The sequence below is a fragment of the Gossypium hirsutum genome, chromosome D03, assembly GCF_007990345.1.
Source record: "Gossypium hirsutum isolate 1008001.06 chromosome D03, Gossypium_hirsutum_v2.1, whole genome shotgun sequence".
Lineage (NCBI taxonomy): Eukaryota > Viridiplantae > Streptophyta > Magnoliopsida > Malvales > Malvaceae > Gossypium > Gossypium hirsutum.
The window spans coordinates 21,318,738-21,390,826 of NC_053439.1; the positions used below are offsets into that span (position 1 = coordinate 21,318,738).

General features: G+C 34.2%; 1 protein-coding gene and 3 non-coding genes across 9 annotated transcripts; 3 read left to right on the forward strand and 1 right to left on the reverse strand.

The window, feature by feature from the left end:
- Positions 1-22,956: 22,956 nt before the first annotated feature.
- On the forward strand, positions 22,957-23,063 carry LOC121215695 (small nucleolar RNA R71). The gene has a single exon (XR_005911671.1). It is a non-coding gene; the product is annotated as a small nucleolar RNA R71 (small nucleolar RNA).
- Positions 23,064-28,973: 5,910 nt separating this feature from the next.
- On the forward strand, positions 28,974-29,080 carry LOC121215680 (small nucleolar RNA R71). The gene has a single exon (XR_005911656.1). It is a non-coding gene; the product is annotated as a small nucleolar RNA R71 (small nucleolar RNA).
- A 4,191-nt stretch (positions 29,081-33,271) lies between these two features.
- Positions 33,272-46,971, forward strand: LOC107949539 (HIV Tat-specific factor 1). Of its 6 annotated transcripts, none has more exons than XM_016884220.2 (16): positions 33,272-33,505; positions 33,611-33,708; positions 33,975-34,073; positions 34,417-34,551; positions 34,647-34,700; positions 34,778-35,016; positions 37,757-37,966; positions 38,336-38,428; positions 38,520-38,558; positions 39,689-39,778; positions 39,865-39,967; positions 40,155-40,235; positions 40,842-40,918; positions 41,141-41,221; positions 46,182-46,273; positions 46,735-46,971. In XM_016884220.2, exons 2-16 carry the CDS (start codon positions 33,666-33,668, stop codon positions 46,856-46,858), a joined length of 1,560 nt encoding a protein of 519 aa, XP_016739709.2. In that variant the 5' UTR covers positions 33,272-33,505; positions 33,611-33,665; the 3' UTR covers positions 46,859-46,971. The 6 variants fall into 6 exon arrangements, with proteins under 6 accessions (XP_016739709.2, XP_016739708.2, XP_016739710.2 ...); XM_016884219.2 differs by having other exon boundaries at positions 33,663-33,708; XM_016884221.2 differs by having other exon boundaries at positions 33,663-33,708; positions 33,999-34,073.
- Positions 46,972-57,561: 10,590 nt separating this feature from the next.
- Positions 57,562-57,668, reverse strand: LOC121215702 (small nucleolar RNA R71). Its single transcript, XR_005911678.1, has one exon. It is a non-coding gene; the product is annotated as a small nucleolar RNA R71 (small nucleolar RNA).
- Positions 57,669-72,089: the final 14,421 nt, after the last annotated feature.

Sequence of the window (72,089 nt, forward strand, 5' to 3'; positions counted from 1 at the left end):
GACATGAGATAAGTGAAATAGGAAAATTTTAAGTTAGGGGTATTTTGGTAATTTGGTAATTAAAAAGTATTAAAAAGACAAAATAGGCCAAAAATCATCATCTTCAACCTCATGGCCGAAATTAGCAAGGGGGAAGTCATGGTTAGGGTTCTCAAGCTTCCAAGTTCGATTGTAAGTCCGTTCTAACCCCATTTTTAATGTTCTTTATGTTTTTGGAGTCCCGGTAACTTGATTTAGCTTATTCTAGCAATAATTTAACCTAGGGTTTATATTTGGAAATATACTCATAGGTGAAATGTGTTTATTTTGATTTTTTATGGTATAATATGAAGCTATAAATTATGTTAAACAACTTTTACTAAGCGATTTTAAGTGAAAACGAGTAAACCGACATAATCGCTAAAAATACCTAATGTTCATAACTAAGTGTTAGAGTGGGAGTTTGGTGTTGCCATAGAAGGGAAAAATGTTCAGCATGTCATAAAACATAAGAAGAAGAGATGAAGTTTAATTTCTGAGCTTTGGGGCAAAAGTGTAAATATGCAAAAGTTTAGGGGCAAAATTGTAATTTTTCAAAAGATCGAGTCAAGGATTGTTTTGATGAATGTGAGTGTTAAATAAGTTAAATGTGTCATTATAAGTCGATAAAGACAAAGAATTGACTTTGATTAGTGAAAAAGAAAAGTGAGAAAAAAATGAGAAAAAGTGAGAAATTCCCAGTTGAACCTTCGGAATAAACAAGGATACAAATGAAGTGACAGAAATGATCACATGTGTGGCACGGACTATGTGTAGGCCACTATGTGAAAGTGAAAGTGATGGTCACGTGTGTAGTACCAAGTGCAGGCTACTACGTGTACCAGAAAGATAGGTCGCATGTGTAGTACTATGTGCAGGCTACTATGCGTACCGGATAGCTTCAATCACATGTGTAGTACTATGTGCAGGCTACTACGTGTATCAGATAGTGATGGTCACATGTGTAGTACTATGTGTAGGCTACTATGTGAATCGGTATCATTAATTATAAGGTGGTTGCTATGTGTTGATCCCACTGGATATCATTGATTACAAAAGGTGATTGTTGTGAGTTGAATCCACCGTGTATATGTTATTATTCCAAAGTGTTCATCGGGAAATTGACTAAGTGAAAATACGTGAGATCATGTAACGATTAAGTGTAATTGAATAATGAATATATGTGTGGAATTGAATTGAATATTGACTTGAAAATGGCAAAGTGAATTTTGAATTGAATAGTGATTGAAAGTGAAAAAAAGTGAAATTATGAAAAAGTAGAACTAGCAACAAAACAGTTTTGGACAGCAACAATCATGTGACTTTGAAAAATCACCAAAGATGGTGGAAATATAATTAGAGACTTAATAAGATATGAAATGAAAGCCTAGTGAGTATATTTTTACATAAAAGAAACAGAGCAAGCAAAAGAGTTATATATTTTGAGATATTTGAATTTTAGTGAGACAGGGACGGATTGATTTCGGAATCCCCTATTCTAATTTTGTAAAATCATTAAAATTTGTAAAAAAAATAATTATGAGTTATAATTTATATGCTTAGAATTATTAATGAGTCTATTTTCAATAGAAATAAACAAGAACACCATTTTAATTCTGTACAATGAGATAATTCATTTTTAGTGAAGAGTGGTCAGAACTGTTAGACTGCGTAATAGGGTAAACTTTAAAGAATAAAATGTACTATTTGGATAAACCAAAAATTCTGAAAATTTTATGGTAAGAGGATATGTGAGTCTAGTTTCAGGGAAAATTAACGGTTCTTAATTTAGAGTTCTGTAGCTCCAGATAAAAATAATTTAGTGATATTGACTAGGATAGATAGCTTTGAATATACATAAGGGTGAATAAAGAAACTATAGAAAATGTTATTTCTAAGAGTGTTAAGTACACTAAAGATGTGGAATGGAGAGGAGGAGGAGGAAAATTAAATATATATATATATGAATTATTTATGTATAATTGGTTATATGATCGATTATAATCGATAAACGTGGAAATAGAAATGATGCTTACATTTGTATATTATTGATCATGGTTTAAGCTCATATTGGAAAATAAAGTTTCGTAGTATGTATGTATGGTATATTTGGTATATGATTTGGTATGAAGTAAGGCCATGAATGGTATATGGATTAAATGCACTAGCTTGCGACTATGGTTGAGTGTAATGTTTATATCCTGTGTGATATGCATAGGAAACGGGAGTGGAAAGGAAATGAAATACTAAGTTCATGCTTGAAGTGTAAAATGACGCAAAAAGGGGACGTTAAGTTAAACAATAAATATGTATTTGTTTTGAACTTAATAAAATTGAACTGTACGTGACTTAAATGGAAATTGCAAATGATTTTATTTGAATTAAATGAATTATTGTGGTATTGAAATGGATATTGGATTGAGAAATTGAATTGAATCGTGAACATGAGAATCATGAATTAAATGAAATGGAAATGAAGTATTGAATTGCATGAGTATGTATTGGGTCCCAGAAGCCCTATTTGTTACAAATATAGTATTTTGAAGTTATAACGTGAAGATTTATAAAAGCATGTTAAAAATTTGAAGAGTTTAAATTTGAATGAAATTTTATAACTCGGTTTAAAATGTTTATAAGTGTACGTGTTTCGGTAATGCCTCTTACCCTATTCTGGTGTCGAATACGGGTAAGGGGTGTTACATGGCCAATAGAATCTTGAATGGAGTACCTTAGCTAATGTTTTCATTCTTTCAAAATGTCCTCCATATGGGGCTGAGTGACAATGTTGTAAGATACTATGAATCTCATAATTGGGTACGCACTTCTATATTATTTGATCTGCACAATGCTTGAATAAAAATGGTTCATCCCAATAATACTGTTTGGCATCATGCAGAAATTTTCTTCTTTTATGAGCATTGAAGTCAGGTGGCATTACACCACTTACTAAGAAGTTTACTATGTCGGCACACCAAGGTAATGCCTTGGCTATGAGCAACTATTCATCAAGGAATTCTTCCTTAATAAGTTTCTTGTTTTCATCTTCATTTCCTAATTTTATTCTTGACAAATGGTCAGCCACTTGATTTTCGGTTCCCTTCTAATCTCTAATATCCAAATCAAACTCTTGTAACAAGAATACCCACCTAATTAATCTCGGCTTGGCATATTTCTTCCATACCAAGTACTTTATAGTCGAGTGATCTGTGTAAACTGTGACCTTTGTTCCTACTAAATAAGAATGAAATTTGTCAAATGCAAAGACCACTACCAGTATTTCCTTCTTCGTAATGGTATAATTAAGTTGAGCTTCTATTAATGTCCTACTAGCAAAATATATTGCATGTAGTACATTGTTTCTCCTTTGACTCAACACTGCTCCCATAGCATAATCAATGGCGTCGCACATAAGTTCAAAGGACAAAGTCCATTCTGGAGCGACCACAATTGGTGTTGTTACAAGTTGCTTCTTGAGTTTCTCGAAAGCCTACAAACATTGATCATCAAAATTAAAAGGTTTATCCTATTCAAGTAAAGTACACTAGGGTTTAGAGATTTTTGAAAAATCCTTGATAAATCTTCTGTAAAATCCTACGTGTCCTACAAAACTTTTGATACCTTTAACATTGTTAGGCGATGGCAAATTTTTGGATCACTTCTATTTTTGCTCTACCTACTTCAATTCCTCCATGTGACACACTATGTCCTGAGATAATGCTTTCGTGGATCATGAAATGGCATTTCTCCTAGTTTAATACTAGATTCGTTTATTCACAATGGCAAAAAATAATCTCCAAATTCCTTAAGCAATCTTCAAAATCATTTCCAAACATAGATAAGTCATCCATAAAAACTTCAAGGAAATTTTCCACCATGTCCGAGAATATGGCCATCATGCAGTGCTGGAAATTGTTGGGGCATTGTATAACTTGAACGACATCCACTTGAATGCAAAAGTACCATCTGGACATGTGAAAGTTGCCTTCTCTTGATCTTCAAGTGCTATGGCAATCTGATTATATCCTAAATAACCATCTAGGAAGCAATAAAAAGCATTACCAGCTAATCTGTCCAACATTTGATCGATGAATGGCAAAGGGAAATGATCCTTCCTAGTTTCCTTATTAAGTCTGCGGTAGTCCATACACACTCTCCATCCTGAAACAATACGAGTCAGTATGAGCTCATTGTTGTCATTACTTACGACCGTGACACCCCATTTCTTGGGTACACATTGCACAAGAATTACCCATGAGTGGTTTGAAATTGGGTAAATAATGCCAACATCAAGCCACTAGATAATTTCTTTCTTGACAACTTCCTTCATAATTGGATTCAATTGTCTCTTCTATTCAATGGATTTGTTATTACAATCTTCTAACAAAATTTTGTGCATACAAAATGTAGGGCTAATTCCGTTTATATCGGCAAGGGTCCAACCCAGTGCTCTTTTAGATTGCCGTAACACTTTTAACAACCTGTCCTCTTACTGAAGTGTTAGCTTAGTAGAAATTACAACTGGTAAAATACTGTTATTTCCCAAATACATATATTTCAAATGTTGTGGCAGAGGCTTTAACTTTAGTACGATAGATTCCTCTATAAATAGTTTAGGAAGCTTACAAGATCGATCTAATAAATCCAGGGATTCAAATTTCTTCCCTTGCCTATACACTATCTGTTGGGATTCCATAAATTCACCAAGCTCTTCAAAACTTACTATGTCACATTGCTCCATCAAATCATCTTCATTGTCAGAAATGCTGTAGCAAAATTTTGCGAATTCGTCCGTTGTTGTTTCTATTAAGTTAATGGTGTGACATAACTCATTCCCATCCGTGCATTCTAACGCATCAAACAAATTAAAAGTAGCCTATTGATTATTCACTGTCATGGTTAGCTTCCCTTTCTGTACATCAATTAGGGTCCTACCAGTAGCAAGAAATAGTCTTCCAAGAATAATTGGTATATCATGGTTAGCTTCACATTCTAAAATAAGAAAATCTGCAAGAAAGATAAATTTATCCACCGTTAGCAATACATCTTAAATTTTACCTTCTATTTGAGCATAAGATTGGTTAGCCAATTGCAATGCCATTGTGGTAATCTCACTTTCCCAATTCCAAGCTTCTTGAAAATAGACATAGGCATTAGATTTATACTTGCGCCTAGATCGCATAATGCTTTTCGTACATAATGATTTCCAATTGAACATGGGGTAGTGAAACTCCCTGGGTCCTTTAACTTTGGAGGCAACTTATTCATCAACACTGTTGTGCACCCTTCACTGAGAGCAACAGTCTCAAATTCTCCCAACCTACGTTTCTTTGACAATATGTCTTTTATGAATTTCACGTAATTGGGCTTTTGCTCCAATGCTTTGACTAGCGGTATATTAATGTGAAGTTGCTTAAAAATATCTAAAAATATTTTAAACTAAGCCTCTTGTTTGGAATTATGGGATCATTGTGGAAAAGGTAGCGGTGGTCGTACTTCTGGTTGTTGATATTATTTTGCTGTGGCATTTTTGTTGGCAAGTTGATTTGGTTCTGCCACAGCATTCTTCTACTTATCCTTCTTAGATACAGTATGTTTTTCAGATGGTTCTAGGATCTTTACCTGGTTGTTACTTGCATTATCCTCCCTTGTCGCGGCTTCGTGAACAACATCACTCAATTGAGTCTCACTTCTAAGGGTGATAGCCTTGCACTACTCCTTGCCTTGTGTTCTTAAATTATCGGTACCACTTGGCAATACTCCTTGTGGCCTTGAATTTAGAGCATTTTCTATTTTCCCCACTTGATGTTCAAGCGCTCGGAGAGATATAGCTTGACTCTAAATTACTGCATCATTCTTGGCCATATATTCCTTTAACAAAACTTCAATGGAAATAGAAGATGATGCTTAACTATATTGAGTATTTTGCCCCAGCATAGGTTGAACATCACCAAGCGATACATTGTTGACATTTTGTCTTACGGCATTGTTGAAATTTCATACACCTTGATTACCCCAACTGAAATTCGAATGCAACTTCCACCTTAAATTGTAGGTGTTGGAATATGGATTGCTATTTAGATTGGATTTACCCATGTAGTATATTGACACTGGGTTTGATGGGCATCCGTCAAACACATGATTTTTCCCGTAACAAACATGTAACGCGTAGGTTTGTGCAAGTGTACACAGTCGTTATCAAGTAATAAGTAAGGATCGAGTTATCGTCTCCACAGGGATTGTATTTGTGCTAAGTCACTTAATTTGTAAAATTATAGTAACAATTTGGTAAATAAAAACACAATATAGTTGAGAAGTGGTGATTAAAATATATTAAACTAAATCCAATGATCCCTAATGCAAATTATCCTAAGTATGCAAACTATATGAATGAAATAGGTTTTAGTAAAATTAAACACAATTTGCAACAATTATAACATAAATAAACTAGGACAATTACTTTAATTAAACTCAATTTATTATCAACATGCTTAATAACATTCAGAAAAAAACATTCCATGGCAACTCGATCTTTCATGAGTTTGGAAACCACATTAGATCCTTTCAAAATCCTTTACTTAGTAAATACGTATTTTACTGATCCTTATTTACTAAAGGTTTCTTAGCATTCGTGTGAGGTAACAGGGATGTGTTAGGTTTGAAATAATTTAATCACACAAATCTAAAAACTATGCAAATAACAGAGCTTGGTCAGAGTTGTTATGCAACCCCAATTTAATCGGGTTAGGATCTAAATTGAGCATGCACATTTCAATTATGTGTCCATTAGTCGTCGTCTGGTTAGGATCGCTCAGCTAATTCAGGAGCATTTCAATCACGTATGAACGAAATACAGACTTGATTTTAATTGAAAACATTATCGATTGAGGCACAAACATTATAAGCATGAATCAAATAAATATTATTTAATCAAAGCAATCATCCTAGCTTAAATAAAATTAAGCTAACATTGTTGTAAACAAAAACAAAGAACACATAGCAAACATCTTTATATTAAATTAAAGAAAAGGAAGATTAAACCCAATTCAAAGTGGTTGTCACCCAAGACTCTGACTGACGAGGCTCATTCGTTCCTTTGCTTTGCTCATTTGCTGATGGCTCTCCAAGGTGGCCGACCAAAGGTTTTTTAAGAGGCTTAATTGATAAAATCTCTATGAAGAGTTGATATTAGGCGTGGGAATGGAAAAGGCTAATAGAATTTAAAGAAAAGAGAGAATGATGAATGATAAGAATGAATGAGGAATGATTGAGGGATGATGAATGAAGGAATGAGAGGGTCTTATTTATAGGTGAGAAGAGAGGGATAGTTTGCTAAAAATTGTAATACCCTGAAAATTACTACAGTAAGAAAGTAAGATAATATCCCTGATATATTAAAATAAGGAAATAAAGTGATAAAAAGGGTAATTATGAGTTATGTCAACATTGGGAAGTATATTATGACATATTAATTTAAGAAAGGATTAAATCACAAAAGTGAGAAAAGTTTTGTTGCACAAGAGTAAATGCTCAAAATTTGAAGGGTTAAAGTGTAAATACAAAAAAGTTGAAGGCCCAATAGTGTAAATATTTTAAGGATGGAATAATCTAGAAACTAAGGAAAATGGATGAATTAGGACCAAATTGAAAAGGTGAAGAATTTTGAGGGACTAAATTGCAATTTTACCAAATTAAGTGATGACTCAAGGATGAAATTTCAAAGGTTATAAAGGGAAAAATGGTCAAATAGAAAGAGAGAAAATTCTAGAAGGTAATGATGATGTTTGTGACATTTTTAATTAATTAATTAGATAAATGTTATTTAATTAATATTTTATTAAGATTTTTAGTATTATTTTATTATTAAATGATTAATATAAAAGGGAGGAAAGATTATGAGAAATCATCATCTTTCTATGCAACCAACGTTAGAAGAGAAGAGAAGAAAGAAAGTTTTACTTTCTTTACAATTTGGTCCTTTCACAAAAAATTCACTATTTTCACCTAGAAATCAAAAGAATTTCCATAGCTTCCAAGAAAGAAAAATAATAAGGAGACAATGGGGAACTAGAATGTCAAGCTATATTCAAGAAATAGAAGCTGGAGGAGAGAGAAAATCAAGTTAAAGATTGAAATCAATAGCACAAGGTAAGAACATCAAGATTTCAATATATTTTTAAGTTTGTTACTGTTGAAAAAAGCATGGAAATGATGTTATAGTAGAGTTTTCTTAAGTAAAGTCTTATGTTCTTGATATATTAGTGAAGGGAAATAAGTGAAAGTGATGGGAAATATTCTAGAGAAAGGGAATAAGGGAGTTATAAACTTAGTAATCAACATCTTGCACTAAAATAGTTTTGGACAGCAGCAATAGGTTCATTTTGAAAAATCACCATAAATTGTGGAAATATAATTAGAGAATGAAAAAAATATGGAATTAAATCTTATTAAGTCTAGTTTCTCATAGAAGAAACGGTGTAAGTAATGCAATTGTAAATCATTAGATATTATAAATTTTGTGAGACAAGGTCAGAATGAATTCGGGTTCCCCTATTCTAACTTTGGAGAATCATCAAAATTGAATAAAAATAATTAGAGGCTTAATTTTATATGTTTAAAATCCTAAATGAGTCTATTTTCGATAGAAACAAACAGAATCATCATCCAAATTTTGTACAAAGATATAATTAATTTTTAGTGAAGAGGGGTCGGAACTGTCAAACAGTGAAACAGGGGAAATTTAAAGAATAAACTGTACTTATTGGCTAAACTAAAAATTCTAAAAAATTTATGGTAAGAATATATGTGAGTCTAGTTCCATAGGAATTTAGTGACTCTGACTCAAGTTGACAGCTTTGAATTAATATATATAAATGGTGGAATTATAGATAATGTTACATATAAGCATATTATACATTAAGGATGTGGAATGGAGAGGAGGAGGAAAATAAATGATTATTCAACTAGCATGATTTTTCATTAAAAATGACCAATTGCATGTTTTGGGCTCAAGGATTAAATTGAATAAAAGTAATATTTTAAGGGTAAATTGGTAAAAATGTCAAAAAGTGACCAAATTGCATGAAATGAATTGTTTTATTATTTAAATTAATAAATTGAATGAAATATTAATTTAGATTAAGATTGGGTGGAAATTCGAGGAAAATAGAAAATTACCAAAATGTCCTTAAATTTTTGTATTTCTGCAATTTAGTCTGGTAAGTTCGTGTAACTTGAATTATATTCTTAAATGCTTGAAATGTATGTTATTGATGTGAATATGATTTCAATGTTCATTGTATTAAAATTGATGAAACATTGATATATTTGATAAAAAGGGGAATAATGCATTGAATGGATGTATGAATGTTTATCACACTATCCATTAATTCTATCGGTAATTTTGGATGTTTTGATTCTGGTTGTAATGGCATGTATGAGTTAAATTGGCCAACGTTAGCTCATTAATGGTTTGATTTTGATTGATTTTAAATATGAATGCTTGATGAAATGAAATGTTTGTAAATTAATTTGTAAACTCTGGTAATGCTTTATAACCCTATTCTGGAGATGGGTATGGGTTAGGGGTGTTACATTTTTTGGTATCAGAGCTACGGTTTAGTCGATTCTCGGACCGAACGTAGCGTATGTGAAGTTTGGAATATACATGTCATTATATAACCTGTGATAGTGTGATATCTCCCGACCTTGATGAGATTTGTTTTACTTATAGATAGAGATAATTTTCAACTTAGCTAATTTCGATAATATTGAAAGAAATATTCAAGTATATGAGTAGAAAGTTGATTATGATAAATTGGAACTTATAAATGTATGAATAAATGTTTTATAATACATTTCGATGATGAATATTATGTTATTTGTATTATTAAAGTAAATTGTAGTGCTACACGAAATACTGTGCTGATAACTAAATTATAAAATATACAAAAGTAATATATGAAGTATATGATAAGAATTATTAGGGAATTATGGATGAACAGTGAATTTTGAAATATATTACATGTGTTAAAGATAGAGAAGATATAAATGCACAAATTATTGGTACAAGAATTAAATTGTAAAGCATGTAAAAGCATTATGCGAAAAATGTAAAAGTGATATGCATGTATTTTGATGTTTTATGGAAGAATATAAATGTTTGGAGTGTGATGAACGACTTGAACTAAGTGATTTTCGATAAAAACACCTAAAAGGACTAATTTGGAAAAGTTATAAAATATGTCATAAGTGTGTGAATAAGTGAAAATTGTGGATTGAAACTGTCATAAAATGGTTCGGCTAGTCCTAAAATGTAAGGAAATTGAATAAAAATTATTTTACGAGCCTAGGGGCAAAATTATAATTTTGTGAAACTTTAGGGGCAAAAATATAATTTTTCAAAAGTATGATTTTTGGGCTGGAATGAATAGTGCGAATTTTATATAAGTTAAATGTATTGTTATAAATCAAGAAAGACGAGAAATTAAAATTGATCAATAAAAAGAGAAGTGAGAAAAAGAGGAAAATTTCCGAATGAACCTTAAGAATAAAAAGGGATACGAATGAAGTGACAGAAATGATCACATGTGTGGCACGGACTGTGTGTAGGCCACTATGCAAAAGTGAAAGTGATGGTCACGTGTGTAGTACTTTGTGCAGGCTACTACGTGTACCGGAATGATGGGTCGCATATGTAGTACTATGTGTAGGCTACTATACGTACTGGATAGTTTCGATCACGTGTGTAGTACTATGTGCAGGCTATTACGTGTATCGGATGGTAATGGTCACATGTGTAGTATTATGTGTAGGCTACAATGTGAAATGGACATCATTGATTAATAAGGTGGTTGCGCATGCTATATGCTTAATCCACCGAGTATCTGTTATTATTTCGAAGTGTTCATTGGGAAATTGACTAAGTAAAAATAAATGAGATCATGTAATGACTAAGTGGAATATAATTTGAAAATGTGAATTGAATATGAAAATGTGAATAGAAAGCATGAACTAAATGTTCATGAGACAAATAATGGCTCAATGTTAGTATATGATATTAACTAATGAATGAATTATTATTGGAAAAATATTATTGAATTTAATACTCAGTTTGAATTGAACGCGGGATTGAGTACAATCGTTCTATGGCAGAGGATGAATTGATGAATAAGACCATAACTGGGTTATGGCACCTTGAACGTAAGACCATGGTTGGACGATGGTAGTATAGATACATGTGTAAGACCATAGTTGAACTATGGCACAAAAAGAAAGATGTACTCATATCTGTAAGCCGTTCTTCGATTCAGTAAGAAATAGTAAGACTTATGTGATTGAAATGAAAGATTTATAAATTAATATTGATATGGTATTTGACAAGAAAATTATGTATGTTGAGACAAGTAACAAACTCAAGTGTGACATATTGAGAAAATAAGCTTATCAAAGTTGAATTTATATGTAATAGGTGCAAGTACGCTAACCAGTGGTGTTGCTTGATGCTTAGGCAAGTGCCAAGCCATTGGTTGAATGATATGTGCATGACTTGTGTGTCATGCATAAGCATGGAATGTAAAGAAATGCAAATGAAAATAAAGAAATTCAAAAGATTATAAAATTGTTTAAAATCCTATATTACTAGGGATAAAATGAACAAGTACTGATGTGGATATATTTACCTTGTGAGTTGATGAATATAGCCACATGAGCATTGTGGTATCAATATTAAATTATTCTTGATATTTATAAATTTCATATTTGAAATGAATGGACATGATTAAAGTTTATACGAGCATACTAAGCATTTATTGCTTACGTACTTGTTAATAGGGGTAAACAAGTGAAATTATAAAACAAACGAAATTGATTGATTGATTTATTGAAGAAATGAGAAAGTTGAAATTGTGAATTAAATGGAGACTGAAAATAAAGGACATGAACCAAAGGTTCACAAGATGATTAAATTTAATTTGAGGATATGCGATATTAATTTGATTAAGTGTTATTGTTGAAAATTTGAAGTTGAAGTATGATTAATACCAATAAATCATTATATGTTTGATATTTAAAGGAAATTGAGAATGTATATTAATTATGAATTTCCTTGTAAATTGAGCAAAAAGGAAATATAGGATTATATGAATAACTCCAAAAGCAATCTACTAAAGGTCTTTTGTTCTTGTGGAAAAGAAAATGAGGTTCATGATCAAAAGAAAACAAGGAAATTTCGAGGACGAAATTTATTTTAAGGGGGAGAGAAATGTAATACCCCGAAAATTACTACAGTAAGAAAGTAAGATAATATCTCTGATATAGTAAAATAAGGAAATAAAGTGATAAAAAGGGTAATTTTGAGTTATGTCAACATTGGGAAGTATATTATGACATATTAATTCAAGAAATGATTAAATCATAAAAGTGAGAAAAGTTTTGGTGCCCAAGAGTAAATACTCAAAATTTGAGGGGTTAAAGTATAAATATAAAAAAGTTTAAGGACCAATAGTGTAAATATTTTAAGGGTGGAATAATCTAGAAACTAAAGAAAATGGATGAATTAGGACCAAATTGAAAAGGTAAAGAATTTTGAGGGACTAAATTGTAATTTTACCAAATTAAGTGATGACTCAAGGATGAAATTTCAAAGGTTATAAAGCGCAAAATGGTCAAATAGAGAGAGAGAATTCTAGAAGGTAATGATGATGCTTGTGATATTTTTAATTAATTTATTAGATAAATGTTATTTAATTAATATTGTACTAAGATTTTTAGTATTATTTTATTCTTAAATGATTAATATAAAAGGGAGGAAAGATGATGAGAAATTATCATCTTTCCATTCAACCAATGTTAGAAGAGAAGAGAAGAAAGAAAGTTTTACTTTCTTTACAATTTGGTCCTTTCACCAAAAATTCACTATTTTCACCTAGAAATCAAAAGAATTTCCATAGCTTCCAAGAGAAAAAAATAATAAGGAGACAATGGGGAACTAGAATGTCAAGTTAGATTCAAGAAATAGAAGTTGGAGGAGAGAGAAAATCAAGTTAAAGATTGAAATCAATAGCACAAGGTAAGAACATCAAGATTTCAATATATTTTTAAGTTTGTTATTGTTGAAAAAGCATGGAAATGATGTTATAGTAGAGTTTTCTTAAATAAAGTCTTATGTTCTTGATATATTAGTGAAGGGACATAAGTGAAAGTGATGGGAAATATTATAGAGAAAGGGAATAAAAGAGTTATAAACTTAGTAATCAACATCTTGCACTAAAACAGTTTTTGACAGCAGCAGTAGGTTCATTTTAAAAAATCACCATAAATTGTGAAATCGAATTAGAGGATTAAAAAAATATGTAATTAAAGCTTATTAAGTCTAGTTTCTCATAGAAGAAATGGTGTAAGTAATGGAATTGTAAATCATGAGATATAATAAATTTTGTGAGACAAGGTCAGAATGAATTCGGGTTCCCTGTTCTGACTTTGGAGAATCATCAAAAATTGAATAAGAATTGAATAAAAACAAACGGTAACATCATCCAAATTCTGTACAAAGAGATAATTATTTTTTAGTGAAGAGGGGTCGGAACTGTCAAACAGTGAAATAGGGGAAACTTTAAAGAATAAATTGTACTTATTGGCTAAACCAAAAATTCTAAAAATTTTATGGTAAGAATATATGTGAGTCTAGTTTCATAAGAATTTAGCAGATCTTAATTCGGAGTTCTGTAGCTCAGGATATAAATAATTTAGTGACTATGACTCAAGTGGATAGCTTTGAATTATTATATATATATAAATGGTGGAATTATAAATAATGTTACATATAAGCATCTTATACATTAAGGATGTGGAATGGAGAGGAGGAGGAGGAAAATAAATGATTATTCAACTAGCATGAGTTTTCATTAAAAATGACTAATTGCATGTTTTAGGCTCAAGGACTAAATTGAATAAAAGTAATATTTTAAGGGTAAATTGGTAAAAATGTCAAAAAGTGACCAAATTGCATGAAATGAATTGTTTTATTATTTAAACTAATAAATTGAATGAAATATTAATTTAGATTAAGATTAGGTGGAAATTCGAGGAAAATAGAAAATTTCCAAAATGTCCTTAAATTTTTGTATTTCTGCAATTTAGTCTGGTAAGTTCGTGTAACCTGAATTATATTCTTAAATGCTTGAAATGTATGTTATTGATGTGAATATGATTTCAATGTTCATTGTATTAAAATTGATGAAAATTGATATATTTGATAAAAAGGGGAATAATGCATTGAATGGATGTATGAATGTTTATCACACTATCCATTAATTTTATCAGTAATTTTGGATGTTTTGATTCTAGTTATAATGGCATGTATGAGTCAAATTGGCCAACGTTAGCTCATTAATGTTTTGATTTTGATTAATTTTAAATATGAATGCTAGATTAAATGAAATGTCTGTAAATTAATTTGTAAACTCCAGTAATGCTCTATAACCCTATCCTGGAGATGGATATGGGTTACGGGTGTTACAAAAATAGTGCCTGTTAACCTCTTCAAATCTCCTCCAATTGTGGCCGGCCATGCTTAGTGGCTTTTGACTTGATTTTTTGCTTGATTTTTAAGCAATTTTGGATGCCACACAACTCAAGACTAAGACTCGGTCAATCGTAAATCTTCGAGAAAATCTCTAATTTCTTCAACACTACAAGGACCTTGTGTAATTAAACCAAAGAATGGTTTAAATGGACAGCCATGTGTAGTCGAATATTGGGTTGACTTGGTCTCCAATTTGGACGGTTTTGTAATCCAGCAAAGCTATCAGAGCTATCCAAAATAAATCAACAAGTTAGAGAACCAAAGAATAAAATTTATCCAATTTAATTAATTAATTAAAACCCAAATTATTAATGAAATATTTTAAAAAGAATTATTAAATATTCTTTTATATTTTATTATTTAATTTAATCATACATGACCCACTTTATGTCTTAAAAAATATAATATATTCAAATTAATATAAAATAAACCATTTATTGCATGAAAACTATATAATAAAGCATAAAAACAAATTTTAATAATTTCTATGTCCTAATTTCATATTTTCACATATTTATAAGCTAAATTTTCTATTATAGATCAAGAAGAACAAAATTCGGAGTTAGACCGGGGAAAGAAAAAGGTTGAGGACTAAAGTGCTAGATTTGATCATATTTTGTACCGAGGTAAGTTTACGGTAAATAAATGTAATATTTTGATAATTATTATTAATGTTGTTATTTTTCAGCAATTATGTATTTATTTCATGAAAATATCTAATGTTAACTCAAGTATGAGATGATAGAGAATCAGTGTTAAAAAGCCCCGTTGAAACATGAGGAATGTATCGGATACAAATGTCATGACATTAAGAGGATGAGATCCCATGTAAGACCATTTCTGGGACATGGCATTCGCATAATTGAGATTATGAGAGGTCCCATGTAAGACCATGCTGGGACATGGCGTTGGCACCGAGATGAGAGGTCTCATGTAAGACCATGTCTAGGACATGGCATTGGCACCGAGATGAGAGGTCTCATGTAAGACCATGTCTGGGACATGGCGTTGGCACCAAGATGAGAGGTCCCCCGTAAGACCAAGTCTGGGACATGGCATGGGCACCTATATGAGAACTCTCATGTAAGACCATATCTGGGATATGGCATTGGTAGTACAAGAAACATCCCATATAAGACTATGTCTGGGACATAGCTTTGGCATGTTATATTCAGACAGGAGACCTGAGTATCCTTAGTATTCCAAGTGATTCAACGGGCTAATAAATAGACGATGTTACATGAAAGTTCAGGTAAAAGCCTAATAGAGAAGTTTAGGTGAGTTAATAAGATTAAGAGTATCTCAGTTATCAGTTGAGAAAAAGAATTTCAGTAAGTGAAGAGTAAGTTATAATCGTGAGTTATTTAAGCAAGCAAGCAAGTAAACAAGTAAGTGAGTAAGTAAAGAAGAAAGTAAAGATCTTAATGCTTAATAAAAATTTATGAATATAATTGTTTATGATAAATGTTGTTATTTATTTACTTGTAAACTTACTAAGCTTTATGCTTATTTCTTTTATTTCTTTTTCTTTCATATAGTATTATCAAGAATAGTCGGGATTTTGAAGACGTCGGAGAGCATTCACACTATCAACCACCACAAACGATAAATGTTTTGAGCTATGGAATGTATAGGGACTTGGTCATTTCGATTGTATATTCTTAAGATATGACCAAAAGATGATATGACCAAAAGATGATATGTAAATATTTGATGGTGAATAGTTATTAAAATGGCTAAGTATGAAGGTGTTTGTTGTTATAAATGTCTAGGTGATAAATTATGCATAGAAATCATGAAAAAGTAAAAATTGGTAGTGAATCAGATTTGAGACAGCAGTAGTGATGTGATTTTGAAAAATCACCAAGGATAGTAGAAAATGAATTATAGGGTGGATGAAATATAGAATTAAAGCTTATTAAGTCTATTTTCATATAAAAATAACGGTGTAGACAAAAAAATTATGTATTCTGATATATTTGCATTTTAGTTAGACAAGATCAAAGTGGTTTTTGGAATCCTTTGTTCTGATTTTGGAAAATAATTAAAAATTATAAAAAAATATTTATGAGTTTTAATTTATATGTATAAATTCCTTATTGAGTCTATTTTCTATAGAGACAAGTGAGAACACCATATGAAGTCTGTACAATGAGATAATTTAATTTTAGTGACGAGAGGTCAGGACAGTCGATCAGTGAAATAGGGGAGACTTTAACTAATAAACTGTACTAATTGGCTAAACCAAAAGTTCTAAAAAATATATGGTGAAAATATATATGAGTATAGTTTCAGGAAAAATTTACGAATCTAAATTTTGAGTTTCGTAGCTTGAGTTATAATTGATTTAGTGACTGCTGTGCAGGTGGACAGCCTTATTATGAATAGTGAAATAACTTTTAAAAGTAAATTTTTATGCCCCGAACTTTTAAGTTAAGTCAAGTAATGCCTCATGCTCGACTCTGAAAATGGTCTCGGGTAAGTGGTGTTACACTAAATCTTTTCTCACAAAACAACTCCTAATTGATAGCTTCAGCAACTTGTCGAATGCACGCCATGAAATCAATATAGCTGCTTTCTTTCAGTGTAAAGCCCTTCTCTGGATGCATCTGTTAATTCTTGAAAATATTTTAGTATCTCGCTTTGTTTTCTTCACAGTGGAATTTATTTTGTGATTCGTCAATTTGAGCAGAAGCACGAGTTCTCTTGCGAGGCATGATTAACCTGAACATAAGATGAAAACAAATATTTTCTCAAAAATTTAATCAGTATAAAATATTAATAATTCAATAAATTGAAATTTTAAATAATTAAATAAAATTAAAGTTCAGGAGAAAAATTTGTCTTACCACTTTTTTGTAAAAGTTAAGAACTCAAAGAAAATAAATCTAAAGCAAAAGAGGTCAGTTTAGGGATGTTTATAGGGTGTCTTGATGGTGTTGTGCGAGTAGCAAGGCGGCAGCGGCACGCTAGGGAGTATCATGATATGCGTGTGCCACGTGGATGGGCAACAAGCAGGCAGCAAGTCGCACTATCGGGCAAATAGCAGGGCTGGTGCATTGGCGTGCGCGAGCAAGTGCGTGAGAATCGGTCTGGCGCGAGCGGGAGTAGCGACGTAAGCTGGTATGCGCACGTGAGCCGCTGGCCGAATGGGGCTATTGGGTGGTGTTGTAGGGAGTTGGGAACTGCGGCACTAGGTGATTTGGTGGGTTTTGGATGCTAGGTTTGATTGAGGGATGAGTGAAAAAAAATGGAAAAGGTGGGTGAAAGTTATAATGAGAGGAGTAGGAGTTTAATTAGAATTCTTAGAAAAATTTAATAATTAAAATATTCTAAGTTCTAATTCTACACAAAGTTAGCAACAATTAATAATTAATATAATTCATATTAAATTATTATTTTCTATTAATTTATTAAAATAAAACTTTTGAAATAAAATATGATCAAATTTAAATTAATCCTAATTCTATGTAAAGTTGATAATAATTAATATATATTATAATGGATATAATTATATATTAATGATTATCATCTTATTTATTAAATTAAAAACATTTATTCTAGATTCCTTTTGAAAATATTTACCAAAAGAGACATCTAATTTTTAATATTTACAAAAAGAGCAACCAAAAATTGAAAATAATTCAATTAAGTACCTAGACTCAAAGAAAATTTGAAATTGAGTTGCAATTTAAAACTTGGATCAAAATTGACCTTTTTATTTGAAAAACTAAAAATTTATTTTTCCATTTAGGGAAAAATTTCTCAGAAAATTATGTTAAAATCAATTCCCAGGAAGGATTGGAGGGGTCATAAACGGTTCCGTTTAAGTTCCAATCTCCTAGATAGAATTTATTTAAACATACTAATCTCAAAAATTATTTATTTAAAAAGGAAAACAAGAAAAAATAATCATCTGATAAAATGAACGAGATTTTATCCTGTTCAATTTTATCTCCCCAGTAATGTTTTAAATACTGAGCATTAACTTAAAAATTACCTCTCTTACTTTGAAGTTCGACAACTCCGTATGGATAAACTCGGTGAATCGTAAATAGACCAGACCAACGTGATTTGAACTTACCTGGAAAGAACCTTAATCTGGAATTGAATTACAAGACTTGCTAACCTGCTTCAAATTCTTGAACTCGAATGTGCTTCTCATGCCATTTCTTAAGTCTTTCCTTGAGTAATTTAGCATTTTCATATGAGAACATTCAAAAATTTTCTAACTTGTTGAGTCGGAGCATCTGTTTCTCTTTAACAAGCTTAAGATCCAAGTTGAGTTGTTGAAGAGCCCAGTAAGCTTTGTGCTCTAACTCCAAGGGAAGATGGCAGGTTTTCTCAAAGACCAACCTATAGGGTGACATCCCTAAAGGTGTCTTGCATGCTATCCTGTAGGCCCATAAAGCATCATCCAATCTTTTGGACCAATCTCGTCAGTTCGGGCAAACTACCTTCTCGAGTATGCTTTTGATCTCTTTGTTTTCCAGTTCAGCTTGCCCATTCGTCTGCGGGTGCTAAGCTGTGGCAACCTTGTGCTTCACTCCATGTTTGTCGAGTAACCATTTCAACCATTTGTTCACAAAATGGGACCTTTCATCACTGATGATGGCTCTTGGGGTTCCAAACCTTGTGAACACACACTTCTGCAAAAACTTCATCACAACCTTAGCATCGTTTGTCGAATATGCCTCAGCCTCAACCCATTTAGACATGTAGTCTACTCTTACCTATATGTACTTGTGACCAAAAGACGGAGGGAAAGGATCGAGAAAGTCAATACCTCAAACATCGAATAATTCTACCTCAATGATGTTTGTTTGAGGCATCTCATTTCTGTTGGTGACATTTCCAACCCTTTGGCACCAATCACAACTCCTTATGTAAGCAAACACATCTTTAAATAGCGTTGGCCAAAAGAATCTGACTTGCAATACTTTGGCCACAGTACGTGTACCTCTGAAGTGTCCCCCACTCGGAGCTAAGTGGCAATTATATAGAATCTTATGTACTTCATCTTCTACCATGCATCTTCTAATCATTTGATCTACACACTTTTTAAACAAGTATGGCTCCTCCAAGAAATAATACTTCATATCGTGAAGGAACTTTTTCTTGATGATACGTCTTATTAGTCAACATCAAACCACAAGCTAAATAGTTAGCAATATAAGTAAACCAAGGGGTATTATGGACATGATTTACCTTCAGTATATGTTCATTTAGAAATGTCTCCTAGATGGGTATAAGTGGAGAAATCCCTTCTTGCGGCTCCAATTTGAACAAGTGGTCTACTACTTGGTTTTCTACTCTATTTCGATCTTGGATTTCTATATCAAACTCTTGAAGTAGAAGTACCCATTGAATCAGTCTCAGCTTAGGGTCTTTCTTGGCAAACAAGTACTTAATTGCCAAATGGTCTGTGTAGACAACCTTGGTACCTACAAGATAAGATCGAATCAAAAGCAAACACAATACTATATATTTCAGTTGAGCTCCTGTCAGAGTTCGACTTGCATAGTAGATCAGATGAAAGACTTTGTTCCTTCAGCCTATGACAGCTCCTATCGCGAAGTCACTTGCTTCACATATCAATTCAAATGGCAAATCCCAGTCTAGTGTGACGATTATGGGTACCGAATCTAACCGACTCTTCAAATATTTGAAAGCTCTTAAGCACTCCTCATCAAATTTGAACGTCGTGTCCTTCTCCAATAATTTGCATAAAGGTTTAGCAATTTTGGAGAAGTCTTTGATAAATCTTCGATAGAAACTGGCGTGGCCCAAAAAGCTCCTAACACCCTTTACAGATATTGGAGGTGGGAGTTTCTCAATAACGTCTACATTTGCTTTATCTACCTTGATTGCATGACTCGTTATCCGATGCCCTAGAACAATACCTTCTCGTACCATGAAATGACACTTTTCCCAGTTGAGTACGAGGTTTGTTTGTTCGCATGGCCTTAGTACATTGGCTGGACAATCATCATATATATCTTTGAATACTAAAAAATCATCCATAAAGACTTCCAAGTATTTCTCAACCATATCAGTAAAAATAGACATCATACATCTTTAAAATGTAGTAGGTGCATTACATAAACCAAATGACATGCGTCTAAATGCAAATGTACCGTACGGGCAAGTGAATGTTGTCTTGTGTTGATTTTCTGGTGCTATTGTAACCTGATTATACCCCGAGTATCCATTAAGAAAACGATAATAGTCTCGCCTGCAAGTCTATCTAGCATCTGGTCCAAAAACGGCAAAGGAAAGTGATCTTTCCTAGTCGCTTTGTTCAGCTTCCGATAATCGATGCAAATTCTCCATCCCGTAACCGTTCTATTCAGTATCAACTCATTATTCTCGTTCTCAACGACCGTAATACCTCCTTTCTTTGGTACACACTGGACCAGACTTACCCACGAACTGTCTAAGATGGGGTAAATTATACCCCCATCTAACTACTTGATGATTCCTTTTTTTACCACGTCTTTCATGATGGGGTTCAATCTTCATTGTCTATCAATCTTCCCTTTTTTGCCATCTTCCAGGATGATCTTGTGCATGCATACAAATGGGCTAGTACCGTGAATATCGACTATGGTCCATCCAGTAGCCTTCTTGAATTGTTTCAATACTAGGATAAGTTTCTCTTCTTGCTTAATGGTTAATTCCACTAAAACAATCACAGGAAAAGTAGAAGCGTTACCCAAATAAACATATTTTAAATGTGAATGAGGTACCTTGAGTTCTAATTTAGGTGGCTCCTCGATTGACGCTTTTGGTTGGGCATAATCCCTATTCTCTAACTCCAAAGATTTAAAGCAGGATTGCAGATTAAATCCCTTTTGATTAGCTTCTAGCAAAGCTAAGTATTCATCCTCCTCTTCATCATTTGGAGGGTCTGATGTCAAAATTTGTTCCAATGGGTCCACAACATAGTTGACAAGAAATCACATAAACTTAAAAACATTAAATGTTACATGATCGTCCTGAACACGCATAGTAAGCTCGCCCTTCTGCACATCAATAAGAGTCCTTCTGGTTGTTAGGGAAGGCCTTCCTAGGATGATTGACACTTCTTTTTCTACTTTAATGTCTAGACTACAAAGTCAGCAGGAAAAATAAATTTGGCTACACGTACCAATACGTCCTTAATTTTTCCTTCTAGATGTGCTAAAGATCGAACTGTTAATTGAAGTGTAAACGTAGTAGGTCTAACTTCACCTATCCCCAACTTCCTAAATATTGACATGGGCATCAAGTTGATACTCGCACCCAAGTCACATAGTGCATTACCACAATATGTTGCTCTAATGTTGCAAGGTATGGTAAAGCATCCACGATCCTTCAACTTTTGCGGTAGTTTGTCTTGAAGATATGCACTGCATTCCTTTGTCAAGGCTACCGTCTCAAATTCTCCAAGTCTTTATTTTTTAGACAAGATATCATTCATGAATTTTACGTAGTTCTACATTTGTTCAAGTGCTTCAACCAACGGGATGTTGATATGAAGTTGCTTGAGTACGTCTAGGAACTTCTTGAATTGAATTTCCTGCTTCTGCTTTTAAAGTCTTTTCGCTCCTTAATGTTAACGCTTTACAATGTTCCTTCCCTGGATTTCTCAGATTCTCTGTATCACTAGGTAAAGCACCTTGTGGTCAGTTTCAGAGTTCAGTTGCAAGTTGGCCCATTTGATTCTCCAAATTCCGTAGGGTGGCGTTAATTTTTGCCATGTATGCCTTCAATAGGTTCTCTAAGCTATTGGACGGTTCAGCTTGGGTTGGTTTCTAGACTTGTTGGGGGAAACTAGGTAGCTGGGTCGGTCTAGGTTGGGCGTAAGTGTTACTGGTTTCAGCCCTTTGGTTACTTTAGGAAAAATTCAAGTGGTTTCGCCACGATGGGTTATAAAAATTGGATTGCAGTCCTTATCTTCATCAATTTTGATTCTGGTTACTCATGTAATACACGGATTCTGGGTTCGATGGAATTCTTCGAAAAAATGATCTTCCTCACAATAGACACAAGCTACATTTTCAAATTGATTCGGTGGCTGTGCTACAAAACTATTGAACCCATTAGTGGTAAAATTTTTAAGCATTGAGGATATTGAAGATATCTGAGATGCAAATGAAGTAAAAGTGTCTACTTCATGTATTCTAGTGACTCGTCTTTCTGACGCTGCTTGATTGGTTGGCCATTAATAATTATTGTTGACAATCCTCTCAATGATTTCATAAGCCTCATTATAAGACTTAGAAAGGAGAGCACCATTAGCAGAAGTGTCCACTACCATCCTCGTGTGGGCATTGAAACCATTATAAAACGTCTCAAGTTGGACGAAATGTGGGACTCCATGATGAGGGTACTTCCGTAATAATTCTTTGTACCTTTCCTATGCCTCATACAAGGACTCATCATCAATTTGTTGGAAAGCAGTGATCTAGTTCCTCAACCTAGCATTCTTGCTAGGCGGGAAATACTTAATGAGGAATCTTTCTGCTAACTCTTGCCATATGGAAATTGAATTTGGTGACCATGAGTTCAACCAGTCTTGAGCTCTGTTCTTTAGCGAATATGGGAATAGCTTCAATCGTAATGCATCTTCGGGTACTCCGGCTAACTTGAAAGAATCGCTCACCTCCATAAATAGTCATAAGTAAAGATGAGGATCTTCGGTACGCATTCCACTGAATTAGCCAACTGTCTGAAGCATCTGGAACATGACTGGCTTCAACTCGAGTTGTTGTACCTCGATTTCGGGTCTCCTAATACCCTGATTAAGATCATGAAACATTGGAACGGCATACTGTCTTAGAGCTCTATCCCTATCATCAGCAATAAGGATAGGATTTTGAGCAGGGTCTGCTCCGTTTCCTTGATTCAAATTTTCGAGGTTCATCTTTTCGATCCTTCTCTGACTTACTTGTCTTCTTCCCTGTCGAAAAGTTCTTTCAATCTCAGGGTCTACAGGGAGTAAATCGATAATTCGATCAATACTCATAATCACAAAAAATTAATTAAGTTAAAATTGAACAGAAAAATAAACCAAATTGCAAAACTAACAAATTCACAAATAATGACTTTTTAAAACAGTCCTCGGCAACGGCGCCAAAAACTTCGAACGACGGAAATGTGCAAGTGTACACAATCACAACAAGTAATAAAATGACAAGTAAATGTCGAGTTATCGTACCCACAGGGACTATGAAAAGAATTATTTATGAATGCAATTAAAAACACTTTGGTGAAGAAAAATATTTCTATTTGAGGAGGTGATTAAAAACTAGGATTTTAACTAAGTAATATAAATAAAAATAAAATAAAAGTTCCAATGCATGATTTCAAAATTTGATTTTAATTAAGATGACATAATTGTGTTAGATTAATTACATTTATTAACTTAGAATTATTAAACTCATGTTCATATTGTTACGAAAATATTCATGGCAACTTGGTAATTTGCTAACTTATGAACATACTTACCTACCAAAATCCATTTATCTCTTGACTATATCTTTACGTCAATTCAACCGATTAAACAAATTTTCATAAGAAAATGTGTTAATGCACATACGTACTTATGAAATTAAAATAATCTCTTGTACATATCTCTATGTCAATTCAAACAATTAATTCAATCTCATAAGCACATAAAAGATTACGTGAGGTAACAAGTAGTGGAGGGGTTTGAATGCAATTTGAAGGAGTCTTCAAGGGCCATTTTGCAAGATAAATAATCAGCCAAACAAGCTGATTGGGTCAGCATGTGGGACGGTTTTGTGCAGCCCAGAGCTCAGTTGGTTCGATTTTCTCGATTCAGCTCAATTGGGTCACTTTTCATAATTAATTAATAATAATTCATTTAACCCAGATTAGATTGGATTAAAATTATAACTATATTATGAATTAATACACATAATTTGGACCGTCTTAGGCTGAAAAAATTATTTCATCTTGCTGCTTCAAAATTGCTTCTCGGTTCTGTGCTTCTAGTAGTGTCTACCGAGCCATTTTTTGCCCTTTGTGCAAATCTATCGAAAATAATCAAAATTAATTAAAATTCAACATGTTCATAATTTGAGTGTAAAATAATTATTTTATAATAATTATTTATTTTTCGACAAGTATTTTATTGAAATTGCATGAATTTGAGTTAAAAAGAGCATGAAAAGTGTGTATATTTTCGTGTTTCTAGGGGTGATATGTTGTGGCAATCTTATGTTTCACCCCCCATATCACTACAAAGGATTAGCTACTAACTTACAATCAAAATGAGACCCATCATCACTAATAATTGCTCTAGGTGTACCAAATCTTGTAAAAATGTTCTTGTGTAAAATCTTCATTACTGAGCTTGCATCTTTAGTAGGAAGGGCAACAGTCTTGACCCATTTAGAGACATAGTCCACTTCTAACAGTATGTACACCTTGCCCACTGACAGTGGAAATGGACCCATAAAGTCTATTCCCCATACATCAAACAACTTAATGTCAAGTATACTTTGCAATGGCATTTTGTGTCTCATAGATAGATTTCTTACTCTCTGACAATGGTTACATGACTAATAGAATTCATTAGCATCCTTGAACAGACTTGGCCAATAAAATCCTAACAGCAGTATTTTGGCAGCAGCTCTCATCCCTCTAAAATGTCTTCCGTACGAATCTGAATGACAATGCTACAGAATGCTATATATTTTATCATCAGGAACACATTTCTTAATTATTTGATCAGCACAATGTTTAGAGAAGAAAGGTTAATCCCAATAATAGTGCTTGCCATCATGAAGAAATTTATGTCTTCTTTGACTATTGAAATCAGGTGGCAACACACCACACACTAAATAGTTCACTATAACCGCATACCAAGGTAATGTCGTGGGAACTAACAGTTGTTCATCTGGGAATTCTTATTTAATAAGTGTATCATGATCACTTTCACTTCTAGATTCTAACCTCGATAAGTGATCAGCCACTTGATTCTCAGTCCCTTTTCGATCTCTAATTTCCAAGTTAAACTCCTGCAGCAACAGTATTCACCTAATCAACCTCAGATTAACATCTTTCTTGCTCATTAGATACTTAATAGTAGAATGATCTGTGTAGGCTATGACCTTTATACCAATTAGATAAGAACGAAATTTATTAAATGAGAACACCACAACCAATAACTCATTTTCCGTGGTGGTGCAGTTAAGTTGCATTTCCGATAAAGTTCTGCTAGCATAGTATATTGCCCATAGTATTTTTTCTTTCTTTTACCCCAACATGGCTCCCACATCATAATCGTTGGCGTCACACATGAGTTCAAAAGGCAGTGTCCATTCTGGAGCTACTACAATTGGTGCTGCTATAAGTATTTTCTTTAACTCTTAAAAGGCTAACAAACATTGTTCATCGGAATTGAAAGGTCTATTTTGCTCCAACAAAGTGCACAAGGGTTTAGGTGTCCTCGAAAAATCCTTAATGAATCTTCTGTAAAACCTACATTACCTAAAAAATTTTAATACCTTTGACACTGGTGGGAGGTGGTAATTTTTCTGTCACTTCAATTTTTGCTCTGTCCACTTCAATTCCTCTCTATGATATCCTATGCCTTAGGAAAATTCTTTCACGAATCATGAAGTGGCATTTCACCCAATTTAAAACAAGATTCATTTATTTACAGCGGCACAGAACAAATTCCAGATTTTTCAAACAATCTTCAAAATCATTCCCGAACACAGAAAAATCATCCATGAAGACTTTAAGAAAATTTTCCACCATGTCAGAGAATATGGCCATCATACAACATTGAAAAGTTGTCGGGGTATTACAGAACCCAAACGGCATCCATTTGAACGCAAAAGTACCATATGGACATGTGAAAGTTGTCTTCTCTTGGTCATTAGAGGCTATGGAAATCTAATTATATCCCGAATAACCATCCAAAAATAGTAGAAGGCTTTCCCAGCTAATCTATCCAACATCTGATCAATGAATGGTAGGGGAAAATGGTTCTTCCTAGCTACCTTGTTAAGCTTGTAGTAATCCATACATACTCTCTATCACGTGATAGTGCGAGTTGGTATGAGCTCATTGTTGTCATTATTTACCACTGTGACACCTCCTTCCTTGGGTACACATTGTACAGGACTCACCCATGAGCTGTCTGAAATCGGGTAAATAATGCCAGCGTCAAGCCACTTAATAATCTCTTTCTTGACAACTTTTTTCATGATTGGATTCAGTCTTCTCTACTATTTAATGGAATTGCTAAGGCAATCATCCAACAAAATCTTATAAATGTAGAAGGCAGGGCTAATTCCCTTTATACATGCAGAGTCCATCCCAATGCATTCTTAAATCACTGAAGAACTTCTAACAACCTTGCCTCTTGCTCGGGTGTCAGCTCCATAGAAATTACTACCAACAAAGTACTATTTTCGCCCAAATATGCATACTTCAAATGATGTAGCAAAGGTTTTAACTCTAGTGTAGGAGGTTCCTCTATAGAAGGTTTAGGAGGATTGAAAGGTCGATTTGCTAAACCCAAGGGTTCAAACTGTTTCCCTGGTCTACCTACTATCTGTTTGGCTTCTGTAAATTCACTAAATTCCTCAAAACTTACTATATCACTTTGCTCAAATGAGTCTTCATCATTGTCAGAATTATTGTGGCAATATTTGGTGAATTCCTTCACCACTGTTTCTATCAACCCAATGGTGTGGCATTCATCATTAACTTCAACACATTTCAAAGCATTAAACACATTGAAAGTAACATGCTGATCATTTACCCTTATGGTCAACTCACCTTTCTATACATCAATTAAAGTCCTGCCAGTAGCAAGAAAAGGTCTTCCAAGAATAATTAGCACATCTTGATCAGCTTTACATTCTAAAATAAGGAAATCCACAGGAAAGATAAATTTATCTACTCTTACTAGCACATATTCAATTTTACCTTTCGAATGCACGTAGGATCGGTCAACCAGTTGCAACGTAACCGTAGTAGGTCTTACTTTTCCAATTCCTAGCTTCCTGAAAATAGACAAAGGTATTAGGTTTATACTCTCTCCTAGATCACATAATGTCTTACCAACATAACGATTTCCAATTGAATATGGGATAGTGAAACTCCCTAGGTCTTTCAACTTCGGAGGTAGTTTCGTCAACATTGCTGTGCACCCTTCAGTGAAAGCAGTAGTTTCAAATTCTCCCAATCTATGCTTCTTTGACAATATATCTTTCATAAATTTTATGTAATTGGGCATTTGTTCCAAAGCTTCTTCTAGCAGTATGTTGATATGGAGTTGCTTCAAAACTTCTAAAAATATTTTGAATTGAATATCCTGCTTGGAATTATGAAATTGTTGAGGAAAGCGTAAATATGGTTGTCCTTCAAGTTTCTAATATTGTTCTATTGTGGCATTCTTATTGACAACATATTTTGATTTTGCCGTAGCACTTGGCTACTTACCCTATTTAGGTTCAGTATGCTTTTTAGATGACTTTGGGATTTTTCCTGGTTGTTATTCGAGTTTTCCTCTTCTATCATGGCATCTTGAGCAACGTCATCAAGCTGAGTTCTGCTTCTAAGAGTGATGGCCTTGCATTGCTCCTTTCCTTGCGATCTTGAATTCTTAGTATCACTTGACAATTCTCCCTTTGGTCTTAAATTTAGAGCATTCACTATTTACCCTACTTGATTCTCAAGAGGTCGGAGAGACGCAGCTTGAATCTAAATTACAACATCATTCTTGGTCGTATATTCCTTCAACAAGGCTCCAATAGATGATGATGATGATGAAATCGATGTTTGACCTTACTGGATATTTTACCTCGGCATAGGCTGAGTATAACCGGGCAGTGCATTGATGGCATTCTGTCTTGACGTATTGTTAAAATTCCCCGCACCTTGATTTTTCCAACTAAATTTTGGATGTTGCTTCCACCTAGGATTATACGTGTTGGAATAGGAGTTATTGTTCTAGTTGAAATTACCCATGTAGCACATAGATGCTGGATTTGATGGGCATTCATCAAAGACATGATCTTCACCATAATAAACACATGATAGTTCGACTGATTTTATCTCTTAGGCTGTAGTAGGCCTTTTCATTATTTTAATCATATTAGCCAAATAAGATACCTTGATTGTCAATGAAGTGGTCGTGTCCAGCTCCATAATACCAACAACTCTTTTGTCCATCTCAACTCTTGTGGTAGGATATTGACAATGATTGTTGGCAATCTTTTCCAAGATCTCATATTTTTCATTATAAGATTTATCTAACAAAGTACCATTGGCAGAAGCATCAACTACCATCCTCGTATGTGCATTTAGCCTATTATAGAATATCTTCATCTGAGTTCGATGTTGAAATCCATGCACCGAACATTTCTGAATCAAGTCTTTAAATCATTCCCAAGCTTCATATAGTGTTTCATCCTCCAATTGTCAAAAAGATGTGATGTCATTTCTAAGCTTGGCATTCATATTTAGGGGACTATACCGTAGCAAAAACATTTGACAAAGATCATTCCATAATGCCACTATTCCCAATGGCAAAACATTCAACCATGATCTCGCACGATCTCTTAAAGAATATGGAAATCATTTAAGTCGTAGAGCGTCTTCAAGAATACCCTGTTGCTTAAACGAGTCACAAACCTCTAGAAAAAGTCTTAAATGCAGTCTTGGATCTTCAGTGGGCAGTCCACCAAATTGTCTTACTATTTGCAACATCTGAAATATTACTGGTTTCAACTCAAACTACAGAGCTTGTATTTGTGGTCTAACTATCCCTAGATTCAGGTCATCCAAAATTGGCACAACATGCTCTTAGATTTGTCTATCTCATGCTTTTAGATTAGTCTATCTCGGCCATCTATCACCCCACAAACATGAGGATTAACACCCTAATCATTCAAATTATCATCTAGACTAGCTATCACCCTACAAACAGGAGGATTAGCATCTTGACCATTTGGATTATCATTGAGGCCAAGATCATTCCTGTTCCTCGCCATTTTTCGCAATTCTTTCCACATTCTTCATAAAGTTCTTTCGATCTCTAGGTTAAAAGGATATTCTTTATTAGCAGGAATGCCTCTTTTCATACATTGATGGCAAACCTGTAGAAATTAAATATAACTTAGTTAAATAAAACTAATAGAATTAAGTAAAATAACCAAACCAAATTACAACAAATTGTCGATCCCCAGCAACAATGCCAAAAACTTGTCACGTTTGAATATTATATGTGAATTGTGCAAGTATACACGTCGAATCAAGTAACAAAATGATAAGTGAGATCATCTCCACAGGCATCGGATTAGGTATAGAAATGGTCAAGTTATGATAATGATTAATGCTATGGAAAAATTGAGCTAAGTACGCAGTGGTAAATTAAAATAATAAGGATAAGTGTAAAATGTATACTGACTAATATTAGAAAATGTGAAGGCAAAGCAAGAGTAAAAATGCAATGACAATTATGAGAATAATTACGTGAATAAAATGTGAGTGAATAAATAAATAATCTAAGAATGCTATGGCAAAAATACTACGGCAAAGGATGGAAAGTCTACGATGTTGATTGGAAGGTTGGGATTACTAAGAATCTGCCCTTACTTTCAATAATGCCTAAACAAAATCGTATTTAACCTACTACTCAAAAGAGACCTAAGGTGACCTGCTTCTTTTGAGAGCAAGATCTCAAGTTACCTAACATGTGTCTATAGGCTTTAGCACGACACCCTCAACTGTTTTGTCTTCATTCTATACAAATTTTGCTCTATGTCTAGAGTCTACTATAGGCATTCGGTCGAATACCCATTTGTATCATTCAATTACAATCCAACTAATCTAACTTTTTTAGAATTAGATTCAGTTTATGGGCATACTACACATTCATCTATGTCTAGAGAATGTACGCATATAGTTAGGAAATAAAAGCAATTGAATGAAATAGTAGATTAAATCAAGTTTTTTCTTTAACCATTAAAGAAAACTAAAAGTTTTATCATGTAATCCCAACTCTATGAGATTTAATTCATGGGTTGGTGATTAAAATTCAAGTTCAAAATAACAACCAACATTGTTTCAATCAAATCAATTTACGGAGAACAAAATAAGAAATAATGGAATAACTTAGAAAGATGGTTGTCGCAAAACCAAACCGCAATCCAGCAGTAGAGTATCTTGTGGTGGCTGAGAGGAACTGCCTTCAACTTCTTTTCATCTCTACTCAGTTGCAACCCTCTATTGTTGCCTCCGGATCTCCACCCTTAGGGTTTCTTCCTTCGGCTTTTTATAAGCATTTCTTCCTAGGGTAACTCCAACAGCCTACGATATCTTCTCCTTTTTTTTAGGTAGATTTTTCTGGTACAAATAGAGTTGGGATGAGACTGGTATGCGCTGAATGTTAACTCGGTCATCTTTCTGAAATTGCCACGGCATACAAGGTGGCAAATTGTCCAACCTTTTGCCCTGGTAAACCTTCACTCCTTTATTTCTTTCTCCACATCTTGCACCGCCAAACTACCAAACACAACCCTTCCATACGCAATTAAAAGTATCTAACATGTAAACACTGTCCAAGCTCCAAATGCAAATGATAAAAATACTAATAAAATGTCCTAAAATGCCACTAGATGTACCCAAGTACAAGCAATTATCTAGGTTTAAAGGAATGAAATATAACTCTTTTCAAGAGTTATCACTTACTATGATTCTCTCTTTTGATTTTAGGTAATTTAAAATGTTGTGCGATGTTAAGAGGGGCTAAGCCAGAGTCTTCAAGCCTAGTGTGAGCCTATCACCTTTTGTTTGTAACATGTGTAGATATAAGGGCAACCAATGGGTTTAAACTCTTGTATCATATTTTTGAGAGGCACTTATTTAAACTTTGTTATTACTGTAATTTGAACGTATGGGCTTAAATTGTAAAATTATATGAAGTCTTTGTATTTACCAAAATTATACTATATATTTTGTAAGTCTTTAGTAAACACAAAATGCGAAGCTAACCAAGCCTGTACTTGGTTGCATCTAGCATTCTCGGAGGGTCAATCGTTTAACTTGTAGGAGGGAAGTTACACGTTCTTTTCTTTTTTTTTAAAAAAAAATTCGAAATGATTCCTGCTCGATCTCGGGTTACTTTAGAGCTTTCGTAAGCTCGATTTAGACTCGCATTTTTTTGTAAAACATGATTTGTTTATATGTGTTAGATAATTAAATGTTTATTTTAAATTTTTTATTTAAAATTTTGCATGCAACTATTCTATTAACAATTACATATGTTTGTATAAATACTGTAATTAATTAAAGCAAAATGTTAAATTTAACCTTAAATATTTATATCCTTTATCTATTTGGCTCTTATTCTGTTTTTTAGCTAAATTTGGTTATTAACCTTTCACAAAGAGTAAAAATTCTCTTTTTAACTAAAATAAAATACTGACTAAAACTTTATTTTTTTAAACGATGTTGGCGTGACAACTCACATGGTAGTTCACGTGTACTTTATGTTGACATGACACTATTTGTTTTATATGCCACATCAATTTTTTTTAAAATTAAAAAAATTTTAAAATTTGAAGTTCAAAAATTAAAAAAAATATATGTGAATTGCCATGCAGGTTGTCATGTTTAAAAATCTAACATTCTAGTCAATATTTTGTTAAAAAGATAGTAATTCAACTCTTTTTGAAAGATTAATGGTCAAATTTAACTCTTTTTTAAAATATTAAAGACTAAATATAACTTAAAAATAAATAAAAATTAAATTGATAAAAAATAACATTTAAAAAATAAATTTTACACCATTAATTAATATCAATATAGAAAGTTCACGTCAGGTAAGATGCCACAATTATAAATATTTAATGAAACATCCCTTTTGTCATGAAATAGTTCATAACAAAGTTATTTATGTAAGTGGTAACTCAAGCTGCTGCAATTGGATGTGAATTTTGCAATGGAAAATTTATCTATCATTTGATGAATTTTATCTCAATATTTTGTGAAATTAAAAAATTTAACTTATCCCCGAAAATAAATTTTCTTTTAAAACACCTCGAATTCGATCAGTTTTTTATTTTTGATTATTCTTGCTTGGCCCCATGGACTATTATATCTCTCGTTGTGATTAGAAGTGTCCATGGGCCGGGCGGCCCAGCCCGACGGCCCGCCCGAAATATGGGAAGGTTTAGGTAAAAATATAGGCTCGAAATATGGGCTTGGGCAAAAAAACGAGGCCCGATTAAAAAACAGGCCAGGCCTCGGGCACCACTTTTTTGGCCTGGGCCCGGCCCGGCCCGACCCGAATATAATAAATATTTTTATTTTTTTATTTTTAAAATACTTTTAAAATATTTTTTAAAATTTTTTAAAAATACTTTTTTAATTTTTTTAAAATTTAAAATATTTTAAAAATACTTTTTTAATTTTTGTTTTAATTTTTAAAATAAATTTTTGGTATTTATTTAAAAAACAGGCCGAGCCGAGCCCGGGCTTATGAATTTTTTTCCGGACCGACCTGGACAAAATTTTAGGCCTATATTTCGGGCCGGGCCGAGTCTGGGCCTAAGACCCGGGCCAAAATTTTTTCTAGGCCTGGCCCATGAGCACCTCTAGTTGTGACTTATAAACTTATAATAATACTAAAAAATAGTTGAGGAGCCAAAATAAAAATTTTACACGAAAAGAGTATTTATTTCGGCCAACTCGGGTTTTCATCGTATACCGAACAGCGCCCTCTTCCAGACTCGTCTCTCTTCGCCCTATCGTATCCCAGTCAGCTCATTTCTGCTCACGTCTCTCCTCCTCTTCCTCCGATCCCTGACCCAAGCCCCCTCTTCCACTCAAGTTTCCGACGAACCCAACCAAAGACCCGGATATTAAATAAAGGTAATTTTGAAACCCTAAACTTCATTTGCAGATTTCTACTTCAGTTATGGCTCGGCTTGGCTATGCGTCACTCGGCTTTATTTAATTTTATTTTTTCGACCGTAGTGCCTGTTACTCTGTCTCATCTCATACTCTTCCTCTGCTTGCATTGCTACAGACTATGTTGTCTTCGGATGGCTCAGACAACAACCATCCACAGTCCGGTTAGTTCTCTCTTTTTTTTTTTTCGTTTTGATTTTGTTTCAAAACATTTATTTACGCACCAAAAACGAAAAGGGAAGAAAATAACTTCAGTTATGTTTTCTTCGATTTGTTCAGTAAATTTTTTTTTCTTCTCTGAAAATGATTCCTCCATCTTAATTTATTGTTTAATTAAGAATGGTGTTTGAGGCAGTAATATTAATAAAATACCCTTATTATCATGGTATTTTTATGCGATTTGTTAATATGAATACGTGTGGCCTCTCAGGCACTGAGAATTGTTTGAACGCAGTTGCTGGTGTAGGCTGGTATATACTTGGTGAAGATCAACAAAACGTTGGCCCTTATGCAATTTCTGAGTTACGTGGTAAGTTTTGTACTTAACGCATGTTTTGAAATCATTATGGGCATTCAAAGTTTAGAATAATTGTCTTAAGTTCTGTATCAATGTATTATAGATTGCATTAGACAAAGAAATCAGAACAATTTCTTTTTGCTTTTTTTTTAAATTGTTGTTTGTAGTAATTTATGAGTTTTATGAAGTTGTTTGGTTTGGAGTACTGCAAATTTACTGGTGAATCTCTCTCCTTGAATTTCAGTTCCAGTAATCAGTAGCATGGTTTCAGGACAATTGTTCCATCTGTAACATGTTCAATTGGTCTAATGAGCTATTGAACCATCTGCTTTGCTTATTTGCTTCGCCTGCACAGAGCATTTCTTAAACGGATACCTCACTGAAAGTACACTTGCATGGTCTGAAGGGAGAAGTCAGTGGCAACCATTGTCCTCAATTCCCGAGTTTGTTTCTGTAATTTCTCATCAGGCCAACAATTTTTCTGCTACAGGTTAAATTAACTTCTAGTTGCTCTTTTTATGATTTGTAATTAGGATCTTTATCTCCGGATGTGGTTTTCACTTTTGATGTTTACAATGTCCTTAGGTGGTGATGATGCTTTCTTGAACAGTATGAAGGAGGGTGATAATTCAAATGCAGGTTGATATATATATTATCTTTATTGCAAAGCAGTCACCATCTTAAGAGGGCTTCTGACCATGTAATGTGCTGTGCAGTGCCTTCCAATGATGGTGATGGTAGTGATGAATTTGAGAAATGGCAGAGAGAGATTAGAGAGGCAGAAGCTGAGACAGAACGTTTGAAAACTGGATCTGTTTCTAGAAGTACTGGTGATGCCTTTGGTTTTGATGATCAGGATAGGCCTCTAACACCGCCAGAAGGTGAAGAAGAATTCACTGATGATGATGGAACCAGGTACAAGTGGGATAGAAATCTGCGAGCATGGGTTCCTCAGGTTGGTGCTCAGTCATTTTTGTTAAGTTGATTTGAAAACATGGTTAAGCTTGGATTTCTTTAGTGGGCATATCATTTGTGCCTATGTTAATTATTTTCTAAAATGTTATATACCATGGAGACTTCATTTAACATGTTTATTTCCTTTAGATAAAGTTTTGTTTTACAAAATGAAAATTTTCAATACTGAAAAAAATTATAGACTTAAGTTTTGAAAGTAATAAGTACTAAACTCTTGCAAAAATGTTTGGTATGCTACTAAATTTTAAATACTTAGATTATTATTATTATTATTATTATTAAGTAGATAAAGTAAAGCTAAACAGGGGAAAAGAAGTAGTTAAAAGGAAAATAACATAGGGTTTATGTAATTAATGAAAGCTTTCCTCAAATAGGATGATTGAATATATTAAGTAGCATTTAACTCTATTTTTATCACTTTTTTATTGGGGTCAATATAACTTTTCGTCCTTGAATTTGGCAATTAGGTTCACTTTGGTACTGTTACAATTTTTTGGTCCACTTTGGTTCTTGAACTTGAATTCCATCAATATTTGATGACATGGTATAATCTCCGATTGCCACGTCATCGAACTTTTACATTTGCCAAGTTCAGGGATCAAAATGGACCTAGTTGCCAAGTTCAGGTGCCAAAGTGGATCAAAAAAGGTATAGGTACCAAAGTAGATCTAATTGCCAAGTTCAAGGACTAAAAGTTATATTAATCCTTTTTATTGAAAATATTCTGGCAAAATGCTTTCTGAAATAAGCTAGCAAAGCACTGAAAATAAATGATATCATGGAAATATTTAATGCTTTATCAAAGACGATTTTTCTCTTTCTGTACTTTTCCCTTGTAAAATATGTAGTTTAATGTATGGGTGGCTTATGCATCCTAGTCAGGAATAGTTAGTGAGTCATTCGAGCAATATTCTATTTTTCACTTAGATTTATTTAATTGTTCATACACATCTTTAGATTGGAATGTGTTACTTTTATTGTGAAACAAAATTTAACCAAAAGCCGTAATTACAATTTAAAGAATACTTTGCTAGTCTCTACCTTGAGAATATGTTTTGCAGAAGTTTTTTAGTGGAGAAACTAGCTTAAGTTAATTTGTAAAAGTCAGTAGTAATATGATGTTCTTGCATTACAGTTTTGGTAGCTGAATTGAATTGGACTGGGATGTTAAGGTTTATAGGGGTACTCTTAATGATCATACGTTGATTATGTTCGTCTTCAGTAGGACTATGATTATGTTTAGTCAATTATTGGTGACATGCAGTACTGACTCAGTTTTGCTTCTGGGTTTTTCTTTATTACTTGTAATGCTGCATTACCTAGTTGCTGGTTTTAGAGCTACTAGGGAAAATAGATTGGGAACCTGCCTACCCTCATCTTATCTCTATCTCCATCTCTATCTGTCTCTCCCCCCTGATTTTCTTATGGATATCTAATCCAGAATTAGGGTTTAAAGAAGCATTAGTTTGGATTTCGATATTGGCATTTATGGTTTAAAGGGATTTATGGTTTCTTATCCAAAATTTAAGGTGTTTCCATTGCTATGTGAATATACGAGTTTCAGGACAGTTTACACCAAGCACAGGTCACTTGAGAAGGGACATACTTTGTCATAATAGTTTGCACTTTGGGAGTGTTACATGCAAAAAGAATTTGAGTGTATAATTATAGAGAATTAAAAATTTAGCCTATAATTTGTTTGCTTTAGGGGTTGGCTGACAGTCAAGAATGGTGCCTTTAAGAACCCTTTTGTGGTTATTAGGTATTAAATTTTTTTGTAATGATATTTTGGTCATCTCTGGATAATACCTTTTTGATGATGATGCTTATTTGGTGCTTTTTGAATTTTTTTAGTCATAGGTTGACATGTGTCTTAATTCAAACATTTGTTTCGGTAGGTGTCAAGCTGTAATGATCATACTTTTTATGCTTTGGATAAGACTTAGAGGAAATGGGTGTATCGTGTTTCGCTTTGTAGTTTGAGGCGTTTCTAATAAATTACTTGTATAAAAGCTAGTGCCAAGAGGCTAGCCAAAAAAGGGACTTTGTTTCTCTTAAGGTAGTATTCAGGTTACCATTATTATATGTTCCCTCAGCTGCCTTCGCTATTCGTTTAGATGATTTGTAGCATTCCTTTGCCCTCAATAGCTTTATATCTCATGAATGTATGGTGAATTAGCATTATGGTTATACCTTTTCTGCTATGTCCTCATGCTATTCCATGCAGCATGGGTTTAGAGTTGTACAGGCTTCTGATGCATAGGAATCATTTCTGTGTCAGTAATTTGTCATATTGTTGCCAATTTCATCTTTATGATACAGGAGCGATAATACTAGAAATGAGTACACAAATGAAAAGGCAAGAGTTGCATCCATTAAGGAAAAAATGAGTGACATTTTAATGTTGTTTGAGCGCATAAAGGGAGGCATAAAAATGTCCCATGAAAATCGGATTAATGGAGGGAATCCATTTTAAGATGAGATTAAGGTTAAACAGGACATTATGAAAACTATATTAAAGAAAGACTTGATTTTCAGTGATTCTTAAGGATATGATCTTAATTTGGGTGTGAGGGAGTGCTATTATGCATATAATCAACTCTGCATATTGGTTAAATTCTTAGACTTGTTATTGCTCATGGAAATTCCATCTTTATACTGTCTCTTCTGGCTCCTAAAATTTAGTTTTGAATTGTGTGATTACTGATAATGGCTGATAGGATGACATGTCAACAAAAAATGGGAACTATGGAGTAGAAGAGATGACATTCTTGGAAGAAGATGAAGTTTTTCCAACTATAAGTGCTACTGATGCTTCTGCTGCTGTTGCTGATGCTTCTGTTAGAGAAAATGTTAACGGAGGTGGTGAGCAAACAGAAGTAAACTGTAATGCCAAGAGAAAACTGTTGGAAAAACCAGTTGATAAGAAGGTATCCTTTCTTAATTTGGTGGATTCTTGTTATGTTTTTTTCATCATTCCTAGTTATAATTATTTATCTTGCATGCTGTTCCCAAGTAGCATTACAGTTGTAATCCTCAGTCTTTTGGTATCATTATTATTTTAATGTTCTTTTCATGCAATGTTTTGTGTTCTTTTCCAAAACTAAGAACCCAGGTGGAATTGTCTTTATCCATTAGTTATAAGCGACCCATTTCTATTAGTAGTATTATACTACAAAAAGAATGATATTGAATTATAAAGTATAGGTATTGTTATTTTAATTGGACTCAAATACCATTTGTTTGTACACATAATATGAGCTAAGTTTGCTATATTTATTATTTAAACCACTTTGCAGGAAGCTAATAAACCTCCCGATTCTTGGTTTCAACTGAAAGTAAATACGCATGTCTATGTGACTGGACTACCTGATGATGTAACTGCAGAAGAAGTAATCATCACTTTAGGACCTAAATATCTGTACTTCCTCTTTCTTTTCCTCTTTTCTGTTAGCTAGTCTCTAATTTTGGAATATGTGGCAGTTGGTTGAGGTTTTTTCCAAGTGTGGAATAATCAAAGAGGTAAAACACCTGTTATGCATATTTTATTTATTTGAATTTATTTGTGAATGGTTTAAATTGTGCAAAATGCTCAGCATATTTTCTTTTTGTGTATTTATCCCAACTTGAAGTTCTTAACAACATAAAATGTGAAGGGGAAAAAATGACAAATTATCTTGCTGTGTAGCTGAATTTCCTTTATGTTCTGCAAAATAATGATAGCATGTGTGGAAGTGTTGTTGTCCATATAAAGTTTATGTTGTTTCAACTATCGTTGTTAAGTGGTATTATCGCACATTGGTTAAGTATTCGGTTTCTTGTGGTTTTATCTTTAAGTTGGCCCTCCACCTATTACCAATTGGTTTTAGGTTCAATGCTACAATATGGCATCAAAGTCCAGGTTTAGTTATATTATTTTTGCTGAATCCCATGTGAGGTTGATGTCAGTGAGGTTGTCCATGTGGATGCCCTGTGAACAACAGAAGGGGGAGTCTTAAGTGGTTTTATTCCATATCAGTTAAGCATTTTCTATGGACTTTTTATTAAAGTTGGGCCCTCCACCTATTACCAATTGCTTTTAGGTTGGATGCTTTAACAATAGTAAATCTCAGGCCTTCCCTGAGGAGCATAGACTGAATTTGGTGGTGTATTATTTTATTCATCTTAGCTTTCAGGCTCAACTATATTAAATTTTCTTCATACTCTTTTGCTCATTTTCTATGTACCATACATCTGAATAGCTTGATAGGTGCTCGCCAAGTATGTGTTTGCGTGTGAGGTCTGTTGTGTTGTTGCTTAGTGCTGTCACTAGATGTTCAAACGTTATATTTTCCATTGCAAAAGGTTCAATGAAAACCAGAAGTTCATGGCATTTTTCATTCATATCTCAATGAGTAATTTTGAATTGCTTGGTCTCTCTTTGGGACCAATATGTTGGTTACTGAGTTTGGGTACAGTGTGCCGAACTTGCTAACAAGTGTGTGATAATTATAATTAAATATATTTTTCCTCTACATGTTTACCACAACTTTGTGTAGCTACTGCTGGGGCTTAATTAAAATTCACCTAATAATAATAATATGGAGATTGTTTCCATGGATAACTAGTAGTTTCAGTTGCACACATCATGAGTCTGTATAACAATTCTACAGGACCCTGAAACAAAAAGACCTCGTGTGAAGATCTATGTTGACAAGGAGACAGGAAGAAAAAAGGGGGATGCACTTGTTACATATCTAAAGGTAGTTTCCTCCTTCATATTGTGCTTCTGATGTACAACATTTTTAAAAATTTTCCAACTTTCAAGTTCTTTTTGCTTCTGTGCCAGGAGCCCTCTGTTGCTTTAGCTGTTCAAATTTTGGATGGAACACCTTTTCGTCCTGATGGAAAGATCCCTATGTCTGTAAGCCAAGCTAAATTTGAGCAGAAAGGTACAATGATTGGCGCTGTTACATTTTCACTTTGGCATTTTGTCCTTTTGAATTATTTTTGTAGTTTTCTTTTTTCTTATCAGTGAGTAATTGAATACACTTCTCTGCATTCAGTCAAGTTATAGAACTATTTTTAATCTCTTATGAAGTCTTGCTGTATTGATAAGCTTCTATTGCAATAATGCAGGGGATAAATTTATAGCCAAGCAAGTGGACAGCAGGAAGAAAAAGAAACTGAAGAAAGTTGAGGAGAGGATGCTGAGCTGGGGTGAGTTCTCAATTTGCTTATTATGGTGATGTACTATAAATGATCGTGAAGTTGTTCTTCCTACTTTCCTATTCTGTCCCCCCCCCCACTTTTTATTTCTATTATAAGCAAACAATGGCTGGATTTGATTTGGTAATATTTTTCATATCTTCCTGACGCTAGAAGGAAAAAAGATGCTGATCAAATTATCCATTCCTCACAGAGCTTATTCCCTTTTTTTGTGTGTTATTAATTTATTGTTTGCCAATTGTTGTATCTATCTATTTCACGTGATGGTTAGAGCTTGAATATTTTCCATTGTAATGTGTCTTATCTGAGATTCTCTTTGTTTTAAAAAAGTTTTAGTTTTGTTCTTTTCTTGTTGAAACTCTACATTGTAGTCAACATCAGCCTGCTAGTATGAATCGACAATCTTGGTAAAGAAATAAGCACAGATAATGAGATGGAATGATTCTGAATGATGTGCAATACTAACTGTTCTATTGGATTTGAGTTGCTTTTCGGCATTGATCCCAAGAAACCTTTTCTTTGAAATAGTTTCACTTGTCACCTTTCCCTTGTTCAACACTTGTGTCCTGAATGCTACTTTTTCTATATATGATGCAGGTGGCCGTGATGATGCAAAGGTGACAATTCCAGCCACTGTTGTCCTTCATAACATGTTCACGCCTGCTGAAATGAGGGTATGCTTGAAACCATAGTAAAAAATGCATGACAACATTTCCCAAATGTGCATATGATTGTGTTCCAATACTTGCTGTTTTCTGCTTACTAATTTGTATATTTTATTTCTATCTAGTATTCTCCTTATGAGGTTATTATAAATAGTATGAATAATCTCAGGTCCCTACAGCTGTTATTTACATAACTGGTATTCTCAGTTGACTTTCCCCTTATTTCTGCAGGCGGATGAAAATTTGTGTTCAGAGCTGGAGGAGGATGTTAAAGAGGAATGCTTAAAGCTTGGTCTTCTGGACTCAGTCAAGGTAATATAATATTTTACCATAAGCATATCTTGATAATTTTGATAGATGTGTTCTGTTCTAGAGCATGTATGATAAATAGCCATACTCATGTTTGGTGGCTGACAATTGCTGCATGTAGGCACTGTTAGAGAACTGTGAATTGTTTGTTAACACTAGCTATCTGGTGTTTGATATGAATAAGTAGTTCTTGCTTCTTTCTGTAATCCCTGAGATGAGCCATTATGTAGAAATCAGAGTATTTGATACTAAATAGAACATAAATCAGAGTTTTTATATACAACCTATGACACTACTTTAGGAAACTCTAAGTTAGGAAAGATACTAAATAGGAGATATGATCCCTTAAAATAAGGGATTTTAATAAAAAAAATATCTACAAAATATTCCTAAAATATTTACAGAATATTCCTACACTCCCCCTCAAGCTGGAGAATATACATTGTATAATCCCAGCTTGAATAGGAATTTATTGAACACAGGTTTTGGCAAAGCCTTGGTAAGAATGTCTGCAATCTGTCCTTCTGAAGGAATGTAAGAAAGAGTGGCTGTCTTTTTGTTGACTTGATCAGCAATAAAATGCCTATCAATTTCAACATGCTTTGTTCGGTCATGTTGAACTGGGTTCTTGGCAATCTGAATGGCAGATTGATTATCACACAAAACTTCAAAGTGATCCTCCTGATTTGTGCCAAGTTCTTTTAGTAATTTAAGTAGCTAAATTCCTTCGCATATCCCCAAAGCTAGTGCTCTAAATTCAGCTTCAGCACTACTTCTTGAAACAACAGATTGTTTCTTACTTCTCCAAGTTGTAAGGTTACCCCAAACAAAAGTGCAGTACCCACTAGTGGATCTTCTTTCAGTGAGATCTCCAGCCCAACTAGAGTCTGTAAAAATCTTAACAGTTCTGTCTTGTGTCTTCTTAAACATTAAGCCGTGTCCTGGAGTTTTCTTCAAGTACTTGAGAATTCTATTTGCTGCTGCCATATGCTCTTCAGTAGGATTAGTCATGTGTTGACTTATCACATTTACGGGAAAAGCTATATCTGGCCTTGTCAAGGATAAGTAGATTAGTTTCCCAACTAACCTTTGAAATTTCTCTCTGTCTACTAAGGACTCATCTTCTTTATTGAATCTCAAGTTTGCCTCCATTGGTGTATCAGCCGGCTTACAGCCAAGAAAACCAGTTTCTTTGAGTAAATCAAGTACATACTTTCTCTGGTTGATCACAAGTCCTTTTGATCTTGCCACCTCCATTCCTAGGAAATACCTTAGCTTTCCCAAGTCCTTGGTTTCGAATTCCCTGTTTAACAACTTCTTCAAATTGCTAATCTCTTCCTCATCATCTCCAGTAAGAATGATGTCATCCACATACACAATTAGGATAGCTTTCTTATTTGTAGAAGTTACCTTGATGAAAAGCGTATGATCGGCAAGGGACTGCTTGTAGCCATTTTGAAGAATGACTTTAGTGAACCTCTGGAACCAAGCTCTGGGTGATTGTTTTAACCCGTATAGAGACTTGTTGAGCTTGCAAACCTTGTTGCTACCTTCAATAGACTTTGAGCCAGGTGGCAATTGCATATAGACTTCTTCCTCAAGCTTGCCATTAAGAAATGCGTTTTTTACATCAAGTTGGTGTAATTTCCAATCGCAATTTACAGCCAAACTTAGGAGTACTCGAATAGTGTTAAGCTTTGCCACAGGTGCAAAAGTTTCTGTGAAGTCTATCCCATATGTTTGCGTGAAACCTCTGGCCACTAGTCTAGCTTTGTATCGTTGGATACTGCCATTGGAGTTATACTTTACAGCAAAGATCCATTTACAGCCGACAGCTTTTTTTCCTTGAGAAAGGTCTGTAATGGTCCAAGTAGCATTTTTCTCTAGTGCACAAATTTCCTCTTCAACAGCCCTTCTCCATTTTGGATCCTTTAGAGCTTCAGCTATGCTTGTGGGAACCTGTTCTTTATCCAAAGTTGCTGTAAATGCTTGAAAAGACGGCATCAATGAATTATAACCAGTAAATTTTTCAATAGGATGCTTGGTGCACTGTCTAACCCCTTTTCTAATAGCAATAGGAAAGTCATCTAGAGTAGTGGACTTACTGATTTCTTCTTCCATTTCGGCAGCTGGACCCAAATCCAATTCTCGGCAAGAATCAGATTGCAAAACAGTCTCAGGGATATGTCTTCTTTTTCTTGTGTAGACACGAAGCTGTTTGGGTGATGGTGTTTTTTGAAAACTGTCAATTTGAGTAGGTGTATTTTCAGGAAGAGTGTTTAAAGTGGGTGTAGGTGAATTAGTCATAGGTACTACAGGAGAATCAATGGGAGCATTCACAGGTGACAGATCTGCAGGTAATGGCGAACAAGATGGCAATTCTGAAGGTTGAGAATGAAGATTAGAAGGAGATACCTGTTGTGGCTGAAAATCACTCCATGTTTCCCCCTGAATTTCAGCCTGAGTGAAATAGGAATCCTGCTCATAAAATGTTATATCCATAGTGGTGAAAAATCGTTTAGAAGGAGGATGATAGCATTTATAACCCTTCTTAAGTGAAGAATACCCAACCAATACACATTTTAAAGACTTAGGATCTAACTTGGACTTATTAGGAGCAATATTTTGGATAAAAACAGTGCAGCCAAAAATTTTAAGTGGCAGAATGGAGGAGATAGGCTTAAAATGAGGAAAGTGCTGCAAAAATATAGATTGAGGCGTTTGAAATTTTAAAACCTTACTAGGCATCCGGTTGATTAAATATGTGGCAGTTAATAAGGCTTCCCCCCACAAATATTTAGGAACATTAGTGGTAAATAGAAGAGAACGAGTAACTTCAAGAAGGTGCCTATTTTTTCTTTCGGCAACGCCGTTTTGCTGTGGGGTTCCAACACAAGAACTAATCTGAACTATGCCCTTTTCCTTAAAAAAATCACCTAAAAACCTAGCAAAAAATTCACTGCCATTATCAGATTTAAAGAGCTGAATTTTAGACCCAAATTGAGTGAGAACCATGTTATAAAATTGCACAAAAACACTAGCAGTTTCAGATTTATCTTTCAGCAAATAAGTCCAAGTTATCCTACTGTGATCATCAATAAAAGTGATAAACCACTTACAATTATCAGTATTCTTCACCCGAGAAGGGCCCCAAATATCACTATGGATCAAAGCAAAAGGGTAAGAAGGCTTGTATGTAGAAGGAAAATAAGATGATTTAGTATGTTTGGCAAGAGAGCAAACTTTGCAAGAAAAAGAATTAGGCCTTTTATTAATGAATAGAGCAGGAAACAATTTTGCAAGGTATTGGAAACTAGGATGGCCTAAACGAAAGTGCCATAACATAACAGTATCAACTTTTCCTAAAGCGGTAAATGACTTGGAGATCTCGATTTTAGGAGAGGTAGGGAGGATGTAGAGACCATTATGCAAGCTGGCCTTACCAATCATCTTCTTCGAGTTCAGTGCCTGCAAAGTACAATCACGATCATTAAAAATTACAGAGCAGTGCAAGTCTGTGGACAATTTACTAACAGAGATGAGATTGCACGCCAGATTTGGTACAAAGAGAACATTTTTAAGTGCAATCTGTTCATTGAGAATAACAGTGCCATGTCCCTCTATTTTGCACAAGGTACCATCAGCCGTTTTGACAGCTTTACCAAAGGTATGGAAAAAATTGTGAAACAATGCCTTGTTACCAGTCATATGATCCGTAGCACCAGAATCGAGGATCCAATTAGGAGTCAACTGGGAGGAGAAAAATGCAGTAGAAGAAAGGTTACCTTCTGGATCTTTTATGACCAGATTACCTTCACAAGACCCTTCAAGAAAATTGTTGCCATTCAATCGATGGCAGGTGATAGTCAGACCAGACGAATCTGATGGAGCATCGGAACCAAAAAAATTTTCTGGATTTGAAGTAATCTCCGAAGTAGGAGAAGGAGTTTCGGACATGATCTAGGTTGAAAAAGAAATCGTAACCTAAGCTGATACCATGTAGAAATCAGAGTATTTGATACTAAATAGAACATAAATCAGAGTTTTTATATACAACCTATGACACTACTTTAGGAAACTCTAAGTTAGGAAAGATACTAAATAGGAGATATGATCCCTTAAAATAAGGGATTTTAATAAAAAAAACTATCTACAAAATATTCCTAAAATATTTACAGAATATTCCTACACATTAGCCCCTACTTCACAAGCTTGTTTGAGGAGAGGGCTATCTCATACTGAAATTGTTTAGAAAATTCCAGTTTCTGATTAACTCCCTGACATTCTTTTCCTTGCTTGGCTTGACCAAAAGCTTCGCAACTACTGATGTTTTTCTCTTTTACGTGTTAAATTTAACTTTCATTGCATATTTGACAAGGCTGAATAGAAAAAAAAAAATTTTGTTGTGATCCCTACAAAAGACCAACTAAAAATGGGATCAAAATCCTACCTCCGTGTAAAGTTAACTAGAGATAGTGTCAAAAGGGACTGGAAATCAGTTAAAAAAAGTAGTTTCCTTGAAGCCATCACGCTACTTGTAGGAATGCTTATCACATTGCTCATATGCTGTTTGCTGCGGAGACAGCATAGCATCTTCTGGTGACATTCTTGACCTTAAATTACATCCCTCAGAAAAGCAAAAAGTTCCATCTCCTGCACTTCCATCTGTGTACTTAACAAGGTTGAGGCCCCTAGGTTTTTCTCTATTCTACAAGCTGATTAACTTTTGTGCAATCCTATAGGTAACTTCTCCCAGTTTGTAATCGCTTTTCCTTTTACTGTGTATTAAATCATGACCTGCAGAGTTCTATCTGTCTCACAATCTCTGTCCATCTATCTCGTCTTCTCTGTTGAACTACCTGCCTAGATTCTTCTAAATGATTAGCTCAACCATGCGGAGTGATTGTTCCATATTTAGTTACATGTTCTCTCTTTTCATTTTTTTGGTTTCTTTTGTCTGCAGGTTTGTTCTAACAATCCCCAAGGTGTTGTTTTGGTCAAATATAAGGACAGGAAGGACGCTCAGAAGTGCATAGAGTTGATGAATGGACGATGGTAAATTTTATCTTGTAATGTTTTCCTTTTGTTTTGAAAACAGCTGTTAGGGCATGGCAATTCATTCTATCAGAGAACTAAAAGAGAAAACCATCAAGAAACTAAAAGAGGGGTAAAAACAACAGAAGGGGTAACTGACCGTTAAATTTGAAGTAAAGAAGAAAGTTTTACTGTTTAGTGTATTGGTCACCACTATTAACTCAAGTTTTACTTTGGTTCTCTATGCTAGTTCCTTTCTTCAGTAGATGTTTTCCTTAAAAAGGAACAACTTGCTTTCTTGTTAGAACCAATACTAGTTTTCTGTGACTGTAGTATTACACACTTGGTTTTCTGGTTCTCATAGTATTTCTGGTAAAAGTAGCTTCATGGATTAGGGTGCGGATGTGATTTTGAATTTCTATAATGGGTTCTTTGTTATTATCTCATTTCCGATGTTCATGATGTTTCTGGGTTTGATTTAGGTTCGGCGGGAGACAGATCCATGCAAATGAAGATGATGGAGTGGTTAATCATGCTTTGGTGCGGGATCTGGATGAGGATGCTGCTCGACTGGAACAATTTGGGGCAGAACTTGAAGCCGAGTGAGTTGAGTCATCGTACTGAACTTGAGGATGCTTGAAACTTGATCAGACTTTTTGTTTTGTGCAACTAGTAGCTCTGCCTTTGTATCAAAAGAAAATTTAGAGTATTTAGATTCAGATTCCATATCCATCGTTGAGTTTCATCGTTGAGTTCCTTTGGCCACTTTTTCAGTGTTCCAGACGAAGCCTAGGGTGATGAACAGGAGGAGGATTCACCTACGTCATTTTCACTCGCCCTTTTTAAGACATGAACTCTAACACGGTAGTTATTACATTCCTACGTATGGTAAATCCCATTGTTAATATGTACCTAAAAAAAGAGCTTTGAGAGATGTTTAGTTTCTTAGAGAAAAACGTTTTGCAAGAAGAAAATTTGAAATTTGTTAGGTTTTTTGGCAAAAAATATTGACGCTTAAAAAATATTTTAAATAATAAATAATAAAAGAAGGCCAAGAAAATGGTGAATCAAAGAAAAAGAAGAGGATCTACCAAAACAGAAGAAATAAAAGAGGAGATTTGGTGAAGAGGATGAACTAAAAATATATATAGAAAGCAACTCCATTCTTTTAGAACAAAAAAAAGTGCAAAACTTTCTTTTAGTAAGACGGTAACTAAGATTCTAAAAGGTCTCAAGGAAATGTTTTGAAAGGGAAAATAAAAATAATTTAAAAGACAAAAGTAAAATTAATTTCTTTGTTGGTTAAAGAAATATATTATTTATTGATATTATGAAAAGATGTGATCGATTAAAACATTCAAAGGGAAATATTATTTTAATATCAAAAGAAAGAAGCGGAGAACTTTAACTATCTTTAAAATTTTAGTTTTTTTTATTGAAATGATCCTTTCCTTTGTTATTTTCCTTTGTGCTGTTTTTTTTCTAGAATTTTTTAACATGTAAATAGGTTGAACCGGTAGTTTAACTGGTATGACCACCAGTTTAATTATAAAATTGTTGCTGAAAGGTACTTCCATGCCAACCTAATAGCAAGCTAACACCTGGTACCAAATTTCTTTACCATTAGTTATAAAATAAAAGATCATACCACCATTCAAGGTCAAACAAATCATCTTACCCTTTTTACTCCAAAGTTTTCAATTTCCTATCATGTTTTGTCCTCTTACTAACCTAAGTATTGGAGTGCGCCTTTGAGGGAAGCCTTTTTGTGCCCACTAACCTTGTTTCTCTCTAGCAGACATCCCAAAAGCTCTCATACTCTGAGACTATCTTAGTTGGTCCATTGACTATCTTAGTTGGTCCATTACACTGGAAAGACCTTGGCCACGTTGCGACCATCCCATGCGAGCTTAGCCACACTAAGATATCCTTCATGACCATCTCAAAGTTCACTTACAACCTCAACATCTTTTTCGAGATCATCCTTAATGTTGCCAACATCAAAAGATCCCCCTTTGAGGACATTGTTGGATCTAATGCCCTAAGTGTAGTATTTTCATCTAAGTACACTTGTAATTTTTCGAATAGATTAGTTAATAAAATTATTCATGAATTACAATAATAATTTGTACATTATCCTAACATTGCTTTTGCACGCAAAGCAAAATGAAAGCAAATGTTGCTCACTGGTTGTCTAATGTTTAACTAATATTAAGCGGTCTTACATGGTCGGATTGTAATACAGAAAGACAACTTGTATTAGTAGACAAACCTAAATATGTACTTAGTCTAATTGGAAATGAGCAAACCAATTGAAAGACTAATATGTCATCTATCAAGTCTATTTGGGGAGATGCTTTGTCTTAGGCATTAGAGCGGATGATTCTCAAAAGATAGATACATAGATGTGACTGACTGGACTGACAGTACATCGGACAAGATCCAAGCAGAATAGATCCTAAATCCATTTATGGATTTATTCACTTGGGACGTTCATAGTGTGACATACCTAAATCCTGAGTGGATGACGGACTATGTATGTGTGACTCGTACACTTTCATGTAAGTAAAAGCCTGAGTTCGAACAGATAAAGAACCGAAAGCTGGTGCGTTGGGTGTACGACTTCTATAGTATGTAGCGTAATTCATAATAGTGAAATTCATAGCCCGAGACGTGGGTAAATGATATCCTCTCACTGGCATTACATGGTTGATGAAAAGTAAACGTGGCTATAGGTCATTTGTTTTTGTGATGAATGACTTGATTACTATTTGATAGCAATTGACTTTTCTTGAAGAAAGATGTAATGAGTACCATAAGATAAAATATGATAATATTGGGAGAACATATACTATCCCAAAGAGATCAAGGATATCCTATGAGGGTAACACACTTATGACAAGGTCATTGGATGATCACTAAGTAGTTGCTTTTGTAATGGTATGTCATTAGGGAGAGCTCAGTCAAGATACTATAGTGGAATGACTTCGTGACTAAATGAGTTTATAATTAGTAGGAAAAAATTTGGAACTTAATTATAAATCATTTGAGCCTTAATTACATATGTCAATTGGTCCCTCTGCTAGCTCGTTGAAACTGAAAATGAATTGCGTATTTGAATAGAAATGAACGGAATGAATAGAAATAGAGAAATGAGAAACATTCAAGAATAAATATGGTTTTCTCTGAAATGGAAAAATCAAATCATTTGGAAATGAATGTAGGTTTCTCAAAATGGAAATGGAAATGCTAATGCAAATGGAAATGGAGATGAGAAATGATACATTTGCAAATGTACATGGATTACTCAGAAATGATTGAAAGAATGAGATACATTTGCAAATGTACATGGATTACTCAGAAATAATCAAAAGAATGAGTTTATGTTTTTGAGTTGTTTTAAAGCCTGGAAATGAAAATAAACCATTCATTTATATTGAACATGTTTAGTGGTGAAATATTAAACTTATTTTCTCTAAAAATTTACCAAGGGTAAAATTATCATAATTTATCAAGGGTAAAATTGGGATGAGAAAATTATTTAATATAAAATATTGAAGTTTATTTTGGGAAATAGAAAAACGGAATCAGGTGCTGGGTCGAAAAGTCCAGCAAATACTCGTAATTGGACCTGATGTGAGAGAGACCCAAAATCCCCTCATGGAATATGAAGGGGAGACAACCCTAGTAGGAATTCTAGGGGATGTGATCCACCCTAATCTTACTTTAAGTAGGAAGTTGTTTTTTAGATGAAATAAACTTCTATAATTCAACAAGGGTTCTACTTTCTCTTCCTATAAATAGATGACACCAGTAAAACTATTAAAATAACATTGAGAGATTATTGCTCTACCAAAAAATGGAGAAAATTTATTCTCAACTATTAAATATATATTTTTTGGAATAAAAATTATGCTGATTTCTGTTAAAGTAAAGAGAATTTTGTTTTCACCCCATAAAGAAATTTTTTTTTCTAGTTTTGTGTTTTGATTCAATTGGTTTGAGCCTACACTCAAAGCAGTTCATGGTACGGGAATAGAGAAGAAGATCGTTTGGTTGAAAGCCGAAAAAAACATCAAGGATCTTCTTATCCCAAAACACATGTACGATTTTAATCTAAGGTTTATTGCTATAAATATCACAAACCAGGTCGATTTTTAAAATTTTAATTTTTCACTGTGCCAAAATACCGTTTTTAAACAGTATTTTTTCCAACAGACATTTTGTCTTCACTTACTGGTATAACTTCGCTATTGAGAACCACTCCTCTTGCTGTTATGGTCTAAGAACTTTTTTGCCCCCAACATTTGATGCTTTCTAATGAATACTCATCATATCTATATTTTTAGGCCATTTTCACTTAGATTTTGGTTGATTATAAAAGCTCTTTTGATAACATGAGGTTGATTTAGGACCAACTTACAAATTTTGAAAACTATCAGGTTGACGTCGTGATATCGGAGGTTCTGGGTCGTGACATCACTCACTTTCCATTTCGCATTGCGATGTTAAGAGTCCGACTTTATGTAACACCCTTTACCCTGTCTTGCGGCTGAACCCGAGTAATAAAATGTTACAAACAATTACAAACCATTTTCAAACAAATTATAACTTAAATCTCAATTAATTATCATAACATTCATGAACAATCAAATTAACATGTATTTCAATCAATTTCGATTTAATATCGAGCTTAAGGAAGGAGTAAACTAAGTAGATAATTAATAGGGATCAAACTGAAACAAATTAAAAATGGTAGGAAAAATCTGCATACATGGGTCACACAGGTATGTCCTCTGGCCGTGTGCAAAAGCTAAACCCGTGTGTAATGAATCACACAATTGTGTCACTAACCGTGTGCTAGAGCTCAGCCCATGTGAGATAGGCCACACGTCCTTGTCCCTAAACCGTGCAACTAATTATTACCGTGTGCACCAAAATACCTAATTTTTACAGGCCTCACAGCCGTGTCATGATCCCATGTATGGCACATGGCCGTGTCTCAGGCCGTGTGAACCTGCAGTTACCTTTCAAAACAAGATTTCAAGCATAATTCACTTAGGCTACAAGTCATCCATTTTAAACCATCTTAATCCACTTCAAAAACAAATCAAAACAAGCTAAAACCATCATTTAAATTCACCATCCTATGTGCCTAACCAATATGCCAAAAGTGACACCTCAATTCACAATTTAAAGCTAACCAAATGAATATATATCCAACTATACCAATATGCCTTTAAGGCACCTCAACCATTTCCATTATGCCAAGCACAACCAAAAGAACATACTAATTAAATAATCACTAAATGACATATTCACCTTCAACTTCTCAAGCACAAATTAACCATTCAATCAATCTCCCATGTTAAGCATTAACTTAAAAAAACATCTCCTAAACATAACCTAAATTTATAACATCCATCATTCCACATCCAATCATCAATCAAAACAAAATGCATATCATGATATTATCTCATCCATTTGGGCATTAAACATGAAAACTAAGTAAGCTAACAAGGCATCAACGACATGACCTTTACCATATTATTTATACACATATATATACATAACCTTAAAAAATGCCTACAAAACGCAAAAATGATCATTGTAGGTATAAAATCATTCATAGGTATATGCCAAAACCCAAAATGAATAATTCACCAACACTTGAGTTCGAGAATGTCGTTGGATGCTGGATTGATGATCGAAATGTTAATGACCTAACATGCGCACGAAAAATAAAACTGTACACTGTGTACACTCAGTGATATTTCTATAATCCGAACATCAAGGCATAACATATATTATAAAGATGCATAAGTTAAAAACATATGGTAACATGTAATATATCAATTCAATTATTCTGTCACATACATTTATTATTTCATATCTAACACATTTTCTCAATAATAGAACTTAACAATTAGATTACATATATCATTTGGTAACTCAAATCATATAATGGCATCATCCATTTCACTTTAAAATTTCATGATTTCATTGAACATAATCAATTTATGCTCATAATTCATTCCATAATTTCATTATGTTCCATTTCACATTTTACTTTCATTCTCATTATTTCCCTTTTCAATATCAAAGATTTCATTTTTACCATTTATTCTCCTATTAACACGACTTGGACTCGGACGGATACACGGATCCAACCAACACACTAGTTTGCCACCCAGTGCCTCATCGGATAAATCCGAAGCAAATAATTGTACCCAACGCTATGAATAAATTTGACACATAGTGGCCCATTGGTTAAACCAAAGCAAATGGGCACCCAGTGCCTCATCGACTCGTAGTCGAAGTAACCCTAAACTTTTTCAATTAATAGGGTATTCAGTTCATATTTCATTATCATTTAAGATCTCAATTGAAATAAATTTTTATCATGAATTCTTTTATTCAAACATATGACAACATCGAATATCTCATTTTGTATTCAATTCCATATTTATATAAACATACACATGTTTTTCACATATAATCAATTTAGTGATTATAGTCATCAACCAATTAAAATAAATTCAAATAATCTCAATTAAACAAGGAGCCTCATCTTACATTCTTACCATGGATAATCAAATCAAAATGTAACAACTACAAGTTAGTTCATGGTATAGAAAAACAAATAGTAAACTCTGAGCTACTCGTCGACGACTTTGTCTTTTCCTTTTCTTTTTTGAGGAATCTAGGTCGATGTTAGCTACAGATTAAAACAAATATAATAAATTATCAATACACAACCAAATTTGCATTCAATTGCAAAATTATACAACTTTTTCATATTATTCAATTTAGTCCCTAAAACCGAGATTGACATAACTTTCACATTTAGCCTTCTAATTTAATTCCAAATACACTAGAGTCCCTATAGGAGTTCCTATTTTTTAATTGTACAACAGATTTCATAATTTTTGCATTTTAGTCCCTATTGCACAAATCATCAATTGACTTTACAATTTAGTCCTTTTTCAATACTAAACTTAAAATCTATCAAATTAGTCCCTAAACCTCAACTATTCAACAATGGTAACATACTCAAACTTTAACAATACTAAAAAATGTTACATGGGTCAACAAGTTTGAACTATTAGGATTCCAAAAACATAAAAATTACAAGAAAAGGACTAAATTGAACTAACCAAATTGAACTTGAAAAACAAAAATCCCTAAACTGTGCGTCTTCTCTTCTCTCATTTTTGTTTTGGCTTCTTTAACAAAAAGATGAAAATAAAATGCTTTGGTTTTCCACTCTCTGTTATTATTATAATTGTTGAATTGATTTTTTTATTCATTTTATTTAAATTTTATTACAATTTAAACACTTAAACCTCATATACCATCGATTGTATTTGTAAAGTGGTATAATTACCATATTAGCTTTTATTCCTTTTACAAATAATGAAAACATATAAAAATCAAACTTTTGACATTTTTGATTTAGTCCATGTACCTTAATTAAGCACTAATTCGCTAAAATTACCCTTCCGAAATTCAAATCACTTCTAAAATAAATTCGTAAATATTTATGAGTCCAGTTTACGAAATTGGGGTTCCAAAACCACACCAACATTGACTTTTGGGTCGTTAGACATTACGATGTGCTTTTCGTTTTCATAAGGTTCATATGGTACTAATTTACAACACCTAAAAACAAATGTCAAATAAATCATTCCAAACATTTTTGCAACATTGCCCAATTCAGGCAAGGTTAGAACTGGCGCTTCAGCTAACATCTATTTCAATTTCTTGAAACTCTCCTAGCATTGATTGCTCCAAACGAACTAAACATTCTTTTGAAAAAACTGTCATAAGCATGTCTACTTTTGAAAACCCACTAAGAAACCTTCTGTAGAAACTGACCAATCCAAGAAAATTGTAGAATTTTGACACATTTCTCGGTGCTTTCCATTGCACAATGGCCTCGATCTTTTTCGGATAAACTCTAATCCCATTAACTGAAATAACATGTGCAAGAAACACAACCTCAGGTAACTAGAATTCACATTTGCTAAGCTTTTTGTACAATTTCTTTTCTCAAAACATTTGCAAAATGATCCGAAGATGCTGTTCGTGCTTAGCTTCAGATTTCAAATATATCAGAATGTGGTCGGTAAAAACTACCACAAATTGATCCAGATAGGGTTGAAAAATACGATTCATGAGACCCTTGATGCTGCCAGAGCATTTTTCAAATAGAAAGGCATTACCAGGAATTCATAATGTCTGTAATACGTACAGAGCGCCATTTTTGGTATGTCACTATCTTTCACTTTCAACTGATAGTAACTCGATCTCAAATCGATCTTAGAAAAGAATAAAGCTCCTTTCAGTTGATCGAATAAGTCATTAATACAAGGTAGGGGGTATCGATTCTTAATTGGTAAAAAATATTTGAATTGCCTAATTGTTGTAAATTATTGTATATTTAACTAACCGTAAAGTTTAGATGTTAAATTTTATTTGATAGATGTTCATTGAAGACTGAGACATCCTCAAAGATGGAAATTTGGGTTAACACAGAGTCGGTGTCACAACACGGTAACCTCGTGTCACGACACTTTGTGTAGAATACAAGAACTAAAGAAACCAACTCAACGTCGCAACACCACACTCCCATGTTGTGAAATGGATGACAGTCTCCCCAAATTTCCAAGTTGAAAGATGTGTCACGACACTAAACCTTGTGTCGTGACAATGGTAAGCTACCAGGTGTGTCGCAACATGGAACCCCTGTGTTGCGACATTGCTACAATTTTCTACAGGGTTGACCCGACCCAATTGCGCAACCCAGCGACTAAACATTTATTTTTACACAATTTGTACCATTGAAAAAACTTATTTTATAACCCTAATATACCTCATAAACATATTTAACACCCTTTTACTCCTTAATCCTCTTGATTTTTTTAAAACCTTTTGAACCCAAAAATTCCAATTCTCACTCTCTTCTTGCAATTAGTGTAAAATCCTTCATCATTCAAAATCTTTAGATGTGGCAAACGAGGGGAGAAATCATAGGAATGATAAACAAATGTGTACGATAAGGACTTCAAAAAAATTCTTCGAGGTTAAGGGTTCCTAACTCAAACTTGTTACTATTTTATTGAATATTGCTTAATAAATTGATTTGGTTCTTAGTTTAATCATTCCTCCGAGAAAAGTTAGACGAACCAGTGAACGTGAACCATCGATGGTTTCAAACCCCTCTAATTTTGCAAACTCAGATATTGGAAAATATTTTACTAAAGTACAAGGAAAAACCTTTATCTAAGAAAGGGGATTTGATCCATTGATGATTTTCTGTAAGGAAATATGGCCTTTAGTAAGATATTAGGTGGGAACGTTTTTGGATGAACCTAAAAGATAATGTTGTGGTCTCTATTGTTCAAGAGTTTTATGCATCCTTATGGGACCAAGAGCCTAGAAATATTGAATGTCATATGTGGGACATAGTACCTGTGCAAGGAAAAGAAGTGCGAGTAACCCCTCAAATTATTTATGACTTTTATAATGCTCCATACTATGAAAAAGATTTTATTGATGAAACTGATTTGGAATATTTTCGAGACATAGATATGGATAACATTATAAACTTTTTGATTGAAGGTAGGGGTGAATGGAAATATCGCTCAGGTACCAATGTTCTTGTGTCCTTTCATCAAGCCATTATGTTTCCAAAGGCTAAAATGTGGATTCAGTTTGTGCGCATGAGAATAGTACCTTCTTTGAATGTTTCTAACATTAATGCTTTTTGAGCAATTTTATTATATGCAATCTTACAGAAAAGGCAGGAGAAATCGGTAAACGGATCCACCATAACATGAAGAGATGCATTAGTGGCTAGAAGGTAGGCGTTTTCTTTCCCCATCTAGTGATGACTTTATGAAAAAATGAGGTGTACCTAAGACATCCACTAAACAACCGTTAAAACCTTCAAAAAGTATCATTGAGGACACCTTGTTCCAACAATACATTAAGTTGAGAGCCAAAGAAGTAAAAGATTGGAACAAGCGACAACAAGAAGTGATGACTACACCAGCTTCATCCTAGAGGTTGACACAAGCTCAACAAGAAGTTGGTGAAAGTAGTCATCCAAAGCTAGATTGGATGATATAGTGGATGTAAGAATCGAGGGCAATTTTCTAAGAATTCGCTAGGATAAACAATATTTAGGTCCCTGATTATACACCTAATGATAACTATTGAAAAAATTTATAGTTTAGGCCTTTAGATTGAATTAATTGTTTGTAATTAATTAACTATGTTTGCATTTTAGGATATTTTTAGAACATTGCGTAACAAAGTTTTGGATTGGGCTATAAATGCTATTATTTGTTACTGAGGAAGAAATGTGCTGGTTATTGTTGACAGTAGGTGCAAGATGAAGAAGAAAAGAGAGAAAAGAGAAAGAAGATGAAGGAAGGGAAATATTTTCATGGAAAAATGTTGGTTACATTGCCAACAAGAATGCCATGGAAATTCTAGGTAGATGACATAGCACTCAGCCCACATCACTCTCAGCTAGTTGTACTGAACCAAATAAACCACCCTGAAAAAGAGGAAGCAAAAGGTGTATGTTAAGAGGGAGGGACTTATCGTATAAAGTAGGAAAGGGAAAAGACGCAAGGAGATGAGAAATTTACAGAGAGAGGAATTAGAGATGAGGATTTTGGGAGAGAGGAATTGGAGACGAGGATTCTAAGGAGAGAAGAATTGGAGAGCAATTTTTCTCTGCATCAAATTCTCACGAAAAATTTTAAAGAAAAGAGAGGAAAGGGTAGAAGCTTACAGAGCAAAAATCGTAGACGCAAGGGAGGGGAAGAGAAATATACCCTGGGTTTTGCATCAAATCTAACTATTAAAGTGAAAGCTGGAGTAGCGAAAGCTTCCTACAGTTTTGGCTTTATTTTCTGATTTGAACTTTGTGATTCATAAACTTGAATGGTGATGTTGAATGGTTTTGTTTTGGATTTAAATGTCTAATCCATGAGCTAAATCTCATTGGGTTGGAATTATTTGGGTGAATTTTTCAAATGTTACAAACTGTAGGGTAGTTCAGCGGATTGTCTACTGAAGATCTACGGTTGCACTTAAAACTCTTTTTGGAAGTCTACGATTCATTCAGGCAGCAGGGTGTTCCTAAAGATGCCCCAAGACTGAAGTTATTCCCTTGTTCATTGCAAGATCGTGCCAAAACATGGTTAAATGCATTGCCCTCAGGTACGTTGACATCATGGAATGAACTTTTACAAAGGTTTCTGCTAAAATATAATCTTCCAAACATGAATGCCAAATTGAGGAACGTTATTACGTCCTTTCGGCAATCTGAGGATGAAACATTATATGAAGCATGAGAGCGATTTAAAGAGTTAATTAGAAAATGCCCAATGCATGGTTTCCAACATTGGATGCAAATGGAAATGTTTTACAATGGATTGAATGCACCTACAATGATGGTGGTTGATGCATCTGCCAATGAGACTTTGCTTGATAAATCATGTAATAAGGCTTATGAAATTCTGGAGAGGATAGCAAACAATGATTATCAATACCCCACTACAATAGTAGGGACTGGCAAAAGGGTTGCTGGAGCAATGGAACTTGATGCGATTACTTCCCTAACAACTTAGGTGTCATCTTTAATGAATATGATTAAAATAATGAAAAGATCAGCTGCAATGTAGGAAATGAAAGTAGCTGAGTTAGGATGTGTTTATTGTGGAGAAGATCATGTTTTTGATGAATGCACATTGAAACCAGCCTTAGTTTATTATATGGTAAATTTAATCGCAACAACAACAACCCATATTCCAACACATATAATCTGGGGGGAAACAACACCCCAATTTTAGTTGGAGTAATTAAGGGGTGGGAAATTCCAGCAATGCTATTCGACAGAATGTTGTGAGTGCACCGCATGGATACAATCAACCCATGCCATGGCAAAATTCTCAGCAAAATTCAGCTTTGAGTTCTTTATCTATGGCAGCTCTATTGAAGGAATACATGACCAAGAATGATGCTATCATTCAAAGTCAAGCTACATCTTTAAGACCTTTAGAAAATCAAGTGGAGAAAATTTCCAAAGCATTAAGCTCAAGACTGCAAGGGCTACTATCGAGTGATATAAAAAAGTCATGATCTCAAGGGAAGGAATAGTGCAAAGCCATTACACTCAGAAGTGGTACGCAACTACCAGGAGTTGTTAATAACACCACTATTGAAGAAGGCAGTTCAGATTTCACTAATAAGAAGAATTCATAACCAGTAGTGGAGCAGGCTACAAAAGAAAAGAGCAACAAGAAAATTGTTGAAGTAGATTCATCTTGTATTGCCAATAAAAATGCCATGGCAAAACAACCTCAACAAATGGAAGGAAGGCCACCACCACATTTTCCTCAGCGTTTCCAAAAATCTAAGCAAGATTTTCAATTCAAGAAAATCTTGGATGTCCTGAAGAAATTACATATCAACATATCATTGGTGGAAGAAATGGAAAAAATGGCCAACCATGTGAAATTCATGAAAGATATCTTATTAAAAAAGAGAAGATTAGAGGAGTTCAAAACTGTTGCTCTCATTGAATGGTGCATAGAAATGCTGAGAAACAAGTTGCCACCAAAATTGAAGGATCCAGGGAGTTTTACTATACCTTGCTCTATTGGAAATCATTATGTGGGCAAAACATTATGTGACTTAGGTGCAAGTTTAAGTCTAATGCCTATGTCTATTTTTAGGAAAATGAGAATAGGGAAGGTGAGACCTACAACTGTCACATTGCAATTAGCTGATCGTTCATATGCACATCCAAAAGGTAAAATCGAAGACGTGTTGGTAAGAGTTGACAAATTTATTTTTCTAGCAAATTTTATTATTCTAGAATGTGAGGCTGATAAAGAGGTACCAATCATACTTGGGAGACCTTTTTAGCAACTGGTAGAACATTAATTGATGTAAAAAAGGTGAATTAACAACGAGAGTTAACGATCAACAAATAACCTTTATTGCTTTCGATGCTATGAAGTGTGCAGATACATATGAAGAATGCAATGTTGTTGACATTGTTGACACAATAGTTTAGGAAGTGTAACACCCCTAACTCGTATTCGTCACTGGAATAGGGTTATGGACCATAAAAACATAACTTAAAATCTTACATTTCCAACTTCAACATAAACATGATATAAATTATACAAACACATGCATATCGTCTTTTATTCGAGCCTTCGAGGCTTTAGAAACACTTCAGAAACAATTCGAGACTAAATTGAAAACATTTGAAACATGTAAGAAAAAGTTAAAAAATTGAATTGTAGGAGTCACACGGCTGAGACACACTCCCGTGTCTCAGGCTGTGTAACAATCGAAATAGGGACACATAGCCGTGTTCCAGCTCGTGTCCGTATCCGTGTAACTCATTGAGTTGGGTCACACAGCCAAGCCACACGCCCGTGTGCCAGGCTATGTAACTCTTGAAATGGCCTCTCACGCCCGTGAGCCAAGCTTTGTGCCAGGCCGTGTAATAACTTGTTTTCAGTAAAATTGGAATAGTGATTTTGGGACCACAAATTCGATGTGAGAATATTTATTTTAATATTATTTTAATTTCTATAGTATGTTAGCAACATCGTATAAAACTTTCATTAAGAAATTTTGTCGTTTGCATGTTTAATTTGATGAAAAGGCCTAAATCGTAAAAGGTGCAAAATTAGAGTTCTTTAAGGTAAAGGTACTAAATGGCTATGAAATTAAATGCTTAAGGGATTTTTGTGGTAATTATACCATTTTTAGTATGAGTGGACAAATATGGGCATTAGATAGGTGCTTTTATATGTTAATAATAAGGTTAAATAAGTAATTTAATAATAAATGTTAGTAAATTAATGGAAAACCAAAGCTATCATCTTTTTTTTTTCATCTTCCACCGAAAATTGACCTAAGAAAACAACATTGTCAACATCTCAAGCATTCGACCATCTCTCCCTATTGCATGTAAGTATTTTTCATCCCATTTGTAATGATTTTTATGTTTTTAAAGTCGTTGTAGCTTAATCTAGCTAGCCCAGGGACTAATTTGCAAAACTATTAATAGGTTAGGGTATTTCCATGAATATATTCATGTGGTTTTTGATGTTTTATGGAATAAAATGAATCTTTGTTGATAGATAAACAACTTTTGTAAAGTGAATTTTGTTTAAAATGTCAAATAGGGATTTATTTGTAAAATGTGTAAATTACATGGTGAGAACTGTGAATTAATGAATTGTATGAGTTGATATGGACCTATATGAAATTTGGCTAGCTTGGGTAGGGATGGAATTGTGTGAATTTCATTTTACGAGCTGAAGTACTAAATTGTAAAGAAAATAAAATATTAGGGGTAAAATTGTAATTATGCAAAAAATATTTTGTGGATCGAATTGAATAATTCAGATTTATTGAAACATTTAATTAAAAATACTTATTTATTTAGATCAAGATATATCTCAATTGGTTATAAACTCAGGGAAGGCGAAAGTCATAGATGAGCTCGATCGTACTCCTATGCGCTAATTGTAAATGTAAATTCATAGTATTTAGATGTATAATTGAATTTCCATATATATATAATTTCATCTTATAACCATGTAATTAAATACTTATGTTAATTATACCTGATTGCACATACGTGCCCCTGTTTGTACTTTGGTACCCTTGATTGCACATACATGCCCCTATTTGTACTTTGGTACCCCTGATTGCACATACGTGCCCTTGATTGTACTTCAGTACCCCTGATTGAACATACGTGCCCCTGTTTATACTTCGATAATTTCAATCGAGTAAAATTAAAGTTGCATTCAATTGATGATAAGTTAAAAGATCTACGTGCCCCTGTTTATTATGTGCCCTTGCTTATATGTTTTTGTGTATTGTTTTATAGATCATTATTGCTGACTTTTGGACAGATTGAATCTACGACTTACACTATCCATCAATATTGGTAGTTCTTGTTCTCTTTAGGGTTGTGGTATGTATATGTTTCTGGTATAATATGGTGAATTACTAAACTAGGTGATTAGGTACTTGTTTAACTTTGTGAATAGATATCTTTTGATGCAAATAGAATGTTATGAAAGTAAACACATATGGATTGTTTTGTTTTTGGATAAATTAAGTTGATATGTTTGGTTTATAAATATGGTATATTGATTGGTGTGCTTTTGGCCAAGTAAAATTATGTTTTGAATGACCAATTTGGTATGTTTGATTTGTGGTTACTTAGGAAATGATTTGGTAAAAAGATAAACTAGTTGATGAATGGTTAAGTGTGATCATGTTTAGGCATGTTTTATGTATGTGTTTGAGGTGCCTATATAGCATATTGGCTGTATAGATTATTAGCCTATTGTATGGATCTTTTTATGCATGTTTTGAGCATGTTTAGAAGTCTTTATCATGTGTGCAAAAGTGCCTAAGTTTATGCTTGTGAAGGGTGAAGGAAATGGCTTGATTTTAGCCATTTTCTTGTCCACACGGGCAAAGACATGGGCATGTGTCTCAGCCGTGTGTGACAACGGTAATGTGTCCCTACTTTGAATGTCCACACAGCCGGGGCACATGGCCGTGTGACCCTTGCATTATGAAATTTTCTAACTTTTTCCTTATTGTTTTAAATGTTTCCAAATTAGTCCCGAATCATTTTTTAAGTGTTTCTAAGGCCTCGAGGGCTCGAATAAGGGATAATATGTATGTGTTTGAATGAGCAATGATGTGATATATGAACTGTTTAAAGATGAATGATTTAAGTTGCATATTTACGGTAATGCTCTGTAACCTTATTCTGGCGACAGATACGAGTAGGGATGTTACATTAAGTGGTATTAGAGATACGGTTTAGTCAATTCTAGGACTAATGTAGAAGAGTAGAGTTTAGTATATACATGCCACATTTACCCTATGATAGTGTAATGTTTTTGATCCATTCTAACACATTAATTCTTATAGATTCAAGATGTCAGCTGAATCAAATCGATCTATAGTTAATGAAGTTGGAAGTAATGTTCAATCTTCGAATCCTATACCTGATATGGTTACTTGAGTATCTGTGGACAAAATTTGGAAATGTGGAGCGAAAGGGTTCAGAGGTACGGTAGATGATGATCCTTCAAAAGCCAAGTATTGACTATTAAACACAAAGAGAGTTTTTTCGAAGTTATTGTGCACCCCAAAAGATTTCTTTTACAATGAATTCAAGAAAAAGTATTTTAGCCAGTTGTTTATCGACCGAAAAAAGAAAGAATTTCTCGAGTTAAAACAAGAAAACCAGACTGTAGCTGAGTATGAACGAGAATTTATACAATTAAGCAAGTATGCTAATAACATCGTATCAAATAAGGATGAAATGTGTATCAGATTAGAAGATGGGTTGAATGATGAGATCCGCTTGGCTATAACAACATTAAAGCTACGAGAATTTGTAGAACATTTTGAATCGGCTCAGAAGGTCGAAGAGGTTTGTAAAAGCAAATGACAGTCAGATTTGAGATTTAGAGATCATATCAAGAGAGGGTCATTCAAGCTTGCTCAATCATGTCCCTCGAAGAAATTTAGAAATGAAACAAGTTGATTAGCTCCTCCTTTAGAGTTTGTTAATCGAGAGAAACCGAGACAAAGCAATTTCCAGTCAACCAACGCTCTAGCGGTGAGTGTCGGAAGTGTAAGAAATGTGGATAGAACCGTTCCAGTGTGTGATGAATGTAATAAAAGACATTTTAGAGAGTTTCGATCAAAGTTAGGAGCTTGTTTCCGTTATGGGTTGACTGACCACTTTCTTTGTAATTGTCCGAGGAAGCAAAATGATTTTGGGAATCAATCAAATAAGCCTGAAGCAACTTCTCAAAGGGGTAGACGATCTGGAAATGATAGAAATACTACTTCCGGTCGAGGAAAGAATAGCGAGATGAATGAATGGTCAGAATCAAGAACACCGACTAGAGCTTATGCAATCCGGGCTCAAGAGGAAGCTACTGCTTCAGATGTTATTACGGGTATTTTTTCTCTCTCTTTGATATTAATGTATATGCATTAATTGATCCTGGATCAACTCATTTTTATATATGCACTACATTAGTAGACAAAAGGAAAATACATGTTGAATTCATTGAATATACTGTTAAAGTTAGGAACCCCTTGGGTCAGTGTGTTTTAGTTAATCAGATATGTAGATCATGCCCACTGAAAATTAGGGGTTACGATTCCCCACTAGTTTGATGTTGTTAATTTTTGATGAGTTTGATATGATTCTGGGTATGGACTAGATGACACTGCATGATGCTATTGTGAATTGTAGACGAAAACATATTGTGCTAAAATGTCAGGATGGCAAATGGGTCCGAGTTGAGTCAGACAGATTAGATGGTACATATAGTATTATCTTCGTTATGATGGCACAAAAATATGTTAGAAAGGGTTTTGAAGCATATTTCGCTTATATAGTTTATTCTAGGGTTTCAAAATTGAAACTAGAATCAGTTCCGGTGGTATGTAAGTTCTCGGACGTGTTTTCAAAGGAGTTACCAAGGATACTCTGACTCGAAAAGTTGAGTTTGGTTTTGACTCGATGCCGGGAACATCCCCGATGTTGATAGCCCTATACAGAATGACATCTACAGATTTGACAGAGTTGAAAGCACAGTTGCATGAGTTGACAGATAGGGGCATTGCTCGGCCTAGCTTTTCTCATTGGGGTGCTCCTGTGTTATTTGTTAGGAAGAAAGATAGGTCTATGCGGTTATGTATTAATTACAGAAAACATAGCTAGGTGACGATCAAGAACAAGAAAGACGGGTCTTCGGTCGTATGGAAATGAAATTGGTCAAATTCAAGCCATTTCCATCACCTATTTTAAGCTTGTACTTAAACACAATTTGCACACATGAAAAAATCATCATCAACATACCAAAACATGCATAATATGACCAATTCAAATGACCAAATTCCATTCAACTAATATGCCAACAAGGCACTTCAATCATAGTTAATCAAACATACTTAGACAAATGCATATTTGGCCATATATCAACCATACACACCTAGCTCAATTCCATAACAAAACATACCATACTTGACCACATTGTAACTACTCCATAACAAACCAATTAGGGTATTAAACATACATGAATCTAACCATACTAACGCATAACAACATGGCACTAAGAGTACCAAAATTTCATCAACCAAAATGACTTATACATGCCAAACATATAATCTAGACCATTAAACACAAGTCCACCTATACATGTAACAGCCCGATTCTGGGCCTAGTCGGAACAGTGGTTTCAGGACCACAAATCTGACGAGGAAAAATATTATTTTCATTATATTTTTATGGTCTACAATTTGAAGGAAAAATTTCGTAAAAATTTCGTTTGAAAATTTCGACGTTTGGGCACTCAATTTAGTTAAAATGACTAAATTGTAAAAAAATGCAAAAGCTGAGTTCTACATGTTAGAAGTGTCTAATTGTTATGAAATTATAAATTGGGGGTCCTTATATGGTAATTAGACCATTAGTTAATTGATGGACAAAAATAGACATAAGAAATGGGTGAAATAGATTTTTTTAATGGGGGCATTTTAGTCATTTAGTAATAAAAAGAATTAAAAAGGGAAAAAGATGGCAAAATGTGCTCATCTTCTTCATGGTGAACGAAATCAGCAAGAGGGAAGCCATAGTTAGGGTTTTTAAGCTTCCAAGCTCAATAGCAAGTGATTCCAAGCCCCATTTTTAATGTTCTTTACGTTTTTGGAGTCTCGGTAGCTTAATTTAGCTTATTCTAGCAATAATTCATGTTAGGGTTCATATTTGGAAAAATATCTATAGGTTAAATGTGTTTTTTTTGCTGTTTTATGGTAGAATATGAAGCTATAAATTATGTTAAACAACTTTTGCTAAGCGATTTTAAGCGAAAACGAGTAAATTGACATAATCGATAAAAATAATTAATGTTCAAAAGTGTGTGTTAGAGTGAGAATTTGACGTTATCATAGAAGGGAAAAATGTTCAGCATATCATAAAACATAATAATAAGAGATGAAATTTAATTTCCAAGCTTGGGGACAAAAGTGTAAATATGCAAAAGTTTGGGGGCAAAATTGAAATTTTTCAAAAAGTTTGGGGATGACTATTTTAATAAATGTGAACATTTAATGAGTTAAATTTGATATTATCGATCAAGAAAGACGAGAAGATAATCTCTAACGGGGAAAAGAGAAGGTCGTGGAGTAAATTGCAAAATTACGATATTTTGCACCGAGGTAAGTAAACATGTGAATTAATGCATTATTTTGATATTATTCAATATATGTTGAGATTTAATTGAACATAGAATAATTACTTGGTATAGATACTAAAAATGTGGTTAAGTTGGGAAAGGTGGTAAAGTGTTGAAAAATACGGTTTTCGGTTGAACACTCGGAATAGGCCGGAGTACATTGAATATAAAGGGGATTGCTAAGTGCTGATTCCCCCAAGGGGTTGCTAAGTGATGATTCCCCCAAGGGGTTGCTAAGTGCTGATTCCTCAACTCATTAGTGGTTGCTAAGTGCTGATCCCACTGTATCTTAAATGTGAAAGGGATTGCTAAGTGCTGATTCCCCGAATCACTGGTGGTTGCTAAGTGCTGAATCCACCGATAACGGACAACATTCCGAGTATTCAACAGGGGAAAATTGGAAAGGTGAATATATATAAGGTGGACGAGAATATGTAAGGGATATTGGGTTTGATACTGAATAAACCCACGTGTGAGGTGGAAGGAAACATCAAACCTACAAAAGAGCAAATTTAAATACAAAACTATTGTGAACAACAACAGTTGGTAAACTTTTAAAAATCACTATAAATGGTGAAAAATGAATTAAAAGTTAAGTAATATGTGAAATTGAAGCTGAATGAGTCTATTTTCATATGAAAGAAAAAAAGGAAGCAAAAGAGTTGTATATTTGGGGATATTTGAATTTTATTGAGACAGGGTTGAACTGATTTTGAAATCCCCTATTCCAACTTTGGAAAATCACAAAAAATTGTACAAAAATAATTATGGCTTGAAATTTACATGCTTGGATTCCTTAATGAGGATATTTTTAAGAGAAAGAAACTAGAACATTGTTTGAATTTGTTACAAGGAGATAAGTAAATTTTAGTAAGGAGAGGTCAGAACTGTCAAGCAGTGAAACAGGAGAAGTTTAAAGAATAAACTGTACTAATTGGCTAAACCAAAAATTTTGAAAATGTTATGGTGGAAAGGTATATGAGTCTAGTTTAGGGGAAAATTTAGAGAAATTAATTTGAATCCTGTATCTCCAGATAAAAATAAATTGGCGACTATGACGCAAAAAAATAGCTTGCTGGAAATTGAGCAAACAATGAAATTTATGTGTGATAAAAATTATGTCACTATGTAATCTTGTGAAAAATTTATTTACTTGTCATATGTTTACTTACTAAGCTGTATGCTTACTCGTTTGTATTTTCCCCTGATTATAGTGACATCAGCCAGTTCAGAACTTGGACGAAGTCAGGAAATCATCCACACTATCATCAACTTTTTGGGTATTTTGGCAATCAACACTTTTGAAACATGGCATGTATAGATGACTTTATGTAATGTGGTATAAATATGTATATATAGTATTGTTCGGTTTAATAGGTTGATGTTTATTAATGGATAAATTGTGTATACACATGTATATCTGCAATTGGTTGACATGTTGAAATCGTTTGAAATTGTATTTTGAAAACTTGCAGGGGGTTTTATGTAAAAATAAGCAGAAATGCTGCCGAAATTTTTTTATAAAAAAAAATTTAGTAATACCTCATAGTCTATTTCGTTAAGGAATACGGGTAAGGGATGTTACATTTTAGTGGTATCAGAGCTACAGTTTAGTCGGTTCTCGGACTAATAAAATATGCGTAGAAGTCAATCTATACATGCCATAAATATATTGTGATAGTGTGATGATTTCTAACAATTTAAAATTTTATTTTATATAGTAAATGGATCCTGACCGAAGTGTAGCAGATATGTTGAGAGTAACGCGCCAGCTCCCACACAAGGGACCGCGCATGAAGAAAGTAGACATGAGACGCATAGTCAGGATGAGGCTCGGGAAGCCTTCCTTCGAATGATGAGTAATTGGTATACAAACTTTGTTCGTGCAAATCCGAATGTTCAACCTCCTCCACCCCCTCCTATTCCTCAACCGGTCCCCGTAGCTCCACAAAGTTTTGATTTGGTAAGATCAAGTAAACCTCCCGTTGACAAAATCCGAAAGCATGGGGCTGAAGATTTCAGGGCTAATGTTAATGATGATCCAGAAAAAGCAGAGTTTTGGCTTGAAAAATCTATCCGGGTATTTGATGAACTATCTCGTACTCCTGAGGAATGTTTGAAATGTGCTGTGTCTTTACTGAAGGATTCAGCATACCGTTGGTGGAAAACATTAGTATCGGTGATTCAAAAAGAAAGAGTTACCTGGGACTTCTTCTAGGAGGAATTCAGAAAGAAATATATAAGTCAGCGGTTTATTGATCAGAAACGCAAGGAGTTTCTTGAGCTGAAGCAGGGCCGAATGTCTGTGGCAGAATATGAAAGGGATTTCTTGAGTTGAAGCAGGGCCGAATGTCTGTGGCAGAATATGAAAGGGAGTTTGTTAGGCTCAGCAAATATGCCCAAGAATGTGTACCCACGGAAGCCATTATGTGTAAAAGATTCGAAGAGGGGTTAAACGAAGACATCAGATTGTATATTGGGATTTTAGAGTTGAAAGAATTTTTAGTACTGGTTGACCAAGCCTGTAAGGCTGAAGAATTGAGTAAAGAAAAGAGAAAAGCAGAGATTGAAGCTCGAGATGTAAGAAAAAGGTCAACGAGCAGGACATTTCAATCCCAACCAAAGAAGCTTAAAGGGATGGATCCACGATCAACTAGTTCAACTGGGTATTCACGTAGAGATCGAGGGAAATCATACCCCGGAGCTAAAACTCAAGCTACCTCGATGGCAAGTGTGGTCAATGTGGGGAATAATAGACTTGAGTGTCGACAGTGTGGCCGACGACATGCTGGGGAGTGTTGGGGATTTAGACGAGCCTGTTTCAGGTGTGGTTCTCAAGAACACTATATAAAAGATTTCCCTGAGAGAATAGAGGAAGAAAAATTACAGAGGGCTAGATCGGGTGATATTGTTAGTAGAGGTAGACCACCGAGGAATGTTGAGAGCAAAGTCAGCGGTAAAAGTGTGGCGAAAGATATAGTTGGGAGATCAGAAACTAGAGCGCCTGCCAGAACTTATGCCATACGTGCTCGTGAGGATGCATCATCTCCTGACGTAATTACTGGTACATTTTCTCTTCACGATATTGATGTTGTTGCTTTGATTGACCCTGGGTCTACTCATTCATATGTATGTGTGAATTTAGTATCTAGTAAGAAATTGCCTGTTGAAAATACTGAATTTGTGGTTAAAGTATCAAATCCTTTAGGCAAGTATGTCTTAGTCGATAAGGTTTGCAAGAATTGTCCTTTGATGATTCAAGGTCACTGTTTCCCGGCTAATTTGATGTTGTTACCATTTGATGAGTTCGATGCTATTTTGGGGATAGATTGGTTGATATTGCATGATGCCAAGGTAAATTGTAGACAGAAAATCCTTGAATTGAAATGTGAAAATGGTGAAATTCTTCGGGTTGAAGCAGAGGAGCCGAATAAATTGCCTATGGTGATTTCGCACATGTCTGGTAAAAAATACTTGAGAAAAGGATGTGAAGCTTATCTTGCTTATGTGTTGAATACTGGTATAACCGGGTCAAAGCTTGAATCAGTGCCGGTAGTCTGTGAATTTTCGGATGTATTTCTAGAGGAATTGCCTGGGTTACCTCCGATTAGAGAAGTTGAGTTTGCTATTGACTTGTTACCTGATACTGCACCAATTTTTATTGCTCCGTATCGAATGGCTTCGACTGAGTTGAAAGAATTAAAAGCTCAGCTACAAGAGTTGACAAATAAAGGATTTGTGAGACCGAGTTTTTCTCCCTGGGGTGCTCCTGTATTATTTGTGAAAAAGAAAGATGGCTCTATGGGACTTTGCATTGACTATTGTCAGCTTAATAAAGTGACTATAAAGAACAAGTATCCTTTGCTAAGAGTTGATGATTTGTTTGACCAACTAAAAGGAGCAACAGTGTTTTCAAAGATTGATCTGAGGTCTGGTTACTATCAGTTGAGAGTTAGGGAGTCCGATGTGCCAAAGATCACTTTTAGAACGAGGTATGGACACTATGAATTTCTGGTAATGCCTTTTGGGTTGACTAATGCTCCGGCTATTTTTATGGACTTGATGAATCGAATTTTCCGGCCGTATCTGGATAAGTTTGTGGTGGTGTTCATAGATGATATTTTAATTTATTCTCAGGATGAATGCGGGCATGCCGAACATTTGAGAATTGTGTTGCAGATTCTGAGAGAGAAGAAATTGTATGCTAAATTCAGCAAAAGTGAGTTTTAGCTGCGTGAGGTCGGATTTTTGGGGCATATAGTTTCAAGTGAAGGTATTTGGGTTGATCCAAGCAAAATTTCAGCAATTGTTGATTGGGAGCCACCAAAGAATGTGACCGAGGTTAGAATCTTTCTGGGCTTAGCCGAATATTACAGACGGTTTGTCAAGGGATTCTCGATGATTGCCTCTCCTATGACTAAGTTATTGCAAAAGAATGTCAAGTTTGAATGGACCAATAAATGTCAAGAAAGTTTCGAGAAATTGAAGGCTTTATTGACTGAGGCACCAAATCCACAAACTTATCTTTCAGATTCATTTAGAAATAAACTTGGCAAAAAAAGTTTTTTCAAAATACAATTTTGAACACCAAATTTTCATACCCCAAGTTTTGCAACCTGGTTAGGATACCACTAAATGTAATACCCCCAAACCTGGCCTATACGTTATGGCTAAATCTGAAGTGATTACTTAAAATGGTTTGAAATCTAGCTTTCGTTTATTTAAAAAAAATCGTGATCTTTTATTACATGAAAACCCCTTTCATTAGAAAGCGTGTTAGTCATAATTATTTAACTAAAAACATTTTTTGTTTACGCTTCCCAATTAAATCAAATACCTTGCAGTGGAAATTCTTAGATAATTATATTTTGGAAAATCAAGTTTGTTTTCTCAAAAACAATTTGTTGTAGAAAAATAATCATTTTCAGTAAATCGTTTCATCAACATTGTGCAAAAATCCAGAATAAAATCCAAAACCGACACAGTACCCAAAATATCCAAACAGTCCAAATTTTACAAAACACTTAATCCAATTTAAAATAATTAAAGAAACTAAATATGAATGTAACTGAGCACCCACCACACCGACCCCCCTCAGTCTGAGGATTACCTGAAAATTTTAGTTAAAACGAGAGTGAGTTTCGAAACTCAGTGTGTAACTTAAAAGAAAACAAAATCAGAGATTCAATTTCAGATTAACTACATAGCAGAACAGATACAGATGAATGTCTCATACAAAATTAGAATAAAGGCAAATTTACAATCCTACCCCCAATCGCTACACACCAACTCCGACTATCCCAACATCATAAAGGGTATTAAAGACCTATCGAACCTTACACACCACTGAGTGTCGGTATGACACTTTCCAGAATATTTGCAACTGTGCTGCCAGTATAGTGGGCGAGATATCGCTACTCACAAAACACTTCCTCCACATAATATATACCACCCTAGAATCTGAGATAAACAAAACAAAAATTAGGCATGACATTCATCTACATATTTAACATTACTCTCAGTTTAAACTATCATGTGTCAGCTCAGACACACTTGCATGTATTAGAATTTATACTAATCAGATGACCCAATTTTGTGTTTCATAATGTATTTAATCACATACTGACCCCACAGAAGGCCCATAGTCGACCAGGACGACTTGTACGACCCTAGGGAAAAATCCTAAGTTTTGGGCCCACTTGGCCCAAATACCCCAACTCGTGTGGTCCATACGACCCAAAATAGCCTAGGCCATGTGTAACATACGGCCTAGCACATGGTCGGTCACATGGCCATGTGTCGCACACGGCCTACCACACGGCTTGGCACATGCCCATATGGCATCGATAAAGCCCAATTTTAGCTACACCAAAAATTCAACGAACTAAACCAAATGAACACTTCGATTACAAAACCAAAATCCTCGGTATTCTTAACATACAGAATATTCGAGCAACCGTAACTATACTAAAGTGGTTGAGTCACTTACCTTCAAGAATAACGACCAACAAAAATCACTCCGCTGGAGGAACACTCATTGTCTCACAAACTTCCCCTAATTAACCATTAACAACAAACCAAAAGAATATAAAAAATCCTTTTACTTACAGAAACATCACAAAAACCCCCAACCTATTCATCAATTTCCAAAACCAAAACTTCACCCAACCCAAATACATACCAAATCAATAGTTAAACGAATTTGAACGAAAAAGATCTCCAAATGAAACTGATTAAACGAAAGGCAACAAGGAGAATCCCAAAATTAATCTTGAATTTTGTTCGTAGAGGAAGGAAAACATAAACGGAGAGTGAAGGAATAAGAAAAACAAAAGAAGAGCCAAAAACAAAGGAAGAAGAACGTTGGGAAAAGGAAGCTGGTTTTTAAGGTTACGAAAACAAAAAAAATTAAAAAATATCTAAGATAACCCCAACAACCCTATCCCACAACCTGATAACTACCCATTATTTGATTTTCAATCCAATTTCACCCCATGCACCCT

Coding starts and splice junctions, on each gene's coding strand:
- LOC107949539 (XM_016884220.2), top strand. CDS start 33,666: ATGTTGTCTTCGGATGGCTCAGACAACAACCATCCACAGTCCG. Junction 38,559..39,688: donor AGTGTGGAATAATCAAAGAG/GTAAAACACCTG, acceptor ACAATTCTACAG/GACCCTGAAACAAAAAGACC. Junction 40,919..41,140: donor TCACGCCTGCTGAAATGAGG/GTATGCTTGAAA, acceptor TTATTTCTGCAG/GCGGATGAAAATTTGTGTTC.